At 36.1% G+C, this 72,089-nt stretch overlaps 2 protein-coding genes across 3 annotated transcripts in view; one reads left to right on the top strand and one right to left on the bottom strand.

Moving 5' to 3' along the window:
* Positions 1 to 12,262, top strand: part of LOC145672044 (26S proteasome non-ATPase regulatory subunit 6-like) — a 25,282-nt gene extending 13,020 nt beyond the window's left edge. Inside the window, exons 5-7 of the mRNA XM_081741256.1 lie at positions 3,427 to 3,535; positions 4,750 to 4,918; positions 11,872 to 12,262. Of these exons, the coding sequence (XP_081597382.1) occupies positions 3,427 to 3,535; positions 4,750 to 4,918; positions 11,872 to 12,046 (453 nt within the window). The 3' untranslated portion in view covers positions 12,047 to 12,262. The remainder of the gene's footprint in view (positions 1 to 3,426; positions 3,536 to 4,749; positions 4,919 to 11,871) is intronic.
* A 1,656-nt stretch (positions 12,263 to 13,918) lies between these two features.
* On the bottom strand, positions 13,919 to 66,346 carry LOC145672045 (succinate dehydrogenase [ubiquinone] iron-sulfur subunit, mitochondrial-like). 2 transcript variants are annotated; one of them, XM_081741257.1, is made up of 7 exons: positions 66,172 to 66,346; positions 61,774 to 61,910; positions 27,172 to 27,315; positions 24,332 to 24,527; positions 22,410 to 22,511; positions 18,375 to 18,497; positions 13,919 to 14,270 (listed from the first exon to the last, which is right to left on the bottom strand). In XM_081741257.1, the coding sequence occupies exons 1-7, from the start codon at positions 66,208 to 66,210 to the stop codon at positions 14,175 to 14,177; spliced, it is 837 nt and encodes a 278-aa protein (XP_081597383.1). In that variant the 5' UTR covers positions 66,211 to 66,346; the 3' UTR covers positions 13,919 to 14,174. The 2 variants fall into 2 exon arrangements, with proteins under 2 accessions (XP_081597383.1, XP_081597384.1); XM_081741258.1 differs by lacking the exon at positions 66,172 to 66,346 and adding an exon at positions 66,014 to 66,139.
* Between the last annotated feature and the right edge of the window lie 5,743 nt (positions 66,347 to 72,089).

Below are 72,089 nucleotides of genomic sequence, written 5' to 3'. Positions count from 1 at the left end.
ACACCTCGTGTTGGCTCCCCACTCCCCCTCTTTTTCACCCATTCTAGGTCAAACATCTGGAAACGCTGGAACACATGTTGAATTATTTTAAGTGAAAAGTCAAAATAATTATCAAATTTCGTGTCCCTAAACCTAAGGAACTGTGACTCCTACCCTTTTCCGTTTCCACCTACTTTGTTCCCTATTAGGGCAAATAATGAAAAACGCAGAAACACATGTTTAATTATTTTAAACAGAAAGTTTACATATCCAAATTTCAGATCTGTAATCTTAAGGGATTCCGAGGTGTGGAGATCCTATAATTCAACTCCCACCCCTTTTAACCTCCTTTGGTTTCTTGTAAGACAAATAAAAAAAAAAATAAAAAAAAAAAAAAAAAAAACGCAGAAGTGTGTGTTTAATTATTTAAAATGAAAAGTCTATAAATACCAAATTTATCTCTAACCGCAAGGGATTCCTAAATATGGGCATCTGAATATAATAATTGTAACTCCATATTCTCCCCTTTTACGTTGAATTTACAGAAATCTTTTCTTAGTAGTGCCTTAACGTCACAAATTCTATGTCTTATCCAAATTTCAAGTTTCTATCTTATAGTTTGGCGTAGGCGTTGATCAGTTAGTGAGGGTTTTTTCTGGATATATAGAGAGTTTAACTGCAATAGAACGAGTGTTAGCTCAGACATCGGACAACTGGCAACAACCACCAACCACTCTCCTAACAGGGGTTGGATTGCCCTTCTGGTAGTGGTGTAAGACAAGGATCTTACGTTTTTAAAACTAACAATATGTAAAAAAGAACTTTTAGTTCTATACAGTATAGGACTGCGTAAACAAACTGAAAATATTAATATATAGAATTATAGTATATATGTAAGGTTTGGTTTCTGCCTGGTTGAATGGACTGCGTTAAAAGATGATGATCAACGGTAATATGGTCCAGAGTCATCTACGTAAAAGCACGATACACTCTTGTTCAGAAACTATCCACCTTTCTTTGTAAAGCCAGTATTGTTCGTAGATGAAATTAAATCAAAGAAACGTGAATCTTACTGAGCCAAATTGAGATCTTTTGTTTCAAGCCAATGTAAAGTAGAGGACGTAAATAAAGGAGCTATGCTTTGTTAAGCATATGGTTGCCTGAATGCAGAAATGGATAGCCTGACTTTCTTGAACTAGCCTGTACATATAAGATATGATTTATATTACTGATTACGCTAGATTACATTATTTCGTTTGCATAAGTGTTTATTGTTATAAAGTTTGCTGCAAAACAAAGCTGGTCCCGGGTTCGATTCCCAGTGGGGACACTCGGTCGAGAAGGTGTAAAAGCTTTTCCAGGCCAGCCATTCTGATGAGATTTTCCTGGGTTTCTCTCATTCACACTAGGCAAACGCCGGGATGGTACCTCACATATAGGTCCTAGATCGCTTCCTTCCTTCCCTTTCCCTGGATAGTGTGCTCGCCGAAGGACGTGAGCCCTCATCCGTGACAGGCAAGCATGGCCATTGATGTCGAAAGCTCAGAAGTCTTAATTCCTAATTCTAAAACAAAATAGCTATAGCCCCTCCAGTAACTGTACACTGCACTTAATTAACTTTTTACAGGCAACAACTGATGTTCTGGTCTGCAACATAATAGGAAAGCATGGAGGGTCAGTGCTCTAGTTCTCACTTCTGATATTGTGCCCTGATTCAATTTCAGCCACTGAGAGCTAGTGGACATCATGTCCATGAGTTTTCTTTTTCTCGTTTCCTCCCATTCTTTTTACTTAATCAGTTCTTCCATAACACAGCCACACATATAATAAATAAATAATAAAGTTCGGTGCAGCAAACCTCAGGGCGATTGACCGTGTGAATTTTTTATGGGCGAAAAGCTTGAGCCATTTTGGATAGGGAGGATACATGTTTTTCGACCATTAAAAAATGGACATGGTCAATCGTCTTGAAGTTTAGAAATTTGTATTCGGCGTAACAAAATACATCCACTACATACCCTGGTGTCCACTGCACACAACTTTATTTTATTTATTTTTGTGTGTGTGTGCCTGTGTAATCATTGACGTGCAAGTACCATCTTATCTCGTGTAGCCTACAGCATATAAACAATTTTCATAAAGTGCCCGTTCATGACCAACACATGTTTTCCATGCATGTGGTCTAGAAATTGATTTCTGGAGTAAGGGGGTAACTGCCTCGGATAGAAATTCATGTATCAGTTCGAATCGCGCTTCGTTCTTATCACTCTTGAATAAATATGCACCAAGACATTCTATCTGTATTTTTAATCCTTTCCTGTTAAAATGAAATGATAAATGTCAGTGAATGATGGAAGTGATTGCGGTGACGAAAACGTGAAAAGGATTGGATATAATGTTTTTATCCACAGTAATAAGATAAAAACTTTATCGTCGTACATATTCTTTTTTGTTTTCATACAAATTTTAGGCAGTTCTTTGACTGTTAACTTTGACGATGGACGAAATTTTCAACGAGAAAACTGAATTTCCACCTGATTACATTGCTGTTAGTTTCCCAAAATTCCTGATTCCTATCTTATTTTTAGATTTTTCTTAGGTATACTGTCGAGTTCTTCAATTTTTGTTTCCTGTAATACTCGACACAAATAATGACAAACACGCTTTAAAAAAAAAAAAAAAAAAAGTATGCGATTGTAAGACGCACTTTTTGTCGAATTTTTTTTTTTTTTTGCCTCCAAAATCAAGGTGCGTCATAGATTTGAGTTATGCAAATTTAGACCAGATTAGATGGAATTTTGCCAAAAATAGCTAATCCCGTTAGTCACGAGTCTGTAAAGAATGTGTATTTTGTGTGTACGAACAGAATGCAGAACTAAAACTGACGCAACCAAGTGTTGTATCTTAATTACATTAAGAAAGAAAAAGTACCAGCAGATGCACATGAATATACCGTAAATTCCAGTAGTAAGTTCAATGTTCCTTTATTTTTCCATAATATTTGTTTTTCCATGTTTATTAATCTTTTTTTATTTTTCATTAATTTTTTTTTTCATTTTCGCTAAGGGTGCGTCTTACATTCGAGGAATTTTTTCTTCCCAATTTTTGAAGGAAAAATGGGGGGTGCGTCTTACATTTCCCTAAATATGGTATGTGGTGAACGTGAGCTATAAAACAAGCACTATTTTTTCGCTCCATTTGTTGTAGTGTTGCCAAACTCAGAATCAAACTTTTCTATTCATGAGTTGAAGAAAATTGATTCCATGCTTGTCCACCTAAAAGTCCATATGGCCTGAAATAAGATCTGCAGCTATGTATACTATAAGTGAGCAATCTCCCAGTTAGATCATCATTCCTCCATCCCTCTCGATTCATTTTGTTTCTTGTATTGTATGATAACGGTGCAAATAATCTTTTGAGTGACGGTAATTTGATTTTATCTTACAGATCATAAAAGGAGCCGAAATACAAGAAGTGTTATATTCAGACCAAAATGCGAAAAAATATTTGGATGCCTTATATAATTGTCATTATTCTGAATTTTTCACCAGTCTCGGTAAGTAACTGAACCATTGTCGGTTATGAATGTATTTTTCAAATATACAAAAGAATGCGGGGCCGTTCTGTGTTCTGTGCAAAACAGAATGTACCATAATAGTTAACAGCTTCTGAGATTAGTACGTTGTAAACTGTATGGAATATAAAAATGAGGTTTACTGGGTAATAATCAATAGCTTCACAGCTGCATCACTAAAGCAAATTGCAGCAGAAAACAGACGATGTTAAAGCTTCATGAAATGCATCCGTCAACGATTGGTCAGCGATGATTCCCTACCACCCCAGGTGAAATGGACTTCAACACGAAAATTAATATTACAAGTGTTGCGGATCCTTTGTTGAAGTGGGTTGTTAGATGTAATCTTAATAATAAAATGGCCAAATATAGAATAAGGTAAGGTTTCTTATATTATAATATGAAGGATGTTACTCAAGATACTAGTATACAGAATCGTTTCATACTGAATTTCATGAAATTTTATCACACCATCCACAAAAATCGCTATTTTCTTTAAAGCTACATAAGTGTCATAGAAGCGTTGTGTAGTAGTCTTACGTGCGCTATAAATCTTAGAGTTACACTAGTTGTCATTTAACATCTCTCATTCTGATGTTCCAAGCTCCTTCGTGGCTAAGTGGTTAGCGTACACACCTTTGGTATGGGAGACTCGGGTTCGATTTCAAGAGGGAGCTCATGTGGTTCGGATTCCACGTTAATCAGTAGATCTCACGTAGCCTCGCTGCTGAACGGGACGTTAAACTCAAAACCAACTCAACCCAACTCATTCTTATGTTCCACACAGCTTAAATGACGTAAACCTGAGAAAAAATATTTCTTTAATTGAGTTGCACTTCATGTGAACTGATTTAAAATATAATGTAGGCAGGGACTGTATTCATGGCTTGATTTGTCCTGAGCGTAAATTTCACGTACACAATATCCCAGTGTATTACAATGAATAAATTTCGCGAACAGGTTACAAGTTATTCAGAATATAAATTACGCCAATTTATTTTAGGAAAATATGAAGCACTCACAACTTGTTAAAATATTTAGTTATAATTAAAAAAAAAAAAAAAAAAAAAAAAAAAGAGATATAGTTCTTTCGACATTTGTGCGAATAGCTTCGACAGAGCTTTTCAAAGGAAAATGTGCAGCTAGTTGTGTTTATTATGACTATATTATTGTAACACATTCACTTTGTATTGTAGCGGAGGTGGAGCTGAAGCTGAAGTATGACTACCTCTTTCACCCTCACTATCGATTTTATGTGAGAGAAATGAGGATTTTAGCCTACACACAGCTGTTGGAATCGTATCGCAGTTTGACGCTAGAGAACATGGCTAAGGCCTTCGGAGTTACTCAGGATTTCATGGACCAGTAAGTATATCACTTTCCTTTAATTCCTTGTTATCTGAAAATAATAGTGGCGGTATTAGTTGTAGTAGTCAAGATTTGTTACTAGAGTGTCAAGTGAATCACTATGCGCACTCACTCTATGGCATCCGAAGGTTCAATGCCACGTTCACAAAAGCTCTCCACTGACATCTGTCCTTAACTAATTGGATCCAGTTTCTATTTTGTATCCCTATTTCTGAGAGATCCATCTTAATATTGTCCTCCTATCTGCGTCTAGGTCTTCCTAATGGTCGTTTTCCAGTTAAGATTTTGAAAGCGTTCCTACTTTCCTCCATCCTGGCTACTTAACGTGGACTTGATGACCCTAACAATGTTTGGTAAATCGTATAAATTATGAAGTTCCTCGTTATGAAGTTTCCACCGTTCACCATTCCCGTTTCTCTTGGGTCGAATATTCGTTTTAGCATTTTATTGTCAAATACTTTCAGTGTACGATCTTCCCTCAGAGTAATCGACCATGTTTCGCAGTCATACAGAACAACATGTTACCTTATACATGGTATAATGTAACATGGCCCGGAAGTTTTGAGCAACCAGTATATATATGTAGGAATTTTATATTTATTGAACTTTTGGAAATATAATTAATTGTTTACTAAATTTTCATGTAGACCGCAAATTTTGCGTAAAACTCCATTGAAATAATGATTTTAAGTGTATTTAGATAAAAATATATGGTTATATATATATCTATATTGTATAATATTCATATATTTAGCCAAAATCTAGTGTTATTTTAGAAAATAATGTCATTATCCGGTCGTTTTGAATCCTTTCCAGTGTATTTTCATGGATATTTTTGGCTTAGGGGATCATCAAAAGAAATCAAAAATTTTATTTCATAAATCTTCTTTAAAATTTCACATTTGTAAAGTCAGCCATAATAGCTTCATGATGCATCTCTTTGTTTAATCTAAATTGTCTGTGATTGGAGCATCTCCAATCTCTGCTGTCGTGAAGAGTTTCGGTCCTTTTGATCTTAGATCATCCTATCATTACGTCATTGTAAAGAATCCAATTGGGAATCTTCTCCCAGTTATCTTTGTTCTTTTCGTTAGTGAAGCCGCCATGATCAGACGTGCAGTGCGTCTTATCTACAGAAAGTAACTACAGTTAATTTCAGTTTAGTTAGCTGTCAGTGGACCATTTTAGGAGTATGAACTCCTGAGGACTGCGGCGCAATACAAATTAGTTTGACTTGCTCATTGTGCAATGGTTCGAGAGAGCAAGCTGCTGGCGTCGGATTAGCACGTTGTCACCCAGATCGTGAGGGAAACATGGATTCGCCTAGGTTCCAGGTTTGATTGTTTTGTGACGTCCGGAAAACTTGCCAGGAGGCAAGTGGACGAATAAAATTTGGTAAAGTCAGCAGATAGACCATCAATAATTCTTGAGGTATAGTTATAGGCCATGGAATTAACCAAGTAAGTGACTAATTTCTGCATCCAAATTTCTGTTTTTGGACGAACTTAACCTGCAAAATTTAATCGTTTTGGATTGAAGATGTGTGTGTCTATTAGTGTTGTGATGCTTAACATAATGTTCTACACTCAGCGTCGTTTTCCCTGAGTTATTTCGTATATAGGCTCATGATGTGACTAGTACTGCTCGCTCAATGGGGGAGTTCTTTCGTTAAGTTTCAGTGTTTTGACGATTGTCATAACCGACCATGAAATGTGCGTACCTTCCGGGTACATACATTTCCCCAAATTATATATGTTAGATGTATAAACCTCAAAATTTCACGTACTGCTCGCCATTACAATGCAAATCTATTCACTGTTTTTCTAGGCTCAGATTTACTTCAGATGGGATATGATGAGACAAATGTTTACATAAATTTTCGGCACACATTAATAACAAGGGTGCCATATACGGCTATTGGTAATGGGAGATGTTTGTCAATGGTGAAATATTCGTTTTGTATTCTGAATTCCCATCGTGAAAAAAAAAAGTTCAGATTTCAGAGAACATATTTTGTAAATTTTGGCCATTTAATTAGATAATTATAAGATTTAATACACCCTTAACAAAGGCTGTGCAGGCTATATACTAAACAAAATAAAAATTCATCTATGTAAGTGATCTTTAATATGTGTTAGGTTAAGTTAGGTTAGATAGTTAGGTTTAGGGATTTTAGGTTAAGTACAGTTTACTGAATATTTTCCTTGTGTGTGTATTTTCTCCATGTCGTCGTGATTTGTTGTGGAAGAAAAAAAAAGTGGACAGGCCTAAGCTTGTATAAAGAGGTCACCTAATGTGTATAAATCCTCTATGCTGGCCCCACTTGGAGAGCACAACATTAGTACGACCGAGAATAGCACAAGAGAGAAAAGAAATTTAGTATATAGCACACAGAAGCGAAATGTGATGTATAGACATATATGTAGTATAGGGTATTTATTGTGTGATTAAATTTGTCTTCATTTGAAAAATTTGTAGATGTCATATAACACACAGAGTTGCCTAACGTTCAATAGAAATTGAGTGCGTATAATGTAATACTCACGAGATGGGAAGAAGTAGAATGTTATTTTATTCAATTTTGTACGCAAACTTCGTCATTCAGATGTGTTAAAAATTTAATTCCCAATTACCGAACATTACAACATATTTTTTTATTTTTTATTTTCTTGTGTTTGTTTATCTTCTTGTCACGCAGAAAATTTGTACAAATAAAATGTACGAGCCGAAACAAAATCTTTTCAAGTACAAAGCTCATTATTTAGCATTAAGTAGTAAATTAAACCCAGTTGTGTATTGTTAGTATGTAGTATACGAAATTTCGAAAGCAGTACGTAAACAGTGTATAAAAATCAAAAGTTTATTGTTTTAAAACCTACGAATTGATTTCACTTAGTGTGACCGGGGTTGAAATAGCAGACCTGACAGAAATTCACTTCGTTAAAACCTACTAAATTCATTTTAGGCATTCAGTGTACAAAATTCAATTCCGTTGCGCTATTCAGAATCCAGTTCGAGATTTTTTTCTTTGTCTGGGTTAGTAAATACCAACATTAAGATCTCCGAAGCACTCATTGTCAGTTTCACTCTTGGGTCGATGTCTTGTATCGGTAGTTTGATGGTACGCAACCTATCTCGCGAAGGATGCGGCTAGTGGGCTGCAGATCTGGACACCGGTCTGTGAGTGAGAATGAAGGAGACTTGGAAATCTTTACATTTTGGGTCAAATTTGAGTTCGATTTTCCGGGGATGATTGGTTTGGTGGATGGGTCAGTGAGCGTTGATGGCTTGCCCACCTGGGCCCGGTAGGTTCGTTATCACCAGTCGGTGACACATTCACGCAACCATAGTCTTAAGGAAAGTGAACATCATACAGAAACATCATCAGTATCATATATTCATATTATTATTATTATTATTTGTATAAAAACAGGCATGATTATCGTTTTATATATTTGCTATGCGATAAGAATAAAAATAACAAAAACACCCGAGAATAAGTGTAGCCTCTAAATAGCGCTGAATCATTAAAATCTTTTTCTTTCCGTGTATTTAGTTGTTTGTTTGTTTCCTAAAGATGAGAGGTTGGATTAAACTGTTAAAGGTATAGAATGTAAATTTGTACTTAGCACTGCACAGTATTGTATGTATTGGAAACACTTACGATATTTAACTAACATATTAATTAATCCTGATTAAATAAAAAATCTTCCTTATGTTACCTTATATTTACTTAAGTTGTATTTCATTGTAGTAACTCTAGAGTAGTTTGTCAAAATTGAAAGAATCCGATATATTCAAGTCCTTCACTGGTATCAAAGTAAGTAAAAGATTTGAAGTGAATTATACAGAACTCGTTCAAATTATTTGCATAGAACCTCAGTATTAGAACTAATCTTCCAAGGTTTAAAAGGCGACATGTCAACATTTTCGAGGTTAACGTTACCAAATCCGACATCTATGAATAAAAAAGGTTATTTGTTTCTCATTTGCTATTGTTTCTGTCCTTAATAATCAATATATGATTAAATGAATCCACTGTCTTCGGTCTGTCGATTAATATGCTGCTTTATATAAATTGATTTCTACAAAAACCGGTTTCGTTTATCAACAAAAGAGTTTCCCATTTTCCCCCAAAGAATTTGGCTTTTATGTAGTCGTTGGAAGTGAATGAAAGCTTTGGAGAAAGAAACAAAATGTTGCTGCGTAGTCGTTTTAAATGAACAAAAGCTCTAGAGAAAGTAACATAAAATGTTGCGTAGTCGTTGGTAATAAATGAAAACTCTAGAGAAAGTAACATAAAGTGTTGTGTAGCCGTTGGAAATGAATGAAAACTCAAGAGAAGGTAACATAAAGTGTTGCGTAGTCGTTGGGAATGAAAGAAAGCCTTAAAGAAAGTAATAAAATGTTGAATAGTCGTTGGAAATGAATGAAAACTCTAGAGAAAGTAACATAAAGTGTTGCGTAGTCGTTGGAAATGAATGAAAACTCTAGAGAAAGTAACATAAAGTGTTGCGTAGTCGTTGGAAATGAATGAAAACTCTAGAGAAAGTAACATAAAGTGTTGCGTAGTCGTTGGAAATGAATGAAAACTCTAGAGAAAGTAACATAAAATGTTGCGTAGTCGTTCGAAATAAATGATAGCCCAAGTGAAAGTAACAACATATTGCGTAGTTGTTCGAAATAAATGATAGCCCAAGTGAAAGTAACAAAATATTGCGTAGTCGTTGGAAATGAATGAAAGCTCTAGAGAAACTAATAAAATGTTGCGTAGTCGTTGGTAATAAATGAAAACTAGAGAAAGTAACATAAAATGTTGCGTAGTCGTTGGAAATGAATGAAAGCTTTAGAGAAAGTAACAAAATGTTGCGTAGTCGTTGAAAATGAAAGCCATGCAAAATGTTGCCAGAGGTCTTCCACACATGGACAGAAAGCGGATGTTGCATGGGGTGACCGTAACGCCGAATGGATATGCTCCCCCAACACGAAACAGTTGAATGAAAGGGACAAGACTGTGTGTGTCAGAAAGCTGTTAAGATGTATTGTGGTGGCATTACCTACACACCAACATGCCTCGAAGACAACATTTGACGACGACTACATTGTCCAACAGACAAGAAGGGACCAACGTCAAACGTGGGTGCGATTTCAGACACACTTAAAAGGATCGCAAGGCGCCTAGTGTCATGCTCTACAGTGGAACATCGACTGTAGAGGAACGGTCTCTTTGCCCGACGGCCATTATATTCTGTTGACACACGGAAATCGGCAGTATCGTTTGCGGTAGTGCTAAAAACATCAGGACTGGACCGAGAAGTAGAGTCGCGTTCTTTTCTGAGATGAGAGCAGATTTAGTGTGAGTAGTTCCTATTGAGTACTATGGATGGCAAAAGAAATAAACGTAATGAACAAGCTGGGGAATCGAACTTGTAATCCATCCAGCACTCGTGCATTGACAGCTTCGCTAATACTGTTTTGTTCTAATCTCACCACAAACAACCACAATACGGTGAACTCATATTGACAGAAATATGAGTTCACCGTAAAGAACATAATATAAAACCTAGTACAGGCAGGTAATGCACATAACAAACACAGAGGAAAATATTGAAGAAATTACATATATTATTCAGTTCATTATTTTGATATCTTTATAAGCTCGTTTCTAAATACATTACGGTATATAGAGGTTAAAAAAAAAAAAAAAATCAAAAAGTTAACTAAATAGAGTTTCTATGCATGTCTAACTAGTACGTGGCCGTCTTCAGTAAAAACGCATCGCATCGTTCTTCCCGCTCTTCACACGAGGCACAGCCCACGGGTCTAGAATCTAAGCGTAAAAAAGTAATCTCGAAACCCGTTTTCTACAAATTTTCATTAATTTCGTCTGCACATGTACTCTCATTGGCTGAAGCACTATCATGACGTATAAGTAAAGTCTATGAGAGTATGTTATCGCTCCGGTTCCCACGGATGAGGTTCAAATGTTAAACAGTTTATTGTAAAGTAAAATGCAAAAAAATGAAAACTAAATGCACTTCTTTAAAGTCCCTTGCACAAAGTAAAATTAATGTTCTGAAAATTAGTTCATAATAAAGATCACCATATAGTAATTTTGGACGTGCATTTATGTCGAGAGATGGGAATACGAAATGAACCCAGGAGCATTGTCGAACATGACCGTTTTGGTGCTCCAGATGTTCTTGTGTGGGGAGGCAAAATGTTGCATGGGTATACTGACCTTCAAATTTTTAAATGCCATACACTGACAGGTCAGTGTTATTGACACTGTATTTCTCCATGTGCGTCTTGTCAGAGGTTCAGTCAGCTCCGGCTTCATCTTTGTGAATGATAATATGCGACCACATCGAACAGTGCAGGTGGTGGAGCTCTCGGCGAATGGAATGTCTGTTCCTTCAACCCGAATCGGATCGAACACGCGTTGTGATACACGTCCAGATGTATCAAAGTCCATCCCACAATTGTCAACATCCATACTACAACAACTCATTATCAACGTTGTGAGAGCATGTGAGCACGTTTCATAGCATATATGAGTGTTTGTTGTGATCACATACCCTTATAAAATCCATATCACTCCTGTAATGTGACGGGGCCATCACGAGTATCAGACTTCTGTATATGGTTTCTGTATGAAAGTACTGTCTTTGTTCTTCTAATCTCGTGCTTCTTCCGGCGTCGTACTGTAACACTGCTTTCTATGTATGGGTCAAGTTTAACCTCTCTTTGCCAGTTGAGTGTGACTTAGCATGCGAAAAGAAATTTACTTTCGTCCTTAAATTTGCACACTAGTGTAGTCATTTCAATTTTTAGTAGTTTATTAGATGAGATAATCGTGTTGAGAAAACATCTGAATTAATATTTGTATGTTTTGATAATGAAAACCACAGAAGCCAATTGCTAACGATAGTATGCTTCTTTTTTTATAGAGAGTTGTCACGTTTTATAGCTGCTGGTCGCCTGCACTGCCGTGTGGATAAAGTGAACGGTGTGGTGGAGACCAATCGGCCGGATCTCAAGAATATGCAGTACCAAGCCGTCATCAAGCATGGAGATATCCTTCTCAATAGAGTGCAGAAATTGTCACGGGTCATTAACATTTGAAGGAAGCGTTTCGGTGCTTTACCTCACTTGTTATGCTGTTGCATTTCTCTTAACTATTTTGACAAGATTTCTTTTGTAATTTAATGTTAGAAAATAGTTTGAATGTTTATAAACTTTTTTTTTTTCATGTTGGATCCAAAAAGTATTTTAAAACTATTTAATGAATATTTGAATAAGGTTGCAGTGAAAAATTAAAAATGACATAAAAAAAATGAATTTGTGTGTTTTTATTCCAATTACGCATACTAAACTCTCAAGGATATGTGCACATTTCCTCTAGTTTTCTGTAGATTGCCTGTACGGCTTTCTGTGTTTACAAGCTGATTATTGTCAGGGTTTAGTGTTATCACTTCAATTTGCTTTGCCCTATTGCAAAGTAAACATTGCTGCGCAGCTGTCCATTTGCACCACAGAAGAACAACGTTCCTTAATCCGTTTTCTGTGGTCTAAAGGTGTACCACGAGCTTGATGTATTATTCTTAATTATCAAAATGCATGTACAGTCCGCAGAAAAAAAAAAAAAAAAAAAAAAAACTGCAACATGAGCATGTAAGTTTATTGTGAAACGACGAATCTTTTGCTCCAAAATAAGTGTACAGGGGAGGACGCCGAGGTTTCTCCTAGCGTGATTCGTGCCACTTAGACGTTAGGTTGATTTCCTGCTCTGTTATGTAAGTTTACTGTGAAACTACGCCTACCATGTTGTAAGTTTTTTGGCTGTGGACTATACAAAGTAATATACACGATCTACAGAGATACAAGGAAATAGATGTCAGGTGCAAATGTGACAGGGAGCCACTAATAAAGTGACTACAACCTAGTAACAAAAAGGATAAACTCTGAGTCGTAGATCAGATCTTTATTCAGCTACGTACTTCACATATTTAACGTCCTCACACTGACCACATTATAATAAATTACTAGCTTTCAGCGAATCTCTCTCTCATACAATTCGGTAATTACTAACAATGTGCCACAGTCCTACGTTGATTTACATATATTCGTAAATCCATAAACATCTTACTTTTCCCACAGACTCCATCTTAAAAAACTCCATTCTGTTTTGCGAGTTCCAGATTCTATTAACGTTTTCTGCTGTACTATTACCAACATCAAAGCAGAGCTGATCCATAGACTTTCAGCACAATACTGGGAAAATATTTTACCACGGGGAAGTGTTTACCAATGGATTGAATCTGTTTTTTCCTCGTCCTTCAGGCTTGTCCAAGCGGGTCGTCACAAGATACAAAGGTCTACTATTTTAGTATGTGCGTGTTCGTCAATAACTATAATGTTTATCTTTTACCTTGCTAAATTCAACGTTCTACTTTTCCATTACAAGTGAAAACATCTGTATTTTATTCTTAACACTATTAGAGCAATGAATGCATCATCCTCACATTATGTTTCAAATATAATGGGGTATGTCTCAATCCCTTTTGTTAGTGTTCGAGGCAGTGTTGCCAAATTATAAGCGAATGTAATCAGAAAACTAACATTTGTTCATAAATTCCTCTGGTGTTTCCTTCGTTTAAAGAGTATTCAAACTAAACCTATATCATTGAAAGACGATTTAATTTCAATTTAAATGAGGTATAACTCATATTCCTATTTTAATCAGAGAGTGAGTTATGTGCCTCGAAGTCTAGAAGGGAAAATTTTTACAAAGGCTGAGTTTTAGGCACATTTTTCTGACAAATCAATGGCGGTTCAGTTGCGAAAATTTGCATGAGCACTAATTTTAATATGCTGAATACAATTACGAAAAATAAAAAATAACCCCCTTCCCGCCTCATCCGAATGTTTGCTTATCAGCAGGAGGAAAAAAACTAATAAAAATAAGCAAAGGAAACTAAAGCAAAAGATCAAACGTAATGCTATTTAAATATTAATTTATTTTCAATATGATATCAACAGATCATTATGAAGAGTTACTTTGTAACTATACAATCCTGCAATCAGCTTGCAGTACTCCAGAAACTTAATACATGGTCCAAATCTTCGTAGCGTTCGTTCGATTTAAACTGTCCTAGGTGCATCCCTGTTTCTGTAATACTGTACCTTTACAAAGGAAAAGAATAGGCACAACACAATGTCTACGTGCAGCGCTGAAAATGCGTTGTCTCCTCTAAGCCGTTGCAGTTTTTAGTTTTGGCTCCTCTTTCTTACTTATTCCTGACAGAAGCTTTCGAATTTCAGCGATTGCTGCTCCTGGACTCAGGCCCTAGAAGGAGAAAAATATTTATGTAGACCCATGAAAACAAACAAATGGCGTGCTTTCCTATGTATTTTGCGTTTAAAAAGAATGCAGAATGCGAAACTCATGAAAAGTTTAGTAAATAAATGGAATCTAGGGCAGCAGCGATTTACATACCCCGAGATTTGCCATCTGATTTGCAAATGGCTCAATACTGTTAGACTACCGGACATTATTGTATGTATATATGAGGAGTACCGGTAGGTAGGGCGCACTAAAAAGGAATCTGAACGTTCAGAAATTACGTTTGAGGCGTTGAACTAATAAAACCAAATTTCTCTGTTGTAGGCAGTTCTCGTGCCTATATGCATAATTTGTGGAAGTCCAAAATAAATGGACGATTATTCTGACCATTAGAGTGTATTTTCAGGAAATAACCCTTCGTTGAATTCACCCTCACTATTCAGAACGCCTCATATATATACAATTGGAACGCTGCAATCTGAAGCGGGCATGGTAAACTACTTATCAGAAAACAGTGCAAACATTATTACACAATACTAAAAAGTACACTACAAGTACTTTCATTAAAAGCTTAATTTTCTGACAGGAAAAAGCAATAAATAGGAAAAGCGTCCATGTGAGTGCTATATTGGACTGCAGTCATCGTATCTGTAAAAGGCTTTATTTTTCTTATTTTAAGTGTCATGTGATAATGTGTTCACTATCTTTTGGTAGGTAATTCGTAAAAATGAACACACACTACCTCCAAGACGCACCACACAGGTAACAATATTTGATCTCTTTTGTACAACATGTTAATGAACTCCGTGTCGTAATTCCTTTAATTGAGGTAATTCTTTATAACAAATTCTAATAAACATGGGTCGAAAGCTCTCCTTTCAGGGCTATAAACTGCCGAAAACGCCAAACACCACGTTTTAAAATGATCTGGCATGAAAATTATGGGACCTATCCCAAGCAGTTTAAGGTTGGTTTAAAGGGACAAGTTTTGCCGATAGATGACACTATAGTCTTCGTATCTCTCCCATGTATTTTTTATCTTTCACGAAAATTCACGATTTCTCTTACAAATTTCAACCTACAGACTTCAAATTTTTAGAAAAGGATCTTCATAATGTATCGAAGGCAATAATCTGTGCCGATTTTTTATTTAGAATTTTCTTCATTGTTGAAATGGATATCTAAATCTTTAACAATGAAGCTGTTTCAACAATGAAGAAAATTCTAAATAAAAAATCGGCACGGATTGTTCCCTTTAATATGTTATGAAGTTCCTTCTCTAAAAATTTGAAGTCTCTACGTTAAAATTTATAAAAGAAATTGTAAATTTTCGTAAAGGGTAAAAAATACATGGGAGAGATTGGAAGACTGTAGTGACATCTATCGGCAAAACTTGTCCCTTTACACTAACCTTAAGGAATTATAAAAGGAGTGATCAGAAAGTAAGGTTACAAAGCATGCAGAGAAACGTGTATATATCATTTCATACAACCAATACAGCCAACAGATAGTACATACATTAGGTTATTTTTCGACAGTCTCCATATCGCTTAAGGCTCTTGTCGCATCGTGGGATGAATTTGAAGATTCCCTCCTGGTAAAAATCCTGTCCTTGCATGTTCAGCTACACTATCACAAAGTGTTCCACCTCGTTTGAAGCGAAGCAACGTCCTTCTAGGTGTTCTTTTTAAGTGCGGTAAAGGTGAAAGTCACTTGGAGTGAGGTCCGGGCTGTAGGGAGGATGGTCGATGACTGTTGATGCCGTGCTGGGTCGGCCACTGCGTTCCTCATCGGTATTGTTTTCTCTACCAACCGCAAACTTTCGGGCACCATTCTGCGAAAGCTCACAAGACATTACAGCCTCTCCATAAACCTCTACCAGCTGCCGGTAAATTTCAGCCGCGGTTATATGTTTCGCTCACAGAAATCGAATAACTGAGCAGATTTCTACGCGAGAGAAGTTCTCCAAACGAGTCACCACTTGTGATTACCTACAACTAGCTCCGTAGGTGTTTGTAACTCCGCACAATTGCCAACTCCATGTATTAGAATTACTGTACACTTCTCATTCTCCTATAATAGACAAAACTCCAAAAAATATCTGCTTTGTGACCTTAGTTTCTTATCCTTCCTCGTATAGGAATTAGTATGCGCTCTATGTAAATATCTATATTTCAGTTTTCTTCTGGTACCCACGCAACGCGTTCTCAATTAGTACTTTAAATGGCATCCTTATACCCCAAATTAGTTTATACAGTTTGTTAAGCCAGTACCGGGGATTTTTGAAAGATGGATATTAAGATAGAGTGCATATTAATTCTTATGTAATTTCTTGGACCGCTTGCGAGTGATGAAATAACTTTTACGCCAGAGCGCCTTAAAACGTGATGTTTCGCATCTTCAGCGTTTTGTAACTGAAAGGAGGCGTTTCCCAACCAATGCTTATTAAACTTTTTTTTTTTTTTTTCATTTAATAAAAGGGTTTACTTAAATTTATGACATGAAGTTCTTTAACAGCGTGTACAAACGCACTATGTCTACCTAGTTATATCATAAATACTGTCACAAAGTTTGGAGTGGCGCTGTAGGCATTCGGAGTGGCACAGTGCTGCCATCTGTGCATAAAGCGGAAGATGCATGTAGTGTGTTTGACTGTTCAAGACATACGTTGATATTGTACTGAGTTCTGATGGAGTGGGGCGATTACGAAAATCGTGTAGCAGTAATTCCACTACACAAGGTCGGGAAGACAGCAGGTGAGATTTCCAACCTCCTGAAACCCGTACAAATCAGCAAGAGATTCGTATATCGCGCCATACAGCGATATACCGAGACTCGAACGGCAGGTGACCGCGCAAGGAGTGTCAGACCACGAACGGTACGAACCCCGCAGGTCCAGAAAGCAGGCGCAGCAAGAATTCGAAGAAATCCTGTTCGAACACAAAGTGTGATGATTGCTGAGATGAACATAAACAGAAATTCCATGTCTCGTGTTCTCATGAGTGCCTACATCTACGGGCGTATAAGAGGCGGACTGGTCACTTTCTCACCCAAACATTAATGTCGCAGAGGGTCCTTAAATCAAAGAGACTGTTGCGGCTTTACGCCGACAATCTGCACAGATTCTGTTCACGATTCAGCAGGTCTACAACGCCCAAAATGATCTTGTGTATGCCACGTCATCTACTGCAGCTGCTGAGGCAGTTCCAAGGGTTCAGAGGCTACATCATTCTGCCTCAGTGATGGTTTGGTGGGGAGTGAGCTATTCAGGCACAATCCAGCTGCATTTTTGCGAACAAGATGTTAAAACATCTGCCAAGATGTACCAGGACACAGTGCTAACACCTATAGTGAAACCACTGTCTGCTACCATGTTCCCTGAAGAAAGGTGGACCTTCCAGCAGATTCCGCTCCAGGCCACGAAGCGGAAACAACCCAGGAGTGGCTGGCACGGAACGTGCCCGACTTCATTTCTACCGCTGATTGGCCTTCTAGCAGCCCGGACCTTAATCCGTTGGACTACAAACTTTGGGCAGTCCTTCAGGCAAAGGTCTGCCATAAACGGCATCCATCTGTCGACAGTCTGAAACAATCCTTGACCCGAGCAGTGAACAATTTTCCCATGGACGTGGTGCTAATGCCATTGACCAGTGGCCGGACAGACTTCGTGCCTGCATCAAGGCCAAGAAGGGACATTTCGAAAAATTATTCGTGCGTCAGGTGTACAACATGACCAAAATAAATTGCCTTGGTGTTAATACTCTCTGTGTTACTCATTCAAACTTGTGACAGTATTTATGATATAATTAGGTATCTACTAGAAAGATAAACAACTGAACCTATAATGCTCCAGAGCAAGATCGTGTTCAGAAGGGGCTGGCGGATGTTGAAAGTAAAGACTTCCGCCGAATCTGTCAAATTAAATCTGAACACAGTTTCTAACGAGTCTTTTTAAAGTAAATTTCTTTTTTCTTTTTGAGACGGTTGTGTTTCAGAGCTGAATATTTTGTCGCGGAGTTTGTGACTCCTTAAGTCAAGAGTTCATTTCCTTCAAAAATTTTTAAGTATGGCACTTCTTCTTTTTATAAGAATCTGATGAACATTTACCTTTGGACAAGTCCTGGTGCAGTTCATGATTGAGTGGCATCGGAATACGGAGAAAGGATCACGCAATTTATTCAATCGCTCTTCTGTTGCTTCGTCTCTCGAATCGATGATCCATCTGTACGCCTACAAGAAAAAGAAAATACTTATCTTTAGAAAAGGTGGCTTTAGATCTATGAATTCACTGAAGGAACAGAAAATTAATTACATTCCAGAAAAAAAATACATAATCACACACAGTAAATAAAGCACTAAAATTCAAGAAATAAGACTTGATATTTCATCTCTGTTTATTTTCTTTGAAGTTTCAAACGCCCTGACTGCATTTATCTCCAGAGTTGTTCTAATTCAGGGAATTAGGAGGCTCAGTGGTAGAGCGCTGATCTGTGGCGTGTGGGGTCCTGATTCGATTCCCGGCCAAGTAAGTTGGTGGACAACGGATTTTCCTGGGGTACTCCCACTTTCTCATTCCACCAATTCGTCCATCTTCTTTAGCTTATCAGGCATAATGGTGGGACATTAAACGTAATAATTTCATTTTAGTTCGGGCAATGGTTGTAAAATTATTGTGGTATAATTTTGTTACATTTTATATTTCAATATTTAAAAATTAAATGTTACAAATTACAGTTTGATTCAAATTTATATTAACCGTTTTCGTAATAGTATTATTGTTTTCTTTTTTCCTTTCTTATGGCAGTAAAATATTGCAAATTTCACTTAATTTCAAACTTTCTTCTCTATTCAATGTGTTATGGTGTAATTTCATTTCTATTGCTTCTTCGTAATAACCTTTCAACATCCATGGGTAGTAGATCTACATATCACAGACAAATTTTGAATGCTGCTTCTTTTTTTCCATTGCATGTTGCGCTAATGCTTCCTGCTCTGGTCAGTTTAATCGTATATATCTTATATGCTTCTCATATTCAGTCTGAACCGTACGTCCCGTTTGTCCAATGTATGTTAGGCCACATTCACATGGATTGAGTAAATACATGGGATGTCTAATCTTTCACGGTGCGTAGCATTTGTCTGATCTTCAAAAGTATCAAATAAATTGTTTTTATTCGATATTTATTCAATAAACGACTTATTTTATTCGAAGTATTGTGAATACAGGATATGAATACAAAATTTTGTTTTTCTTCTTCGAAATTCTGTCTGAATTCTCGTTCTTGTGGCAATGTAAACATTTTGTTATTGCCTTATTCATGTATTTCTTTCTTTTTCTATTATAATCCAGGGTGTCTATCGGTCACGAAAAAGTCACGAAATCAGAAAACGGTCATGAAAGTCACGAAAAAGTCACGAAATTTAGCTTTTGGGTCACGATTTTTTAAAACTGTACAAATGTAAGTACAGATTGGAAAATTTTGTTCTATAAAACGTCAAAATTCACCACCAAAAATGTCTATGGTCGCGTTTAGATGTTACCAAATCGCAAGCAAAGTACGTTTCTATCGCATGGATGAAAATTCGGTCTAATTCCCACCCAAATTCGCTCTTTAAAATGCTAGAAAATTTAATGATTTGGTAAAGAAAAGTCACGAAATTTCATTTTGGAATTTTAGTAGACACCCTGTAATCATTTTGTACAAAAACCTGTCTTAGATAGATCACTTACTTCTTGAAGGTTATCTTTATCTAATATTTTCTTTGCTTGCTTTGTATAATTATATAGTAATGACCTTTCTTCGGGTAGGTAATACAGGAATCAGCTCTTTTCTATGTACACTGCAACCTAATCGTCCCAGATCTTTCTTCAAAATTAATATAGGCCCTATACAGAAGCGGAATCTTCTTTTCTTTTTCAGTTTCCATTATTATATTAATGTTGGGATACGTACTGTTTAGGTGATTTTGAAAGTCAATTAATCCATCCGTAAAATAAAATTACACTCTAAGACACTGAATATAGAAAATGACTTGAAATTAAGTTAAATTCAGAATAATTTATTACCGAAAGAACGAGAAAAAAAGAGCAATAACAATAAGAAAACCGTTAATACAAATTTGAATCAACTGTTATTTTGTAACAAATATTTATACCTATAAAATTACAACTCAAATCCTATTTCCAGCTTGCCATACCGATTAAGGTACCAACGACGCGAAGCATTCCTGTTTTCTCATCTTGTTCCTCAAATTCCAACTCACTTCTCACTTGCTGATGGTTTCTAAAAATAACTGAACAAGGCGGAAATTTCAGCTGAGAAAGCTCTGTGTGTTGTATAACGATATCAGCGCTTGACGTCACTGGAAGTTTGAGGAATAAAGCAATACAAAAATAAAATAACACAATAAAAATTGATCATGTCGTTAGGAGTTCTCTGTTGTTGAAGCGACCACCTGGAAAACTATTCGAGTTCCTACTAGTCCAGCGCCGCTTTTATTATGCCATTTCATCGTTAGACTGTTTACTCGGTTGTTTGGTATTTCATCCGTTGCAAGGTTCTAATAAAACTTCTCTTGGGTAATCTAGGGTAATGATGTAGGTTGGGTAAATATCCAGTAGGTGGGTAAATAAAAAAATGGGTATTTGCCCACCCAAAAACTGGGTATTTTACAAAAACTTAATATTTATGAAGTTGCTTGAATTGTTAGCCATACTGATAATTTCTTCTATATTTTGTTCGTTGACGAAATAGTTCCAAATATGACATGTTGATATTTTCATACTGAACGTATAGCATACCTTAGTTCTATGAAAAGCTATAATAAAAGTTTTTAGTAGTCAGATTATAATGCATCCAACATGAAACCAGCTTTTAATTTCTCTAGATCACTAGTCTAGAGTCATACGTAATATTGATCTCTTCAATATATACATAAATCTTAGATTTTTTCCAACACTTGTCTCTGTTTACTACTGTAACTCGTTGATTTAACGTATCTGCCATTTCTTCAAGAGAACTGAAGGTTCAAGCGAACACAACAACAACAACATGAAAGACTAAGAAAATTGCTTACCTATATGCACAATGATTTTAATTTATCGGAATAATTGTTTCCGTTGCCCATTTGCACTCATCTACAGGCCACCTCATAAGCCTATTGGAATACAAAAGTACTACCGTGTGAATTCAAGATCATAACTTACACACAAACGATAGTAAGAAACAGAGTAAAATGTTTGGGTTGTTCCAAGCGGCTTCTGACAGAGGCCTACAGACGATTGTACCCAATAAATACTGTACTGTACCCAATAGGAAGACAATCCAAATGATTACCCCAATAAATTAATTCACTGCAGAAATGGATAAAAGCAATCTCTGTAATCTCATATGTATTAAACAGGGTGTCTATCGGTCACGAAAGTAATGAAATTTATTTACCTTTTGGGTCACGATTTTTTTTTAATCTACAAATATAAGTACAGATTGGAAAATTTTGTTCTATAAAACGTCAAAATTCATCACCACAAATGTCTATGGTCAGCTTTATTCGCTATCAAATCAGAAAAAAAAGCACGCTTCCGTCACATGCATGAAAATTTGGCCTAATTCGCTCCCAAGTTTCCTCTTGGGAATGTTACGAAATTTTATGGTTTGGTAAAGAAAAGGTCACGAAAAAGTAACGAAATTTCATTTTGGAATTTTAGTAGACACCCTGCATCTACTTAAATTTACAAATTGTGGGTGCGTGTGTAAAGTACGTTAAGTAAAAAAATTAGTTTTGCACAAGTCGCATTTGAGGGTTCAGACATAAATCGAAAATTTGGGTTTGGGAAAATAATTAGATGTTGTAGCTCTTCACCTTAATAAGACTTTATAAAAATCTGAAACCTAAAACTGGATTTTGGATTTAGGTCTGAGCTTTCAAATGTGATTTCTGTAGGACACTGATTTTTGATTTACAGCACTTTACACACCCACCCGCCAAATAAGACACATTCTTTTGACAGTTACTGTGCCTGGCACCATGACTCAAACTTGCACAAATTTCGAAAACTTCAAATTTCAAACTTACACACACACACACACACACAAAAAAAAGAAAGTCAATCAAATTCACTATTTCACCACGGAAACCTACCTGCATTAGAACTGCTGGACCCAAATATTTGTCTCCATTCCACCAATAGGATGGGCACGACGTAGTGCAACACGCGCAAAGGATACATTCATATAATCCGTCCTGTAACATAGAAGAAAATACATATGTAACATGTTGCATCAGCACAGCCTACAGTAGTAACAATTCAATATTTTCTAAAAACATTCCTTGTGAACGATAATATTAATCTGATTACTTGAAATGGTTCTAACAATTAAAAAGTAATTAGGAACTTTCAGGATAGAAAGATGATTTCAGTTTAAAACTTATCGGATCGTCACTCACGAGGTTCGGAAAGTTTCAAACATTGCACGCCTAAGTGAAGTATATAATAAAGTGGTAGGACACAGTCACCGCCTTCGAAGACTCCTGGTTTATTATCCTATACATCTCACTTGAATTCTGGCTTTCGAATTATAGAAACACACTAAAACTGAAAAATACCCTTATCTGAATTAAGTTTCTAGACCTACTTAAACCTGAGAATGACTCCCTGTGATCCCGGTTTTACATATTCGTATCGCCATGTGTTCTTTCTGCCGAATCGCTACTGTTTAACTTACGGGGATGCATTAATCTCATAAAACCCACATATCCATAGTAGAAGCTGAAATGGGATTTCAAGTTTAACATCCCACAATTAAGCTCTTTGGACTAAAGGAAACAGGTAATTGACGAAAGCGAATTATTATGGAACTACTGATGGAATGAAAATATGAGATGGAACGTGATAACCCATGGACATAATGTTGTCCGCTAGAAATTCACGTGATTTGAGATCGAACCAGCGAATCCTTGACCAGAAGTGAGCGCTCTGCCACCGTGCTCACAAGTACATGCTGAGATGATGAATCCGATGTGATAATTATAGCTACCTCATATAATAACTAAAATTAATATATTCCAAAATGTTATATTATGTAGACACTCTTTTACACACTAACGTCTCCATACAAGTTATTTCATTATTTACGAACAGATATTACAACCCATGGCCTCAGCAATCTCAAAGAACACCTAATTACATGCCTCGATCTTTAGAAGCCCAGAACACAATTCCTAATCCAGACAGCTCAGTTAAACAGTTCGCCTTTACCCTGAACAACTTCATATTCGAAAATAATAACTACTACTCTGAGCACTCAATACTCTGAACTCCTTGTATAGGCAAATCTTATCAAAAGATATGCAGAACAAAAATCTCCGTGCTTTAACCACCACTCCACCTTTTATCTGGCTTCGACTCACCGATACAATTTTTCTAATACGCATGCAACGCCAACCAGGATAGGAACTATTCTTACACTCCTCAACAAGTACAGCTTTGTTATAATAATACTAATAATTTAGCCACCTATTTTTTTTAAAGGCCATATTCTACCAACAATAAGTACAAAATTGTACGCCTTGACTTGAAAGATTCTGATCGAGGCAAAAGATTCATCTTTGTTCGATTTAATTTCACCTACAAAAACATTTCAAATAATGGTGTGTGGCTAGGATTTTTTGCAAAAGGCTGTCTCTCTTTCTCAAAAAAGACTGGTTCTTCAGCCAAATCGTCACCTTCTTTAACGTGGACATGAGGATGAGAATTGTCTCAAGACAAACATTTCGAGAGCTTCTACCCTCACCATAACGAACACTTACTACCATTTGAAGAAACGTAACTTTACGTTGGGTTGTCAACGCTATTAACCTTGTGGTATCATAGAGTGTACCAAACAATGTTTCTTTGCCAATATTTACGTAGTACGAAATTTCAACATTTGTTTTCCATTAATTTAGAAGTTCCACGGGCGTATCAAAATAAATGATTCACCCTGTATATTACGTACGAAATGACCCAATGTAGCTTGCCTAGGGTTTTAGAACCTAGATCTAAGTACATCTGAGTAACTCACCAACTTTTGTCGATCTTCCACACTTTGTAAGTACTGCTGGGATCCTGGTTCCCTCTCTTGCTTTCTCTGCAGCCAAGGCTGTATAGATCTGTACTGTTCGAAGAAATTTTGCATGTCCGGGACCAAATCCTTCACCACGTACATATGAGGCAATGGGTAGATCTTCGTCGGCTTGTTCAAATTAGTGTCGATTTTGCTGCACAAAATGTAAACACTTTAAATAGTAAATAAGAAAATTTGATGAAAATATAACACATTTTTTTTTCAATGCAATAAAAAACTTTACCATCTTTCCGATAAAAATATTGTTGGTTTCCTGAACAATTAAAAATCTTGTTCAATCATTAAAAAAATGCTTGGTCACTGCCTTTTTTCAAGTTTCAATCCAGTTAAGAACACATTTCCAGTATTATATAATAAATTGAGGATATAAACTGGTTTTCTCTTACACCATACCCTACGTATGAATTCAATGAAATCCAGAGTAAAAAATGAACTTCTGGACAAGAAAAAAGGTGCCAGGAAAAAAAATCGGTTGCTGCTTCTATTTATCGTACAAGGTTCATTAAACAAACAACCAGAAAAACTGTATTTAAAAGATCTAAAAGACAACAGGTTTTTTTAAAGTGTCATCTTGGAGCTATTCATAACTGGAGCTGGCAGGCATGTGTTGCGCACATGATGACGAGTAATTACACAATATGGCAGCGCCCTTACAGGAAGTCTCGTTTGATTTCTGTTGAGTGAAGGTATGAGACAAACAGAAATTCAAGCAGGGCACAACCAATGCTAAAGATTCTCCACATTCAGGTCGCTCTTTTACTAGACTTACGAAAGTAACATTGCTACAATGGAAAACTTGATACGAGAAAAAGGGCGTCCATAATTTGTTCAACCTCAATAATCATGAACGATATGATGGGCTGATTCTAGACACGTCTTCATTTACAAAGCAACTTCACACAGTAATATGTCAGATGTCCAGTGATAACGAATATGTAAGGTTCTAAAAGAAGTTGCATTGTCGAGTCCAAACTATATAGCTGTTAATTACAGAACGCACAGAGCAGTATTAATTTTTAATTTTCATTTTCTCTGGAACCCACCACAAGTAAATTACTCCGGAAATACGTCATGCATAACTCATCCATTATGTGCGAAACATATATTACAAAACATATCTAGTGAAACCTCAAAATGCTGTCAGTACAATAGAAAATGTATACAGGGTGATTATAATTAAAAGTTCCATTTTCAATACCGTCCATCCACCGAATCATTATGCGCTTTTCATGCAGTTTTCGGTGTAAGGATAATTAAAGACCGATTCTTTCCCACCCAATGTGGTACGACCTTGCCGTGGTGGATGAGTTTTCCAATAACAGTGCCACAACTGTTGAATGACTTAAACGTCATTTTTTTTCGTCAAAACACCGAAACAATCATGTACATTGGTTGGTTTGATGTGCAACTTATGCCAAAACCGTCGTATTTCGATTGAAAATGTCACTTGTGTCCGAACCCACTTTCGTTATGCCGCTTACAGCACCATCTATTGATACACTTTGGAACTGTTTTCTTATGTTATACCTTTTCCCCCTTCTTCAAGTACATTCAGTTTAAATTTGAAGTCATACTGACCTGTGGATCTTTTTTCACAGCATTTTTAAAGTGGGACTAGACAGCATATATTAGTCAATAATATGAATTTTATCAACTAAAATTTAGTAGAAATAAGTTTTATGTGATCAATACAAAAAGTGTCGTAAGAAACGTAAAGGAACTCGGCTATGGAAAAGTAGCACGAAGGAAAAAAAAAGTCATGTCACGTTTTCTGTAAAAACTTAACTTACCACAGCAGTCTCTTGAGAAAGTTACTTTGAAAATTAATTTCAAAAACCAACAGTTCACTTCATCAATCGACGTAGAAAAACGGATTTGCTGGCGACGAATTTACATTTACATTTTACGCATCTTTCAGCAACGCGAAAGATGAAAATTGTTCAAAACAGTTCATTGAGTTGAGTTGAGTTGATTTTAGTTTAGCGTCCCTTTCAGCAGCGAGGCTATATGAGACGTGGACCTACTGATTAACGTGGAATCCGAACCACATGAGCTCCCGCCGGGAATCGAACCCGGGACTCCCACGCCAAAGGCGCGTACGCTAACCGCTTAGCCACGGAGGAGCTCATCAAAACAAAACAGTTCAGTCGGCTGTATTAACATGATGAACACTGCACACAGAGAAGCAGTTTCAGTAACTCCTAAAATGTGTGTATATATAATGAAACTTGTTATGCAAACTTAAAAATCACCAAACTGTACAACAATGAAAGAAGTTGTTAGCTTTCGAAATTAACTTCAAAAATAAGATTCTTAAGATACTAGTGTACTGAGTACCGTTTTCTAACTCTCAGAAAAGTTCAGTTGAAGTATTTAAACACAAAATTATCCCTTGAAAGGTACAGAAAATCTGTGAGTGATATGGGATTTAACCAATAATTTCTTATACATATTTATATGTTAGTTTCTAGTTGAAAACTGAGAAAGCTCTATTTCTATTAAAGATAGAGGGAGAAACGTTTTAATTTTCAAATCTTCTATTTGTGATTGAAAATACAGAGCATGTTACCGGATGATAACTGAACAAGATTACAGAATGTACTTGCTGTATGTAGCACGTCTGTTAATGTTTTCACAGAACTATTTTAGTATACAGTGTACAATGTATAAATAAGAAAACTAAATTTTATAAGAACAATTGTTTACGAATGTATGAGATTTTAAACACGCTCTTTCGTATATCGTCGTGAACAAATGTTTTACTACACAAGACGTACCTAATACAGGCCAATGTATTAACTCCTCCAATATTCATAGCACACGAGCCACATATACCCTCTCGACAGGATCTCCGAAAGCTTAGTGTTGAGTCAATCTCACTTTTAATCTTGATTAAAGCATCCAGCACCATAGGGCCACACCTACAATGAAAAATGTTTTTTTTTTCTTTGTTACTTTTATAAACATGGACAATCCATCATGGCATTCAGCCAACAATCATTAACATATTTAAAAGATAATAAAAAAGATCAGATCATATGTAATTGAAATGAAATGAAATCTTTGAGTTTTACGTCCCACGGTTATGCCGGTTAGGCTAAAGGAGACGGTGATTATGAGAAATGAGTGAAATGGTGGAATGAAGAAAGTGGGAGGAAACGGGAGAACCCAGAGAAACCCCACGCACACGATGTTTGTCCACCACAAAGTCCACTTGGCGGGGGCTGGGATCGAACCCGGGACCCCAAGCACCAGAGGTGAACGCTCTACCACTGAGCCACCGCGGCCCCTTATATGTAATTGAAGTAACTACCCAGAATATAAGTAACTACCCGTACATTTAAGACTATTCTTAACTTCTGAAAATTGGGGAATAATTGATTTTTACAGGATAAATATACACTGATGGTTACTGAAATCATGAAACTCCTATGCATTACTATACTAATTTTTGGGACTTAGTTAACAGTCAACATTCGCGCATTATGAGAGATTTGTGTTAGTGCTGTATTGGGTGACGAGTAGTACCGGTTTATGAGTGTAAACGAGATATTGGTGGTGTAAAACTTCTCCGATTTTCAAAGAAGGCAAATTGTGGATCGCCATTAGCTGGAGTAATATATCCACGACTATCAGTGCGTTAGATGTATCGGAAGCAACAGTTATAAAGGTCATTATAGCATTCAGAACTCATGATAAGACATCAGCAGAAAAGAAGAATAAAATCAAACCAAACCGCTTGGCATAACAGCCCATTTTGAGGACTTAAGCCTGCTCCAGCGCCATCTGTTAGCGACAGGTTGAACTACGTCCAGTCTAACAAGAAACACGTGGCCAGTGCGCTGTGCCGCCCTCTTAAACAAGCGTATCAAGAGCTTTCTAGACCTGGTGGTCGTCACATCTCTTATTCTCGTGAATTCCCCAGTTTGCCTCACGACGTTAAGTGGACGCCGAAAACTGGGAAGCACCGGCTGGGGAACTGAACCCGGGACCATGTGGACGTGAGTCCAACGTCCTAACCACTAGACTATGGTGTTCCCCAGAGAAGAATAATACTGGGGGGAATCAAGCCTAGCTGACAGGGATAGTGAACATTGAAGAAGATTGTCACAGAATCGAAGTTATGCGGCACAACTGACTGTAGAATCCAATCATCACCTGGTACGACCTTCTTGTAAAATCACAGTCTGACGAGAACTGCGTAATCGCAACACTCGCGGTTAGGTCACGATTTCGAAACCTTTGATCACCTCCTTGAACGCAGTTCCGCGAAAAAAAAAAAAATGTCGAGAACATGGATCGCGCCGATGATTAGAAGAGAGTAGTATGATCCGTGAGTTGTGTTTCTCCTTCCGATCAGTCACATGTAAAACAATAGGTCGGGTTTATTTAAGATCCGACGCACTAAGAGACATATGCTACGAACTTTTTCCTATCGTTGAAATATGGTAGAAGCTTTCTGCTGATGTGAGCCACTTCTCATAAGACGAATTACTGCCAGTGATTATGTAAACAGATGCATCCTATTGCACCCTAATAACCGTGACAATCCGCCAATACAAGCTGCTAGCATTCAGCTTTCAATGCTCTTCCACTGGGAATCGAACACGGGACAACGTGTATCAAAGACGTGATCGATAGCCTCTAGAACGGGAAGGTCTAGTTTACCGACTGGAACATTATTGAACATCTATAATAAACTTTAGAGCACTTCCTCCTCCATCATTGCTATGCACTATATGAAGAATTATTAACCATTCTTCTGCAAGGGGCCGCAGTGGCTCAGTGGTAGAGCGATCACCTCTGGTGCATGGGGTCCCTGATTCGATCCCAGCTTGCACTAAGTGAATTTTGTAGTGGAAGAACAATATGTGTGGGGTTTCCCTCGGGGTTCTCCCGTCTCCTCCCACTTTCTTCATTCCACCATTCCATTCATTTCTCATCATCATCTTTAGCCTAACCGGCATAACCGTGGGACGTAAAACAAAGTTTCAATTTCACTCCTCTGCAAACGATTCATGAGTTACATTTCTCAATTGCGTGACGAATATAAGCCGTACAACAGGATACAACTGGTCCAACGCCATACTAATAACGTAAATTAAATAAGGTGTCTCTATTGTTTTGATAATTATATGCCTACATGAACTGAAATGAAGATGCTGACATACGAATTGGAGATGTTAAGATTCGCTAACGGACGAAGACGGTGCCATCCATTAAAACAGTCCTTGCGCCACATAAGAATAACGCAGTAAAATAAAAACTTCTTTCCTTAATTTTCAACATTTACTGGAAGTTTCTTCAACAAATGAAACATATTTCCATAAACACTGTCCTTTAGGAGGGGTGCTGGAAAAGTTTCTGCGAACTACTACAAATAGTGAGGCTACTGTTTCACTATTATAAAGTTCGAAAGAACAGACGGTTTTATGTTTACGTTATCTCTGATCGTTTGTTTAGGCTTATTCGTTTATTTTCACAGCACTCTGAAGTAGTTTTCAGTGAAACATGAAAATTTCTCGTGGACACTTTCAGGTAATGATTATTTACGATTTCAAATGTAGTTTAACACCAAACACCGAATGTTGATCCTGTGCGTAAAATGATTGAGAGAGATTTTAATGCGACATCCTTGAACATTTGACATAAAAGCCATAGATAAAATTCTGCATGGTCACCTAAAAGGAAACTTTCAATCCGCTGAATCGCACACAATCTGACAGAGGCTCAAAAATAGGTTCATGTCAATTGGTATACTACATCTTACAGGGGACGAAATTTGAATCTATTCATACAAACTCAATAAAAGTTGTTCGTTTCAAAAAAGCTGTCAATTGGTTCTTTCTTCGATTTAGCAGATCGAAGAACTGTAAATGCTGAATGGTATACAACAATTTCTTTGTCAGAGTTCATCAATGAGTAGTGTAAAGTAAATACACATGGTTGCATCATTCTTTACCAAGACAACGCCAGTTCCCACTCAGCACACCCAATTGCTGATTTTTTATCCAGTAAAAATGTCGAACTAATGGCCCCCATTATCCGTCCTAACTTGACATATCACCTAATGACTTCTTTTTGCTGTTACACATGAAAAATACGATGCGTGGTGGGCAATTTGTATCGCCTAAAGCAGCTATCGACACATTTCGAAGTGTGTGTTTTGTGGTAGCAGCCTCACAGTGCAAAAGAAAAATGCTTTCAAAATTGGGTTGAGCGTATGGAAAAGTGTATTGATCTTAAAGGTAAATACCCTGGAAAACAATAAAGTTATTTCCAGAATAACATATCTTTTTTTTTATTAATTGCAAAAACTTTTCCAGCAGTCCTCGTACATATGGAAGTACTATATACATTTTATTATAGTCAAATATTTCAAAAACTGCGTAACTGGACTGATGATAAAAGTTGGGAGCCTAACTTGAGTAGTAGAAAATGGATCGATCTGGAACACCTTCGGACAACATTAGCCAACTCAGGAGCCCCTGGGAAATTGAGCACCTTACATCGTGAAACCACGGTCTTTTACGACCTCCATTTTAGGGGTGAATTTATTCCCTTTTATGAGCACTTTTTAGGGGGTGTACTCGTTCTCTTTTATAACCACTTTTTAAGGGTGAACTCGTTCCCTTTTATGAGCATATTTTCCAACCCCTACGAACATCACACAGTAGAGCAGATAACATAAGACTCGTTCCCTTTTATGAACACTTTTTCAGGGGTGAACTCGTTCTCTTTTATGAGCACATTTTAAGGGTGAACTCGTTTCCTTTTATGAGCATATTTTCCAACCCCTATGTTAACATAGCAGATAACACATAAGATTACGAACACATAGCAGAACATAAGACTACGTAACATAGCAAGGGTGTACTCGTTCCCTTTTATGAGCACTTTTTCAACCCTTACTTTAACATAGCAGATAACACATAAGATTACGAACACATAGAAGAGCAGATAACACATAAGAGTACCTAACATAACAAGGATGTATTCATTTCCTTTTATGAGCATATTTTTCAACCCTTATTTTAACATAGCAGAAATTACACTGAGACTATGAACACACAGCAGAGCATAAGACTATGTAACATAGAAGAGCTAATACAAGAGTATGGCTTATTTTCCAACCCTTATTTTAACATAGCAGAAATTACACTGAGACTACGAACACATAGAAGAGACTACGTAACATAGCAGGGGTGGACTCGTTCTCTTTTATGAGCACATTATGAACACACAGCAGATACATAAGACTCGTTCCACCCCTATTTGAACATAGCACAGCTAATAAAAGAGTATGGCACATTTTTCAACCCTTATTTTAACATAACGAAACATAGCGAAGATTAAACACAGTCTATTTTAAGGGGTGAACTCGTTCCCTTTTATGAGCATATTTTTCAACCCCTATTTTAACATAGCAGATAACACATAAGACTACATAACATAGCAGGCCTCCATTTTAGGGGTGAACTCGTTCTCTTTTATAAGCATATTTTTCAACCCCTATTTTAACAACAGAAATGACATAAGAATACGTAACATAGCAGATAACTCATTCCAACCCTTGTTTTAACATAACGAGCAAAGATTACAATCGAACACCCACGGTCTACAGATAATCATTTTAGAGGGTGTATTCATTCATTCTCTTTGATGACCATTTTTTCCACCCCTAATTGAAATTACATAGCAGAGCAGATAATACATAAGATTCGTTCCCTTTTATGAGCACTTTTTAGGGGGTGTACTCGTTCTCTTTTATGATTACTTTTTCAACCCCTATTTGAACATTTTAACATAGCAGAAATTTATGAACACATTCTCCACCCCTATTTTAACGTAGCACTGATTTCGTTCCCAACCCTTAATTTAACATAGCAGAAATGACACAAGCATGTCCCCAAACTACTGACCATCGTGAACAAAGGTCAAACTCAAAAGCGAAACAACATATCGAGGTGCTGTTTCCACATTTAGCAATTGGTCATCAACTACTGACCATCGAGGTCAAAGGTCAAAACTCGAAAACTGAGCCACATTTAGAAATTGGTCATCAGGTACTACATGTCCCAAAATTAGTGGCCATCGAGGTCAAAGGTCAAAATACTTAAAACCCAATAACTCGAAAACGGAGCTACACATTGAGGTGGTGTTTCCACATTTTGCAATTGGTCATCAACTAGTACAAGTTCCAAAATAATGACCATCGAGGTCAAAGGTCAAAATACTTAAAACCTAATAACTCGAAAACTGAGCAAAATATTGAGGTGCTGCTTCCTCATTTAGCAACTGGTCATCAACTACTATAAGTTCCAAAAATAATAACCATCAAGGTCAAAGGTCAAAATACTTAAAACCTAATAACTCTTAAACGGAGCAACGTATTGAAGTGCTATTTCCAAATCTAGTAATAGATCATCAACTAGTACAAGTTCCAAAATAATGATCATCAAGGTCAAAGGTCAACATACTTAAAACCTAATAACTCGAAAACGGAGCCAAATATCGAAGTGGTGTTTCCACATTTAGCAATAGATCATCAGGTACTACAAGTTTCAAAAATAATGACGATCGAGGTCAAAGGTCAAAAACTCGAAAATGGACCCACATATTCAGGTGCTGTTTCCAAATCTAGTAATAGATCATCAACTAGTACATGTTTAAAAAAGTACTGACTATCGAGGTCAAAGGTCAAATATTTAAGCCTTAATAACTTGTAAACAGCGTGTCGGATAAATTTGTATGACCTATTCAGTTTTGTACCAAGCAGAGGGAAGTGAAGGATGAATAAATATGACTGGCTTACTTCGAGAAAGAAAGCACTCATGGTCAAGAAATTGGGTAGACCAAAAACACAAAAAGCTGTAACATGCTGAGCTATTTAAAATGGTATTTCCTTGCTTTTTTCGGTTTGGTACAAAAATAAAATAGACTACTCACAATTTATTCCCTTGATTATTTGAATAGCACAAAAAGGTATAAAAGGCTGAGTTAGTTAAAATAGACCTTCTTCGCCTTCGCTTGGTACAAAACTAAATACTCCATCCGAATTTATTTCTTCGTTTATTTGAATATTATAAAATGTTATAAAAAATGATCATTCAAAAGCTATCCCTTCGTAAATAGTACAAAATGGTCCTTTTTCGCTTTTTCTAGTTAGTACAAATTTATTCTTTTGTTTATTTAAATAAAATGAATGTTAATTTTTTTTCTCGTGGGTATAAAACGTAGAACGCCTAAATTTATTATTTCGTTAATTGGAGTGGTACAAAAGTTCTTTTTTTGCTTTTTTCTGGTTAGTACAAGTATATTCCTTTGTTTATTAAAAATTTCAAAATGGTATAAAATGCTGAGTTAGTTAAACTGGCAATTCTCGTTGGTGAAAAATTGAATTTATCCCTTCGCTTCTTTAAATAGTACAACATGGTCAAGAAATTCTGATCTATTTAAAATGGTATTTCCTTGCTTTTTTGTTTGTTACAAATATTACAAAAAGGTATAAAATTCTAAGCCAGTTAAAAATGGTTCTCGTTGGTACAAAAGGAAATAGGACACCTCCAATAAATTGATTATTTTTTTAAAAATGTCTTCGCTTTTCTGGTCAGTACAAATTTATACCTTCGTTTATTTTTTTCTGCTTGGTACCAAAACTAAATAATCCATCCAAATTTGAGTATTACAAAATGATATAAAATTCTGAGTCCATGTTCGCTTTCTCCAATTTATCCCTTTGTTTGTTTAAATAATACAACATGCATTAGAAATTCTGAAATAGATAAAAATGGCATTTCTCGTTGGTACCACTCAAATATATTCCTTCGTTTATTTAAATAGTTAAAATGGACCTTCTTCGCTTTTTTTTATAAATTCTGAGCTAGTTAAAAGGGCATTTCTCCTTGGGTACAAAATGGAATAGATCACTTAAATTTATCTCTTTGTTTATTTAAATAGTTAATATGGCATATCTTTGCTTTCTTTCTTGTTAGTCCATTCAAATTAATTTTTGCGTTACAGAAATTCTGCGCTAGTTAAAATTGTGTTTGAGCTAGTTAAAATGGTTAGTACAATTTTATTCTTTCGTTTATTTGAGTAGTACAAAATGGTATAAAATACTCAGCTAGCTAAAATGGTTCTATGTTTGGTATAAAAAGTAGAACACTCAAATTGGTTCTTTCGTTCATTGGACTAGTACAAAGGTACCTTCTTCGATTTTTCTGTTTAGTACAAAAAACAGGCCACTCAAATTTATTCCATCGTTTGTTTAAATAGTACAAAAAGGTACAGAAATTCTCAGTTAGTTAAAATGGGCCTTCTTCGCTTTTTTCTGGTCAGTACAATTTTGTTCTTTTGTTTATTTGTGTAGTACACTCATATTTATGCCTTCGTTTATTAGACTAGTCAACATGACCCTTTTTTGCTTTTTCCTTTTGTTTGTTGAAATAATACAAAATGGTATAAAATACTCAGCTAGTTAAAATGATCCTCTTTAGAGTTGACACAAATTATAAGTCCTTTGTTTATTTGAAAACTCCAAAATGGTGCAATATTCTTTGTTTTTTCTCGGTGGTACAAAACTAAATATTCCATTGTTTATTTGAGTAGTAAAATTATATAAAATAGTTCTTTTTTGCCTTTTTTAGACCAATCAAATTAAGACCCAGTTAAAAATGACATTTCTCGTTGGTACAAAATTGAATAGGTCATTCAAATTTATCCTTTCGTTTATTTAAATAGTTAAAATGGCATATCTTTGCTTTCTTTCTCGAAGTAAGCCAGTCATATTTATTCATCCTTCACTTCTCTCTGCTTGGTACAAAACTGAATAGGTCATACAAATTTATCCGACACGCTGTTTACAAGTTATTAAGGCTTAAATATTTGACCTTTGACCTCGATAGTCAGTACTTTTTTAAACATGTACTAGTTGATGATCTATTACTAGATTTGGAAACAGCACCTGAATATGTGGGTCCATTTTCGAGTTTTTGACCTTTGACCTCGATGGTCATTATTTTTGAAACTTGTAGTACCTGATGATCTATTGCTAAATGTGGAAACATATAACACACCATTTTCTTTGGTTATGTCTTAACATCAAAATAAATAAATATATCCTGGTTGAACGAAGCCAATTATAACAAACCGTTTTATTTTATAATTATTTAAACTTAATGTTAGGTTATGTTAGCTCTTGCCAATTATAACAGCCTAAATATTATGGTATTTGGAGAAAGAGGAAAAAAAATTCAATTCAAACATGCGCAACAAATTTTATCAAAAGATTTCAGATTCTTGTTGAGTGGCTAATCGGAATGAAAGACGACTCGACGTCATTAACTTAAATGAAAAAAAATATCAAACTCACATATTCTTAACTCTATGAGCAGTATTCGAAATTATAGAATTGAAATTTTATCGTGATTGTTTATTTGTGCCAATCAGCCAACAGTTACATTGTATCAATTATCAGGAGTAACAGAATAATGTTTGTCAAATATTTGCCTTCATCGCAGTATATTCAAATCACTTACGAGATTATGTTATTACATTAACTTAATATAAACATTGTATCAATTCTCAAGTTTTAATATCTTTACGATACATATTCAGTTCGTGATCACTCAAAAACTAATGGTCCATACGCTCTAGTTACTCATTTAACAAAATGACATTATTATTACTAAGATGATTATTAAGTAGACGTTCATTGTTTATAACCCTGTCATTAATTTAAATGATGCGACAACATAAGCCCTACATGACTGCTACTACATTTTCATTGTACTTTAGGACAAGTAAGTAGCATATATCAACCGTACATAATGCAACTACAAGATAAAAAAAAATCTACTATTAATGAGATGATATATTTACAAATGAAAAAAAAATGCTCTACTTCTACTTCTCTACGCCAGGGTTTACATATCTTATGAGAGATTAGAACGTCATTATCAACATTATTATCACTTTTAACTTCACAATATAATGTCATTAATTTTCAAGAGCAATGGACACATGATAAATTTCAGATTGTGTTTAAGAACGACAAATTGAATAAATGTAAGTACGTATATGTTTATCAATAAAGTTGAACATCAGCCAGCTATGTTGACTTCCGATGAGGCAAATATGTAAGAAATTCCATAATGCGTTAATGGCACCCTTAAACTAAATATGTGCCCAAGACAGTCTTCCACGGAAGCATATTCGAACAATATTTTTTTTTAAATAAAGAAAACTACAACTGGAGGTTAGCTGAAATCTGCACAGACCAAGTGTGCACTTGCATATCATGAGACAACAGCAATGAACACGGTACATTTACTATCCTAATTTACCGAAACCCTTTCACATTTAAGATCCAAGTTATATATATACGAAATCACGTTCAGAATATAATTTCTTAACCTACATAAAGCCCTAACCTACGCAATTGAAATACATGTTTAAAAAAAATATATATCGCGAAACAAAATAACAGGACATTATTTTACCGTAAGCACACAAGTTCAATTTACGTAACCTAAGCAGGCAATCAAAGTATGCATTTCCCACAATATATCACGAGACAAAATAAAAAGACATTATTTAACCGTAAACGCACAAGTTCAATTTTACCTAACCTAAACAAGCAATCAAAGTATACATTTCCCGGAATATATCACAAGACAAAATAACATGACACTATTTAACCGTAAACGCACAATCTGATTTCCTAACCTAACAATCAAGATAGCTGTATGTTGTGGGACACGTTCAATTTAAATCTTACCTAACCTAAGCAACCTAAACACATGATTTAATGAGGCACACGTTCAAAGTGACATTTCAGAGTGAAAATATTACTTAATCTAGCACTAAGAAAGAAATGTATCAATTCTGACATGGCACAATATTAGAGGCACATTAATATCAAGCGGTGCGCTCAAAGTAAAATTCACCAACAATTTTCAATGTTGATCACACATGCTTATAATATCTTTTTATTGAGTGGAAACGAGATGAGCTGTCTAAACGCGTAACGCCTTTTGCTTTAACTACACATATTTATTTCGAAGCACTCCATTTGGTGAATTAGTGAGTCTGTTTATGATCGGAACAATAAGAAAATAAAATAAAATGGATAGAGATTACCAAATTAATGGAGGTTCCTACAAATAGTCCTCTCGGTCCTTGTCACCTGGATCTTTGGCTTCACAGGACGGAATAGGTTAGCAAACCTATTTACTCACACGTTGCAATCAATCTCCTCGGGTATTAGTTCCACGTCCTATTAAATATGGGACTTGGTCCCATTATCCGATGAGATGAACTCCAACAACCCTACTTTCTGCCCATTACTTTATATCACTCGTAATGGCGGAAGTAATACTCGATGGCTTTTGGCCAAAACTTGTTTCAATGAATTTTTACTTCGGTCAGACTCCTCAGTGTTTCTTTTCTTCCAAAATAACTTAGGTTAAGACCAATTAGCAATTTATACTAGGTTAACTTCCAAAATTCTACACTTTTGGTTACGAAATTTCTAAATTTTGAGGAGCCGACTTAAGCCATCGTTCTTCTTACACTGTAAAACGGCATTTCACTGCGTCATCATCCTCGCGTAACCAGACCTTAATAATAGCGGTTTTTATATTGCATAGTCGACTACGAACAAAAACAAATTTATATTCCTTCTGTTATTATACAAAACCCTAGATAAATAAGCAATCGTTTTACCTATTAAATAACATCTCTCAAGTATTGGAAGTAATCATGTAATGAAGTTTTAAAACTCACCTAGTTAGTTCTTGCAATCGTTCCCGTTGCTGTAGCAACGATTTCCTACAATTTGGTTGCAGCATCGCCATTTTGACGATGTTAGGTTCACGTATAGCGATTCAAATGCCCTCTCGCGGTCGTAACCGAAATAATCGCTATGTTCTTAACAAAAGAACGACGAAAAACAACAAAATAGCATGAGAAGTTAAATTTTCTTCAGCCAAAACTTGTTTTGGATTGATATTTCTATAGATAAGGTAAATTAGAGTAAAAGTGTAAATTAAATTTTCACTATATTAAGCTATAACATGAGTGGAATTATTACAGTAACGCGAAACAATTGTAGAAAGAAACAATTCGAAATTTTCGTGGTAAATTATTGGTGTGTTTGCGTATCTCATATGTGTTTTGCATATCGCATATAAAACTAATAACCCTTTTGTGCCATTTATTTCATTGGCAACGAAACAAATTAACATCAAAACGAATCTTTGGAGGCACTCGGGTGCAGTATTACAATACACGAACCAACTTTAACGCTGTATAAACAACCGGTACACATTACAATACGGGTAAACATTACAATCCGGGAGCCAACTCAAATAAAATGTAAACAACCGTTAATCGGTCTGTTACATTTTTCCCGGCGGCTTTAAGAAAAAAAAATTAACTACTTAAAACATTAACATTTAAAATTTTTTTTATTATTATTTTTTTTATTTTATTTTTTACTTTTTTTATGACTATTTAAAGTCTTTTAACAATTCTTCTCTCTTTTCTGGAGAGCAATTGAACAATTTTACATTTGATAAATTTTGAGTCGGCACTTCTCTTCCCTCCAAATCTTTTAAAGAAACGGAGTTGTGATGTACTTTCGTCACAACAAAAGGCCCCGTGAACACAGGCATGTACTTATGTGTGACCTTTTTAAATGCATCCGATTGAAAATGGGTTTTAACCATCACCAAGTCAATTTCCTTAATTTCAATCACATTATTTCGCGACTTTCGTTTTCGTTTTGATAACAAACGGGGTTCCACCTGAATATGCCGTTTAGAATTTTCTACTGTTTTCAATTCAGAAGGCCATGGAAATTTTTCTCGAAATCTATCAGCAGCCGAGAAAGAAATGAACACCTCAGCAGGCGTACATCCAATGGTACTATTATAAGAATAGTTTTATAGGTCTTGTGCAACTTTTAGCACTGTTTTCCACTTAGTATGGTTATGGCTGCACAATAATCGAATAATTCGATTGAGTTCTCGATGCGAACGTTCCACGATGCCATTCCCAGAAGGGTTGTATGGCGAGACCAAAATGTGCTGAATTTGGTGATCATTACAGTAAGTCTTCCACGTGTTCGAGAGGAACTGTGGGCCCTGGTCGGATATAATAAAATTTGGATAAGGGAAGAGGTAAAAATATTCCTTTTCTAACGTCCGAACAATCTCAGCAGTTGTGGCGGTCCTTAAAGGTAAATAGCACAGAAACCTTGAATAGACATCAACAATTGAGAGGATGTAGTAGAATCCACAGCTACATGGCAATTTCCTCACGAGATCGATGCATAATTTGGAATGTGGCTTATCTGCCTCAATATGCAGATCCTCACGAGCGATGATTCTATTGGAGAACTTCGTTCGGGCACACAATTCACAATTATTGATGGTTTTTGTCCTTTTCAGAAAAACAATTCTTGAACTAATTTCAAACATTTGCTACACCAAAATGCCCCGTTTCATGAACTTTCCTAATCGTTCTATCAATTAATGACTCCGGGATTACCAGCAGCCAATGTTTCGTTTTTAAATTTTGGACATATACCAAATTATTTACTAGCCGAATTCGAGATTCAACATCGTCTGACATTTTCGCTTTTAATTCATTACAGTACTTATCACCCGCTTGCATTTGCATCAACTCATTTACAGTGAACCACGCACTTTCATCATAACAAATCAAATTAACATGATACTCTTCAGGTTCGGCAGGGAGTTCTGGAGTATTGCGACTTAATATGTCGGCTATTTTATTGTCCACTCCCTTAATGTGCTCGAACCGAAGATCGAACCTCTGTAACTTTAACAAAATTTTTGTGGTTCGGGAATCTAAGTTCTGTAACGTAAAAGCGTATGTTACTGCGCTGTTGTCACATGGACCGTAACTTTTCTACCTAAAATATAATACGAGAAATGCTCGCATAAAAACAATACTGCTAGTAACTCCAATTGGAAGATCGAATAGGAAACCTCATATAACTTTAATTTTCTACTTGCATATCCGATAACGAGAAGCTCTCCAGTATCATCATACTGAGCCAGATAGCCAGCCAAATTTTCTAGCGACGCATCTGAAAATAAGTGAAACGGTTGGTCGAAATTAGGTTGACTGAGCGCTGGAGGCTCACTCAACAATTCTCTCAATTGTTGGAATCTATTCAGCAATTCCTCAGTTAGACAATATTTCTTATCTTTCTTTAACAAATCGAAAAATGGCGCTGTTAGAGCGGCAAACTGAGGAATGAATTTACTTCGCCAAGAAAGAATGCCTAAGGAGGACCGAAGTTTCTTCTTAGTTTTCGGTATCGGAAAGTACTTTATCGCTTCGTTTTGTTTGGGATTCGGCTTTAATTCCTTCCCATTCACAATGTGTCCCAAAAATAAAATTTCAGACTTGACGAACTGACATTTAAAATTTAGCGCAAAATTTCCAAAGGTTAGAATTTCAAAAAGTTGTTCTAAATGAGTAACGTGTTCTTCTAACTTAGAACTAAAGCACATCACCAATCGTAAAGAGAAGTGAACCTATTAATAGTTCAGCCTTAAATTTTAGCTATAATTACCGGTATACTTTAAATGTATACTGGAAACAAGTCGAGCTTAGCCGCACGAAAAGAATTTTAAAAAAAAATTCCAAATATTATAAATGAAGAGATTCAGTTCAGTTCTTGTATTCAGGATACATTTTATTTATATTTCGATTCGCGGTACTTCCTTCAGAACAAAGTACGTTGATAAATTTTAAACAAGGCAGTACAAAATCACTTCGTCTCGGAATGAATGCATTTTAATTTCAAAATATTATCTCGAGGAGAGAAGTTCAGTTGAGCACTCATCACTTTCCTTTAATGACAACTGCTCAATCTGTTTTTCCGCATTAAGACCAACATAGCTGACAAAATGGGAAACTTTATTGTTATTATCATTATTATTACTAACCAGCTTCGCTGCAACAAAAGAATACGGCGATATACGAAGATGTGATTGTAGTCCCTATTAGTACGGTTGAAAAAGACAGAGGAATTACTGGACCCAAAAGGAATTAATTGACAGGTAGGTTATACTGTTAGATTATACATTTCTGATACTGCATACTATACTGATACGTGAACAAATCCTGAATATTCAAAGTTAGTCTTAATAATCCCTTTTCAAAAAGAAAATATCCTTTTCCGCGAGTTTAACTTTTTTTTTTTTTTTTTTTAAGCTGAAATTATCATTCCCACTGACTAAACGAATTTGACTCAACTTGCCGTTCTTCTACACAATTTCAATTCTTAGGTTCAATAAAGCCACTAAAAGAGAAGTTTATAGATCAAGATTCTAAATTCCCATTTTGTTATTGAATATCTATATAATCTTTTACCTCCTACATAATTCACAAAACATCATGCACACAAATTAAACTACTAGAAACACAAAAAAAGGAAAAGAAAACAAAAGGCAGGGTTACAAATTCAGTTGTAGGAGGAGCTAATACAGCCGGTGATATCTTTGCCTGTCTTATCCTACGGAGTGCTTCTAGCTACTTGCAACAGTGTTTTCCGATTAACGTATGTCTCCGTCCCTGGCTAGAGCAATTCCCTATTAGCCACCTAAACAGCTTCGATCTATTAGGTATCCCATTAGGGTTTCTTACATCTTTTCTCCCTTTTCGAAATCTATCCATTCTTTTGTCATCAATATCAAAAGGAGTATCAACATCGTCACTACTTAGCATATGAAGCTTTATATTCTTCACTCGACTACCATTCGCTATCCTATCATACTTCTTTCTTTCACAATAAACATACCCGAAAGAGCTATCATTAGCCTTATCATGCATTATCTGGGGCTCACATAACAAATATTTATTGGCACATATCCTATACCTACTACTAAATACTAAATCTAAATCTAAATCTACGTCTACATCTACTTCATCATAATCCTCAGTCTCATTAGTTACATCATCATTAATAACATTTAAATGAGAACTAAGTTCAGGCGCTTCTAATGCAGCCATATCATTTTGTGAATTATTATTTATCTTATCTAAGACATCACAACAATTATTATTTGCTAATTGTAAATCTGTGCCTTCAACACTATCAGTTTCACATAACCCCATAGCTCTGATTTCTAGTTTAGTAGTAGCGAGTTCCATTACTTCATCATTCTTAACCGTTGATACTGGTGACATTTCTGTTCGAAAAACTAACTTAGTAGACGATAATTCATTTTTCAGCACTTTCATCTCATATGAATATTCATGCTTAAGAGCTTTCACCTCAGAAATTACTTCACCGAATAACTCATCCATAGTACTGACTATGCGTTGTTGGCATGGAACACAAACCCAGCATGAATCTACTTTAATACTTTGTTCAACTCCGGGCTGTGATAGTTTCAAACAGTCAAAGTGAACTTCTTTGCTACAATTCGCACATGCCATCGTTTTTACGTTACTTCGATCTAGGTTTTCTTTACAATAAACACAAACTTGAAATTCCTGATCGTCACTGACAGAATCACTTAACATCATCTATTTACATCATATTAATTGGGTCACGCGTTTAGCAACTCATCATCGTTATATCCACTCATTATTTAGCTTTCATCTCGGTTAGCACACAAAACAGAATACTTTATCAAGTAAGCAAATATCCTAAAGCTGAAGTCGCCAATTTATAACACACCACTTTCTTTGGTTATGTCTTAACATCAAAATAAATAAATATATCCTGGTTGAACGAAGCCAATTATAACAAACCGTTTTATTTTATAATTATTTAAACTTAATGTTAGGTTATGTTAGCTCTTGCCAATTATAACAGCCTAAATATTATGGTATTTGGAGAAAGAGGAAAAAAAATTCAATTCAAACATGCGCAACAAATTTTATCAAAAGATTTCAGATTCTTGTTGAGTGGCTAATCGGAATGAAAGACGACTCGACGTCATTAACTTAAATGAAAAAAAAAAATCAAACTCACATATTCTTAACTCTATAAGCAGTATTCGAAATTATAGAATTAAAATTTTATCGTGATTGTTTATTTGTGCCAATCAGTCAACAGTTACATTGTAACAATTATCAGGAGTAACAGAATAATGTTTGTCAAATATTTGCCTTCATCGCAGTATATTCAAATCACTTACGAGATTATGTTATTACATTAACTTAATATAAACATTGTATCAATTCTCAAGTTTTAATATCTTTACGATACATATTCAGTTCGTGATCACTCAAGAACTAATGGTCCATACGCTCTAGTTACTCATTTAACAAAATGACATTATTATTACTAAGATGATTATTAAGTAGACGTTCATTGTTTATAACCCTGTCATTAATTTAAATGATGCGACAACATAAGCCCTACATGACTGCTACTACATTCTCATTGTACTTTAGGACAAGTAAGTAGCATATATCAACCGTACATAATGCAACTACAAGATAAAAAAAAAAATCTACTATTAATGAGATGATATATTTACAAATGAAAAAAAAATGCTCTACTTCTACTTCTCTACGCCAGGGTTTACATATCTTATGAGAGATTAGAACGTCATTATCAACATTATTATCACTTTTAACTTCACAATATAATGTCATTAATTTTCAAGAGCAATGGACACATGATAAATTTCAGATTGTGTTTAAGAACGACAAATTGAATAAATGTAAGTACGTATATGTTTATCAATAAAGTTGAACATCAGCCAGTTATGTTGACTTCCGATGAATCAAATATGTAAGAAATTCCATAATGCGTTAATGGCACCCTTAAACTAAATATGTGCCCAAGACAGTCTTCCACGGAAGCATATTCGAACAATATTTTTTTTTTTAAATAAAGAAAACTACAACTGGAGGTTAGCTGAAATCTGCACAGACCAAGTGTGCACTTGCATATCATGAGACAACAGCAATGAACACGGTACATTTACTATCCTAATTTACCGAAACCCTTTCACATTTAAGATCCAAGTTATATATATACGAAATCACGTTCAGAATATAATTTCTTAACCTACATAAAGCCCTAACCTACGCAATTGAAATACATGTTTAAAAAAAATATATATCGCGAAACAAAATAACAGGACATTATTTTACCGTAAGCACACAAGTTCAATTTACGTAACCTAAGCAGGCAATCAAAGTATGCATTTCCCACAATATATCACGAGACAAAATAAAAAGACATTATTTAACCGTAAACGCACAAGTTCAATTTTACCTAACCTAAACAAGCAATCAAAGTATACATTTCCCGGAATATATCACAAGACAAAATAACATGACACTATTTAACCGTAAACGCACAATCTGATTTCCTAACCTAACAATCAAGATAGCTGTATGTTGTGGGACACGTTCAATTTAAATCTTACCTAACCTAAGCAACCTAAACACATGATTTAATGAGGCACACGTTCAAAGTGACATTTCAGAGTGAAAATATTACTTAATCTAGCACTAAGAAAGAAATGTATCAATTCTGACATGGCACAATATTAGAGGCACATTAATATCAAGCGGTGCGCTCAAAGTAAAATTCACCAACAATTTTCAATGTTGATCACACATGCTTATAATATCTTTTTATTGAGTGGAAACGAGATGAGCTGTCTAAACGCGTAACGCCTTTTGCTTTAACTACACATATTTATTTCGAAGCACTCCATTTGGTGAATTAGTGAGTCTGTTTATGATCGGAACAATAAGAAAATAAAATAAAATGGATAGAGATTACCAAATTAATGGAGGTTCCTACAAATAGTCCTCTCGGTCCTTGTCACCTGGATCTTTGGCTTCACAGGACGGAATAGGTTAGCAAACCTATTTACTCACACGTTGCAATCAATCTCCTCGGGTATTAGTTCCACGTCCTATTAAATATGGGACTTGGTCCCATTATCCGATGAGATGAACTCCAACAACCCTACTTCCTGCCCATTACTTTATATCACTCGTAATGGCGGAAGTAATACTCGATGGCTTTTGGCCAAAACTTGTTTCAATGAATTTTTACTTCGGTCAGACTCCTCAGTGTTTCTTTTCTTCCAAAATAACTTAGGTTAAGACCAATTAGCAATTTATACTAGGTTAACTTCCAAAATTCTACACTTTTGGTTACGAAATTTCTAAATTTTGAGGAGCCGACTTAAGCCATCGTTCTTCTTACACTGTAAAACGGCATTTCACTGCGTCATCATCCTCGCGTAACCAGACCTTAATAATAGCGGTTTTTATATTGCATAGTCGACTACGAACAAAAACAAATTTATATTCCTTCTGTTATTATACAAAACCCTAGATAAATAAGCAATCGTTTTACCTATTAAATAACATCTCTCAAGTATTGGAAGTAATCATGTAATGAAGTTTTAAAACTCACCTAGTTAGTTCTTGCAATCGTTCCCGTTGCTGTAGCAACGATTTCCTACAATTTGGTTGCAGCATCGCCATTTTGACGATGTTAGGTTCACGTATAGCGATTCAAATGCCCTCTCGCGGTCGTAACCGAAATAATCGCTATGTTCTTAACAAAAGAACGACGAAAAACAACAAAATAGCATGAGAAGTTAAATTTTCTTCAGCCAAAACTTGTTTTGGATTGATATTTCTATAGATAAGGTAAATTAGAGTAAAAGTGTAAATTAAATTTTCACTATATTAAGCTATAACATGAGTGGAATTATTACAGTAACGCGAAACAATTGTAGAAAGAAACAATTCGAAATTTTCGTGGTAAATTATTGGTGTGTTTGCGTATCTCATATGTGTTTTGCATATCGCATTATAACATACCGTTCTCAGGGTATTGAAAAAAAAAATTCAAGATTATATTAAACTTAATGTTCAGGTTGCGTTAGCTCTAGCAAAACAGAAGGAAGACAATATAATAAAGTTATTATCTATCATCAGAAGATTTCCAAATTCTTGTTTTGTGGCCAACCAAGAAATAAGGGTTAACATTGTCCAGCTTAATTAGTATATATATATAAAGAAAATAAGCAATTAGAACTGTCTAAGTTCAAGTTTATAAATTGCATTTGAAATCATAAAGTCAAATTCTCAAGACTAGTTTATTTGTGCCATTAATTAACGATTACATTATAATAGATTTAAAAAAAAATGTGTCATTAAACATTTGCCTCCATCATGGTATCTCAAAGATACTTTATCGACATTTTATATGGAAATATGTTATCATAGTAGTTTAACATATTCGTATTATCAGACATGATTCTCAACGTTGATACATATAGGAAATTCTTAATACTAAAACAAAATTGGCGATCCATCCTCTCTACTTCTATATTTCTAAATAAACATCTTAATTGAGCGTTCATTCTTTATAGTATCCCTGTCGTATATCAAATGAAATACAAATATAGGCCATATCATTACTACTACAACGTCATTCTTTTAACTTCAATTGAATAAGTAGCATTATTACTTCACATTAGCCTATGCATCATTTTCATAACACATATAACGTGGAAAACATTGCTATCAATGAAGAATGAAGTATTTACAAATGTATATTGAGTGAAAGAAAAGAAGACAAAAAAAAAATCTACTCGACAGGTTCAAACATTAGAACGCCTTTCCAACTATTATTATTTTAACTTATTATTGTTTCTGTTCATGATCAGTTAAGCTTGAAGAGGGATGGATACGCGTAAGGAATCATATTCTAATTGGGGAAGCAAGTTGAGACATATTCCAACGTCACTAGTTTCGATGAGGCAAAATATATGTTTAATGGATTGAATAGGCACGTAATTATCATCATGGCACGTTCAAAGTAAACATCTACCTACCGAAGAAAGAAAAAAAAACGTTGCACGCGGTGATAGTTTTAGAAATAATGATATTAAATCCAAAGGTATGTCCAAATAAAATTTCACCGGATCAGCACAGACCGATATCAACATCAAAGAATACGTTAACTCTTAAATTTTCCTAACCTACGATACTAAATATATGTTGCGAAAACAATGTGACAAGACATATGAAAGAGAATTTTAAATTACGAGCATGTTACGAGATACTATAAAAAGGGCACGTCACTAAATACTAAAACACGTTCAAAGTACAATTTTTCCGATTTCACACATATTGCGCATGTAGAAATGTATTACAAATCAATATTAAAGAGCACACGATGAAATATGGAAAGCGCACATACAAAATATATTACGAAATAATATTAAAAGGACACACGACAAAATATGGAAAAACACGTTCGAAGTACAATTGTTACTGGCTCTACACTTACGATATACTTCTCCCTAACCTACACAAATGTATTTTATTTATTTATTTATTTATTTTTTTTTTAAATAACAGTAGTATATATATATAAATGAAAACACTCTCAAAGAAATTTCATCATCATTAACATTTACCAATGACATACGTTACGGAGCATCTAATATTCTAACATAAACCGTCAAGTTATCACAAGTGCGTTCAAAATGAAGTTCACCCCGGCAAAACAAAATATATCACATGACAAAATAAAAGGCACATATTAGATTTGAAATCACAGGCAAAATTAAATTCTCTAACCTAACCAAAATATTATGGGACACATCTTCTTTAAATTCAGATTTAACCTACCTACAGACACATATTAGATTCGAAAGCACAGACAAAATTTAATTTCCTAACCTAGCCGACATAAATATTCTGGTTCGCACATTTAAGTTTGACCTAACCTAACCTACAGCAAATATTCCACAAAATAAAACATCATCAAGGGACATGCGTTTAACTGAGCTTACCTAACCTAAACATTCAAAGATCTTAAAGTACATTACTATAGAAGAGTGCGTGCAAAGTAAAGGTTTACCGTATCAACACACAAGATTTTCAGGTTCACGTATCAAGTACATAAGATTTCATACTTCGATCATACATGCTTATGGCATGCAATCATTTGTACATGAATGGACTATGATAATGAGCTTGAAAGACGCGTAACGCTTTTCGATTTAACTACGCATAGTAATCTTGAAGCACTTCATGATTGAACAAGGAAAAAAAAAAACAAAGAAAAGATATTACCAGTTAGGAAGTTCCACAGGTTATGCAAGTCCAATCTTTCAGTTCAATAGGCAGATTTCGTATGCCCACTTCTTAAAATCCAAAAATTGATTCCACTGGATCACCAGTTCGATACCCTACAGTCGTAGGAGACCGTCCGTGTGGCCCATTGTCGTCAACTTTGAAAAATTACATCCCCTTTGCCATCACTATACTTCACCAGTAATGGCGGAGATGGTATTTGGCGGCCCTGGGCCTAAATGTGTTTAAGTTAATTTTGAAGTCAGGCTCCTCGGTTAATTTCTTCACTTTCTAATTGTCTCGGTTCACCAAAAGATTAGAATTTAGATAAGGTTAACTTCCCGAATATATACTTTAGCTATCAAATTTCCAAATTTAAAGGAGCCTAACTCAGACCGCCTTCTACGTTCTTTACTTCATGGTGGTCAACTACGTCATCTTAGTCGCGTCACCAGACCTTAATAAGCGCGGTTTTAATATTACATAATCGCCTACGAACTAAAACAAATTTATATGTCTTCTGTTACTATACAAAACCCTATTCAAATAAGCAGTCATTCTATCTATTAAATGACATTTCCTAATTATCAGAAATAACCACATAACAGAAATTTCAAACTCACCTAACCACGTCTTGAAAATAGTTCCCGTTGCGATGACGACCGCTGTTCTCACTGTTTAAACAGGTCGCCATTTGTAAAATAGATGCCCGCATAGCGATTTAAGCGCCCTCTTGTAATGATAGCCAGACTGAGTAACAAATGAACATCAGAATGAGTAACAGATGAACATCAGAGTGCATAAAAAAAAAAACGATGGGTAGTATCACGTGAATAATTGACAGAAATACGTATATGAGGTAAAGTGAAAGTGTAGACTAGTTTTTACTATATTAAACTATGAATAGAATTATTACAGTAACGCGAAACAGTTGTAGAAAGAAACAGTTCGAAGTTTTAGTGGTAAATTATTGTTGTGTTTGCATATCTCTCATATAAAACTGATCACCTTTTGTGCCATTTATTTCATTGGCAACGAAACAAATTAACATCAAAACAAATCTTCGGAGGCACTCAGGTGCAGTATTACAATACACGAACCAACTTTAACACTGCGTAAACCACCGGTAAACATTAAAATACGGAAACCAACCCAAACAGAAATGTAACCGGTAATCGGTCGGTTACATTTTTCCCGGCGGCTTTAAGAAAAAAAAATTTTTTTTTAACTACTTAAAACATTTCAACAAATTATATCTCTCTTTTTTTTTATATAACTATTTAAAATCTTTTAATAATTCTCCTCTCTTTTCTGGAGAACAGTTGAACAATTTTACGTTCGATAAATTTTGAGTCGGCACTTCTCTCCCCTCCAAATCTTTTAAAGAAACAGAGTTATGATGCACTCGAGTCACAACAAAAGGCCCCGTGAATACAGGCATGTACTTATGTGTGACCTTCTTAAACGCATCCGATTGAAAATGGGTTTTGACCATAACCAAATCCATTTCCTTAATTTCAATCACATTATTTTGCGACTTTCGCTTTCGTTTTGATAACAAACGGGGCTCCACCTGAATATGCCGTTTAGAATTTTCTACTGTTTTCAGTTCAGACGGCCATGGAAATTTTTCTCGAAATCTATCGGTAGCTGAAAAAGAAATGAACACCTCGGCAGGCGTGCATCCAATGGTGCTATTATAAGAATAGTTTAAGAGGTGTTGTGCCGTCTTTAGCACTGTTTTCCACTTAGTGTGGTTATGGCTGCACAATAATCGAATAATTCGGTTGAGTTCTCGATGCGAACGTTCGATAATGCCATTCCCTGAAGGGTTGTACGGCGAGACCAAAATATGCTGAATTTGGTGATCCTTACAGTAATTCTTCCACGTGTTCGAGAGGAACTGTGGGCCCTGGTCGGATATGATAGAATTTGGGTAAGGGAAGAGATAGAAATATTCCTTTTCTAGAGTCCGAACAATCTCAGCAGCTGTGGCAGTCCTCAACGGCAAATAACATAGAAACCGTGAATAGACATCAACGATTGAGAGGATGTAGTAGAATCCATAACTACATGGCAATTTTCCTACGAGATCTATGCATAATTTGATATGTGGCTTATCTGCCTCAATATGTAGATCCTCACGAGCAATAATTCTATTGGAGAACTTCGTTCGGGCACACAATTCACAATTATTGATGAAATTTTGGAACGTACGTTTTTGTCCTTTCCAGAAAAACAATTCCTGAACTAATTTCAAACATTTACTAACACCAAAATGCCCCGTTTCATGAACCTTCCTAATCGTTCTCTCAATCAATAACTCTGGGATTACTAGCAGCCAACGTTTCGTTTTTGAATTTTGAATATAGACCAAATTATTTACTATACGAATTCGAGAATCGACACTGTCTGACATTTTCGCTTTTAATTCGTTACAGTACTTATCACCCGCTTGCATTTGCATCAACTCATTTACAGTGAACCACGTACTATCATCATAACAAACAAAATTAACAAAATTAACAGAATTAACATGATATTCTTCAGGTTCGGCAGGGAGCTCCGGAGTATTGCGACTCAATATGTCGGCTATTTTATTGTCCACCCCTTTTATGTGCTCGAACCGAAGATCGAACCTCTGTAACTTCAACAAAATTTTTGTGGTTCGGGGATCTAAGTTCTGTAACGTAAAAGCGTATGTCACTGCGCTGTTGTCACAATGGACCGTGATTTTTCTACCTAAAATATAATATGAGAAATGTTCGCACAGAAACAATACCGCCAGCAACTCCAGTTGAAAAATCGAATAGGAAACTTCATATAACTTTAATTTTCTACTTGCGTATCCGATAACGAGAAGTTCTCCAGTGTCATCATACTGAGCCAGATAACCGGCCAAATTTTCTAGAGACGCATTTGAAAATAGGTGAAACGGTTGGTCGAAATTAGGTTGACTGAGCGCTGGAGGCTCACTCAACAATTCCCTCAATTGTTGGAATCTATTCAGCAATTCCTCAGTTAGACAATATTTCTTGTCTTTCTTTAACAAATCGAAAAACGGCGCTGTTAGAGCGGCGAACTGAGGAATGAATTTTCTCCGCCAAGAAAGAATGCCCAAGAAGGATCTAAGTTTCTTCTTGGTTTTCGGTATCGGAAAGTACTTTATTGCTTCATTATGTTTGGGATTTGGCTTTAATTCCTTCCCATTCACAATGTGTCCCAAAAATAAAATTTCAGACTTGACGAACTGACATTTCTTGAAGTTTAGCGCGAAATTTCCAAAGGTTAGAATTTCAAAAAGTCGTTCTAAATGAATGAAATGCTCATCGAAAGTAGAACTAAAGCACATTAAATCGTCAAGATATACTACAACAAAATGTCTAGTATCTAATCCAAAATATGAATTCATCACATTTTGGAAGATACTAGGACTTGACTTTAAACCCATGGGAAGGACACATAATACATACTGTCGACCTAAATATATGAAGCTTGTGGATGCGAAGGAATCTGGATGCAGTCGAATACCATAATATCCCATTGTAGCATCCATGGAGCTAAAGATTTTAGCTCCAGAGATGCGAGTGAGAATTTCATTAATAGGTTCGACCTGTATTTTAGGACTTACGACCTTTAAGTTCAGTAATCTCAGGTCGATTACAGGCCTAACACCCCCTGAGGATTTTCGCACGCAATGAATTGGGTTGCGATAACTGCTGGGATGTTCCTTAGCTATCCCCAACCTCATCCATTTCTTCAATTCTTCCTCAAACTCTTTTTGCATAGCTTGAGGGATCGGATAGATTTTTCCGACCACGGGTTCTTGGTCTGTCAGTTCTATTTTATAAGGTTCGCATCGGATTGGCTTAGGATATTCGCAAAATAAGTGCTTGAATTTAAGGAGCAAATTTTCTAGTTTTAATTTTGTATCATCATCCAAATCATCACGACCTTTAATATATTCTTCAATTTCTAATTCCGAAATCTCACCATAATCCTTACATTGTTCGCTAGAAAAAGAATTTGGTTAGGTTCACGTAATTCCGAATTAGTATCTAAATGAACAAGGAGTATCTTTGGATAAGAGATATCCAAAGTTACTTCTTCCTCACTATTATTTTTCAAGATTAACTTTCTATTATGACTATCCAAAGTAACTCTAAACTTAGCAAAGAATGGCGAGCCCAATAATAGTCCAGCTTTCATGTCCTTCACGACAAAGACTGGGACATTAAAAAGATTATCTTGTATATTTAAGGTTAATTCAAGCAATCCCTTAACAGGAAAATTATCTTTGCCTGCAAACGCAGTTAAGTGTACACTTGGCACTGGTTTGAGTTTTGCCGAACGAAAGGAATTTTGTAGGTTCTGCCAAATATTATAATTTAAAAGATTTAACTCAGCGCCCGTGTCAAGGATACACTTAATTTGCATTTCCCCCACCTTACAATCTATAGAAGGGGAAGGAAATATCTCGAAATCTTGTTTGGACATATTCCCTTCTTCCTCTTTTAACACAAAATATGTCAGTAATTTCAAGGAAGACTCATTTTCAATCGGCACATTTTCTTTCTCAAAAGAATAAAGTTTACTAACATTTTGATTCGGGGAGAGAAGTTGGTTGGAGCAGCCGTCGTCTCCCCTTAATGACGACTGCTCAACATGTTTTCCGAAACAACTACCGGACTTATTGGTTCCGCAGTCACCGAAGGGTACGGTGGACGTAAAGCGGAAGTGACAGTAGTCACAACAGGTAAGTTTTGGGGAAACGAAGAAGTTACCATAGTAACGGAAGGACCTGGCATCATAACCGGTTTCATATTATTAAAATTGTACATTCCCGGTACCGTGTAAGGTACTGGTACTGGTACACCCCCATACATCGGAACCGGCTGAATACCGTTCACGGGGCTAAAGTTATTATTTCTATTCTTTTCCCATCCTTGTTTTTGGTTTCGATTTCTTTTCCAGTTATTACGGTATGGTCTCCCGTTAGAATTTTGAGGTTTATTTCCGAATTGAAAATTAGAGTTATTTTCTCTTCCCCCACCTTCATTGCCAATCGGCTCGGTCTGTACCGCATTGTCGGTTCGATTAGAGCTATTAGGTAAAAAGAATGTTTTTCTAACCTGTGGTTTTCTAGGTTGAAATTTTTGATTGCCCTGATTTCCTAACGAGGGAGTTGGACTACACTCTAATTCAGCTATTCGTAGCATTAAGTCTTGCACCGTGCTAACTGAGCCTAGTTTCAAAATTTTGGCTTCCTCCTCCGGAAGGCAGTCTAAAATCAGATCTTTTAACTCTTGATCTGAAGGCGAAGTTACAATTGAATTATATCTTTCTACAATGTAACGTACAAAACCTAACAAAGAAGAATGTTTTGACTTATCATATCGTAGCGAGTAAAGGTGGCGCTTTTGTGCCCTCTCTAGTCGCTCCGATATGTATTGAAGCTTAAAAAGCCGCACGAAGTCAGGGAAAGATTTTATCTGAGAGGCAACACTACGGTACCAGATTTTGGCTGACTTTTCCAAAACTCGTCCCACTATATATACACGATCTCGATCTGTGAGAACGTACATACTCATCGTTTGCAAAAGATCATCTAAGAAAATTTGTGCTACCCCTTGCGTTAGTTGACCGTCAAATTTTGGGAAGTGATGAATTTCTTTGAGATACGTGCCAGCTCCCCTTTTATAAGAAGGACTAGTTTCCCAAGGCTTAATCTTTTGATTTAGCTCTAAACTTATTGGATTGTCCTGATCGTTAATGACCAGATCTCTATGGCCACGCTGATTTTCACTAATCCCCGTACGGACCGATTTCTTTGTCCTTTTCGCCTTTTTCAGACGATTAGCTCTGTGAGATTCTTTACAACGGTTTTCAGAATCCGACGAAGACGATGAAGAATAATTCATGTCATTCTCGGTATCATTTGCTAAAACGTCATCAAGTTTGAATACCGGAGTTCTCGGAAGTGCCTTATCATCCTGACCTGATCTACGACTCTCAAAAGGAGTTTCAACTAAATTTAGGTTACCACGACTCTCGATCAGATGTCTCAAAGTTTCGGTATTCCGTTCACATCGCTCACGACTGTGACGGTACGCATCAATTACATCTTTTTCCATTAATTGGATCATATTTGCTGTCTTTTCATTAGCTTCCCGAAGTTGTCTATGTTCCTCAACTTGCCTCTCTTTTACAGTTTGAAATTCACTATTTAATCTTACATTTACTTTACTAATGTCACATTTCAAAATTTCCATATCCTTAGCCAAAGTTTCGACCTTACAATCTACAATTTCTGCAGTTTCTTTACAAATTTTATTTGTGTTTTCTAAGTCCGACCTAATCTTGGTAATTTCGACAGTTAAATTATCTACTTCTTTATCACAGGACTCTTTGACATTTTCTATCGTTTGACCTAACTTTTGATTACTATCTTCTAATTCAGTTCTTAATTGTGACACCTCACGTTTTAAATCACGTTTAACAGCAGATAAATCCTCCTGTACCAAGGAAAGAGATTCTTTAATCGTAACAATATCTACCTTTAAGTCATTCGTATTAGCATCTATTTTACCATTTAACTTGTTTATGTCAGATCTTAAGTCATTGTTACCGGCATCCATTTTACCGCTCATGACTGACATTTCAGTTCTCAAATCACCGCTCATAACTGACATTTCAGTTCTCAAATCCTTAATGATCCCAATTAAAGTTTTAAGTAATGGTCCCCCACCAATTTCGATTTCGGGTACACCTTTCCCTTTCGGATTTTGCACCACAGGTGGTTCAGTTTCTGTATCTAACGCACTATCCAATTTACAGTCGAGACAAACCCATTTATTGTTCGTAGTACGTAGCATTTCCTGTTCCTCCTCAGGAATATTTAAACAACGGATATGGAACCATTGGTCACATGTTTCACAGCGTATGGATACACTGTCACTCGTATTGTTCTTATTATCACAACATTTAAAGTGTTCGGTAGAACCATCTACACTAAGACTTTCTTCACTCATTTTCATGAACTGGGTCACGCGTTTAAAAGCTCATTATCATTAATCCACTCATTACTTCACATACTTATCTCAGTTTGGCACACAAAACAATAATTATAAAAATATATTAAGACATATCCTAACACAAATTATCAAATAAACAAATATCCTAAAGCTGAGGTCGCCAATTATAACATACCGTTCTCAGGGTATTGAAAAAAAAAATTCAAGATTATATTAAACTTAATGTTCAGGTTGCGTTAGCTCTAGCAAAACAGAAGGAAGACAATATAATAAAGTTATTATCTATCATCAGAAGATTTCCAAATTCTTGTTTTGTGGCCAACCAAGAAATAAGGGTTAACATTGTCCAGCTTAATTAGTATATATATATAAAGAAAATAAGCAATTAGAACTGTCTAAGTTCAAGTTTATAAATTGCATTTGAAATCATAAAGTCAAATTCTCAAGACTAGTTTATTTGTGCCATTAATTAACGATTACATTATAATAGATTTAAAAAAAAATGTCATTAAACATTTGCCTTCATCATGGTATCTCAAAGATACTTTATCGACATTTTATATGGAAATATGTTATCATAGTAGTTTAACATATTCGTATTATCAGACATGATTCTCAACGTTGATACATATAGGAAATTCTTAATACTAAAACAAAATTGGCGATCCATCCTCTCTACTTCTATATTTCTAAATAAACATCTTAATTGAGCGTTCATTCTTTATAGTATCCCTGTCGTATATCAAATGAAATACAAATATAGGCCATATCATTACTACTACAACGTCATTCTTTTAACTTCAATTGAATAAGTAGCATTATTACTTCACATTAGCCTATGCATCATTTTCATAACACATATAACGTGGAAAACATTGCTATCAATGAAGAATGAAGTATTTACAAATGTATATTGAGTGAAAGAAAAGAAGACAAAAAAAAAAAAAAATCTACTCGACAGGTTCAAACATTAGAACGCCTTTCCAACTATTATTATTTTAACTTATTATTGTTTCTGTTCATGATCAGTTAAGCTTGAAGAGGGATGGATACGCGTAAGGAATCATATTCTAATTGGGGAAGCAAGTTGAGACATATTCCAACGTTACTAGTTTCGATGAGGCAAAATATATGTTTAATGGATTGAATAGGCACGTAATTATCATCATGGCACGTTCAAAGTAAACATCTACCTACCGAAGAAAAAAAAAACGTTGCACGCGGTGATAGTTTTAGAAATAATGATATTAAATCCAAAGGTATGTCCAAATAAAATTTCACCGGATCAGCACAGACCGATATCAACATCAAAGAATACGTTAACTCTTAAATTTTCCTAACCTACGATACTAAATATATGTTGCGAAAACAATGTGACAAGACATATGAAAGAGAATTTTAAATTACGAGCATGTTACGAGATACTATAAAAAGGGCACGTCACTAAATACTAAAACACGTTCAAAGTACAATTTTTCCGATTTCACACATATTGCGCATGTAGAAATGTATTACAAATCAATATTAAAGAGCACACGATGAAATATGGAAAGCGCACATACAAAATATATTACGAAATAATATTAAAAGGACACACGACAAAATATGGAAAAACACGTTCGAAGTACAATTGTTACTGGCTCTACACTTACGATATACTTCTCCCTAACCTACACAAATGTATTTTATTTATTTATTTATTTATTTTTTTTTTAAAATAACAGTAGTATATATATATAAATGAAAACACTCTCAAAGAAATTTCATCATCATTAACATTTACCAATGACATACGTTACGGAGCATCTAATATTCTAACATAAACCGTCAAGTTATCACAAGTGCGTTCAAAATGAAGTTCACCCCGGCAAAACAAAATATATCACATGACAAAATAAAAGGCACATATTAGATTTGAAATCACAGGCAAAATTAAATTCTCTAACCTAACCAAAATATTATGGGACACATCTTCTTTAAATTCAGATTTAACCTACCTACAGACACATATTAGATTCGAAAGCACAGACAAAATTTAATTTCCTAACCTAGCCGACATAAATATTCTGGTTCGCACATTTAAGTTTGACCTAACCTAACCTACAGCAAATATTCCACAAAATAAAACATCATCAAGGGACATGCGTTTAACTGAGCTTACCTAACCTAAACATTCAAAGATCTTAAAGTACATTACTATAGAAGAGTGCGTGCAAAGTAAAGGTTTACCGTATCAACACACAAGATTTTCAGGTTCACGTATCAAGTACATAAGATTTCATACTTCGATCATACATGCTTATGGCATGCAATCATTTGTACATGAATGGACTATGATAATGAGCTTGAAAGACGCGTAACGCTTTTCGATTTAACTACGCATAGTAATCTTGAAGCACTTCATGATTGAACAAGGAAAAAAAAAACAAAGAAAAGATATTACCAGTTAGGAAGTTCCACAGGTTATGCAAGTCCAATCTTTCAGTTCAATAGGCAGATTTCGTATGCCCACTTCTTAAAATCCAAAAATTGATTCCACTGGATCACCAGTTCGATACCCTACAGTCGTAGGAGACCGTCCGTGTGGCCCATTGTCGTCAACTTTGAAAAATTACATCCCCTTTGCCATCACTATACTTCACCAGTAATGGCGGAGATGGTATTTGGCGGCCTTGGGCCTAAATGTGTTTAAGTTAATTTTGAAGTCAGGCTCCTCGGTTAATTTCTTCACTTTCTAATTGTCTCGGTTCACCAAAAGATTAGAATTTAGATAAGGTTAACTTCCCGAATATATACTTTAGCTATCAAATTTCCAAATTTAAAGGAGCCTAACTCAGACCGCCTTCTACGTTCTTTACTTCATGGTGGTCAACTACGTCATCTTAGTCGCGTCACCAGACCTTAATAAGCGCGGTTTTAATATTACATAATCGCCTACGAACTAAAACAAATTTATATGTCTTCTGTTACTATACAAAACCCTATTCAAATAAGCAGTCATTCTGTCTATTAAATGACATTTCCTAATTATCAGAAATAACCACATAACAGAAATTTCAAACTCACCTAACCACGTCTTGAAAATAGTTCCCGTTGCGATGACGACCGCTGTTCTCACTGTTTAAACAGGTCGCCATTTGTAAAATAGATGCCCGCATAGCGATTTAAGCGCCCTCTTGTAATGATAGCCAGACTGAGTAACAAATGAACATCAGAATGAGTAACAGATGAACATCAGAGTGCATAAAAAAAAAAAAAACGATGGGTAGTATCACGTGAATAATTGACAGAAATACGTATATGAGGTAAAGTGAAAGTGTAGACTAGTTTTTACTATATTAAACTATGAATAGAATTATTAGAGTAACGCGAAACAGTTGTAGAAAGAAACAGTTCGAAGTTTTAGTGGTAAATTATTGTTGTGTTTGCATATCTCTCATATAAAACTGATCACCTTTTGTGCCATTTATTTCATTGGCAACGAAACAAATTAACATCAAAACAAATCTTCGGAGGCACTCAGGTGCAGTATTACAATACACGAACCAACTTTAACACTGCGTAAACCACCGGTAAACATTAAAATACGGAAACCAACCCAAACAGAAATGTAACCGGTAATCGGTCGGTTACAGCATATAAAACTAATAACCCTTTTGTGCCATTTATTTCATTGGCAACGAAACAAATTAACATCAAAACGAATCTTTGGAGGCACTCGGGTGCAGTATTACAATACACGAACCAACTTTAACGCTGTATAAACAACCGGTACACATTACAATACGGGTAAACATTACAATCCGGGAGCCAACTCAAATAGAATGTAAACAACCGTTAATCGGTCTGTTACAAACACCACTTCGATATTTGGCCTCGTTTTCGAGTTATTAGGTTTTAAGTATGTTGACCTTTGACCTCGATGATCATTATTTTGGAACTTGTAGTAGTTGATGACCAATTACTAAATGTGTAAACACCACTTCGATATTTGGCTCCGTTTTTGAGTTATCAGGTTTTAAGTATTTTGACCTCGATGGTCATTATTTTGGAACTTGTACTAGTTGATGACCAATTGCAAAATGTGGAAACACCACCTCAATGTGTAGCTCCGTTTTCGAGTTATTGGGTTTTAAGTATTTTGACCTTTGACCTCGATGGCCACTAATTTTGGGACATGTAGTACCTGATGACCAATTTCTAAATGTGGCTCCGTTTTCGAGTTTTGACCTTTGACCTCGATGGTCAGTAGTTGATGACCAATTGCTAAATGTGGAAACAGCACCTCGATATGTTGTTTCGCTTTTGAGTTTGACCTTTGTTCACGATGGTCAGTAGTTTGGGGACATGCTTGTGTCATTTCTGCTATGTTAAATTAAGGGTTGGGAACGAAATCAGTGCTACGTTAAAATAGGGGTGGAGAATGTGTTCATAAATTTCTGCTATGTTAAAATGTTCAAATAGGGGTTGAAAAAGTAATCATAAAAGAGAACGAGTACACCCCCTAAAAAGTGCTCATAAAAGGGAACGAATCTTATGTATTATCTGCTCTGCTATGTAATTTCAATTAGGGGTGGAAAAAATGGTCATCAAAGAGAAAGAATGAATACACCCTCTAAAATGATTATCTGTAGACCGTGGGTGTTCGATTGTAATCTTTGCTCGTTATGTTAAAACAAGGGTTGGAATGAGTTATCTGCTATGTTACGTATTCTTATGTCATTTCTGTTATGTTAAAATAGGGGTTGAAAAATATGCTCATAAAAGAGAACGAGTTCACCCCTAAAATGGAGGCCTGCTATGTTATGTAGTCTTATGTGTTATCTGCTATGTTAAAATAGGGGTTGAAAAATATGCTCATAAAAGGGAACGAGTTCACCCCTTAAAATAGACTGTGTTTAATCTTCGCTATGTTTCGTTATGTTAAAATAAGGGTTGAAAAATGTGCCATACTCTTTTATTAGCTGTGCTATGTTCAAATAGGGGTGGAACGAGTCTTATGTATCTGCTGTGTGTTCATAATGTGCTCATAAAAGAGAACGAGTCCACCCCTGCTATGTTACGTAGTCTTATGTGTTATCTGCTATGTTAAAATAGGGGTTGAAAAATATGCTCATAAAAGGGAACGAGTTCACCCCTTAAAATAGACTGTGTTTAATCTTTGCTATGTTTCGTTATGTTAAAATAAGGGTTGAAAAATGTGCCATACTCTTTTATTAGCTGTGCTATGTTCAAATAGGGGTGGAACGAGTCTTATGTATCTGCTGTGTGTTCATAATGTGCTCATAAAAGAGAACGAGTCCACCCCTGCTATGTTACGTAGTCTCTTCTATGTGTTCGTAGTCTCAGTGTAATTTCTGCTATGTTAAAATAAGGGTTGGAAAATAAACCATACTCTTGTATTAGCTCTTCTATGTTACATAGTCTTATGCTCTGCTGTGTGTTCATAGTCTCAGTGTAATTTCTGCTATGTTAAAATAAGGGTTGAAAAATATGCTCATAAAAGGAAATGAATACACCCTTGTTATGTTAGGTACTCTTATGTGTTATCTGCTCTTCTATGTGTTCGTAATCTTATGTGTTATCTGCTATGTTAAAATAAGGGTTGAAAAAGTGCTCATAAAAGGGAACGAGTACACCCTTGCTATGTTACGTAGTCTTATGTTCTGCTATGTGTTCCAAATCTTATATGTTATCTGCCATGTTAAAATAGTGCTATGTGTTATCTGCTCTTTTATGTGTTCGTAATTAAAATAGGGGTTGAAAAAGTGCTCATAAAAGGGAACGAGTTCACCCCTAAAATATGCTTATAAAAGAGAACGAGTACACCCCTGAAAAATGTTCATAAAAGGGAACGAGTCTTATGTGTTATCTGCTCTGCTGTGTGATGTTCGTAGGGGTTGGAAAATATGCTCATAAAACGGAACGAGTTCACCCCTAAAAAGTGGTTATAAAAGAGAACGAGTACACCCCCTAAAAAGTATTCACAAAAGGGAATAAATTCAACCCTAAAATTGAGGTCGTAAAAGACCGTGGTTTCACGATGTAAGGTGCTCAATTTCCCAGGGGCTCCTGAGTTGGCTAATGTTGTCCGAAGGTGTTCCAGATCGATCCATTTTCTACTACTAACTTGCACAATCACCATTCCCTATAAATACTATATTCTTAATGAGGTATGTTTCATTAAAATATCTGAAGGAGTTGTACCTAGTCAAGACTTACGTGTTAAGGTCAACTGAATATTCTTTCAGCTGGGGTTTCTGATCTGCCTGATCAGGATTCCATCTATAGATAAGGAATTTCTTGATTCTTGCACTAGATTCTGTCCCTACGGCGGCAGAAACATGAAAATGGCGAACCTGCAAAAATAAATATCGTGAGTGAACAATTCAATAGTGTTTCATTCAATGTGACGCATTGACGACCTTCCCCCTGCCCCAAGTAAATATTCTAACTACTTAACTCTAATATACATTAATAAAAATGTCATACGGATCCAATCAAAATGCTATATAAATACCAAGAGACTTTGTGAAAAACATAGATCCCTATCCCGAAAAGAAAAGACGCACGGAAATGCGAAGAACACAGAACGATAAGTTTGCTTTCCCATGCATCAAAAATACTGTGCAAAATTGTCACACAACTAATGGAAGGAAAAATCGAAGAACGGCTACTAGAGGACCAGTTTGGATTCAGGAGGAGAAGGGAACAAAGGAAGCAATACTAAGTCTACGGTTGATCATGGAACAGCACATTCGAATAAACAAACCAACTGTGATAGTACTTCTAGACATAGAGAAAGCTTTTGACAACGTAGATTGGAATATTATGTTCAGAGCAATGAAGAATCTGAAGGTGGATTACAGAAACAGAAGAATAATATACCGATGCCAAACAGATGTTATAGGAAGAGACCAAAACGAAGCAACAATAAGTAAAGGAGTAAGGCAAGGACGTGGACTTTCACCTCTCCTGTTCAACGTCTATATAGAAAAGGCTATGAAAAAATTCTTTGATAAAAACGAGGAAGGCACAAAAGTAAATGGTCAGGTTTTCAACGGGAAGGTTCTAGAGCACAGGTCCCCCCATACAGGTCAGTACCTAGGTTGGTTTCTTCCTGTACAAAAGTTTAATATTTAATTCAAATAGTATTGCCGAACGAGCGTGAGCGAGTGAAGCCGAGTTAGAGCCCCGCAAAGCACGTTGTTTTCGGTATTTATGGGAAGGGGGACCTGTGTTCTAGAACCCTGCCGTTTTCAACACAATCAGTTTTGCTGATAACATAGCATTGATAGCGAAGTACGAAAAGGACTTGCAGGAAGCACTTTCACACCTGAACGGCCAACTGGAAAAACATGCAAAATGAAGATAAATAAGAAGAAAACCAAAGTGATAAAGTGCACAAGGGCAGGACAGGAAGAGGCAAACGTATGGCTAGATGGAGAGAAAATCGAAGATATTAAGACGTTCCCCTATTTAGGAAGTCTAATATCCTCGGACGGAGGAAGTGAAAAAGACGTCAAAACAGCGCAAGCTAATAAGCATTCAATAGGAAAAGAGGACTACTAACATCAAGAAATGTGTCGTTGGACATTCGAAAACTATTTATTAAGACCCTGGTATGGAGTGTAGCGCTTTACGGATCAGAGATGTGGACATTGAGAAAAGCTGAAATATCCAACCTGGAAGAATTTGAAATGCGGTGTTGGCGCAGAATGCTGCGCATATCATGGACCGAAAGGAAAAGGAATGAAGTACTACACGAAGCTAATGAAGGACGACAGACCATGAAGATAATAGGAAAAAGAAGAAACAGCATGCTTGACCATCTTATTCGGCACTCCGATTAGATCACTTTGTTGATAGAGGAAAAGGCAGAAAGAAAACCAGGAAGACGACGACCAAGGATAGAATATACAGATGCAGTTACGAAGACGAGGCGTTATCAAAGTATAAAACAGCTCTCCCAAGCGAGAGAAAAGTTTTAAAATTTCCATGTTGCTCACCACTATGCTTGAGTTGAACAAGAAGATGACATGTATGTGTAAACAATACTAGTATGGAACCCCCTGTGGCGCGAGAAACCCAGGCCCAATTCCCACTGGGAGCTAAGCTATAAAAATAATAACTCCAACCAGTTCATTCATTTTTCCATTACGATGTAGCACACAACGTCGATGTAATTTTATATATTGAGTATAATCTAGAACTTTTTTCCCCTTAGAAAAGGAATTTTCTAAAACTCAGGAGCATGTGGCCACTTATTTAGTCTCGTGAAGTACTCTATTTTTGAAACACATTTTAAACCGTTGCTTCAAGCTCAAGAATACGCACTTTATTGTAAGTGATACTAAACTTTGGCTTGGTCTAAATACCAATCATATAAATCATTTCAGATGTTATTCCGTGATGATGAAACACAACGTCAATCTGAATATGGAGGGAAAAAATATAGAAATTCCTCTCTTTCCTAAGTAGAAACAGAATTTTTGAAAACGCTGGAAGACGCGTCCAATTATTATTAATGAGAACCTGATACACTCCAATGTTTCAATTCCTTAACTTGAAAGGTAACTTCTTGAAAATTGCTAAACTAAACTAACTGTTAGAATCTTCCTTCCAGTGGGGCCATTCCAGAAGAATTAATGAAACATTACGCCTCGGAAAGATTAGTTATAATTGAAGGCAACATCGAAATTCCAAAGAAAGTGTTGATCACTTTCTACCTTTTCTTGAAAAAGCGAGATATGCCGCGAAAATATAACACTTGAGTTCGTAAAAAATTCTCGTGTACACATACAAACATAAAATAATTGCTTCCTTTCTTTTTAGTGGCCACCTAGCACAGATTAGTTCGTTTCCTGCACTGTAGTTTTTATGCCACAAACTCGGACGCTGTATTTATATGCAACTCGAATAAAATTGTAATTTTTCAACAATTACTTATTGCAGACAATATATAAGCATTGAAAACACATGGGATACTCACCTCTAACTTCCATAATAACGTACAAATACATAATTCAACACGTGCAGTGTTTCCTATGCCATATACACCGTTTTTCCGTTATTCTCGTCTATGTGGATGCCCACTCCGCTTCCTACTAATGCACCCTTGCTCGGGCTCTCCTGCTGCGCTTCTAATCTCATTCAGTTAGATTCGTTAAGTTTAGTAGCAACCTATCACAAGTTGGTTAATGCATTTTGCACAATAGTTATGGTATACGTACATTTAAGCCCACCTAAAATGCATCTGCACCGAGAGAACGGAAGGTTCTAAAATGCTAGCCCGCACATGTAGGTGAAGGTAGATTGGTAGCTAGAGTGGTTTGTTCATTTATGGAGCCTCAATACTCAATTCACATAGTAATCCCGAGCAAGCGAGAGTGAATAAAGGCGGGTTAGTAGCCAAGTTGATCATATCTTTATTACGGCTCAACGAGGATGTGGGCCAGTGCTCTAGAACTCTACCCCGAGGTTACAAATCAGAAGGGTTCTAGAATACAGGGCTACACATCATAAATGATAAAAGCAGAAACAGTCGAATTACTGAAAGAGAAGTCCTATATATGCAATGACTGGCGGTTCAACAACTGTTTCTAAAAAAATGTTACAATCTCGGTAATTTCTGTTTACATTGGGTTAGTTTAGGTTACATTATGTTAGTGCACGGGTCCAGCACAATATTCCCAACAATGATAGAATTTCGCTTATTTCTACTATGATTAGGTTGGGGTACAGTTTTACTATACGGATCCACAGATTGTAAAATGCTAGGAAAATTTGGGGAAGACTTTAATTTGCCCATTTTATGTCGAGAACAGAACCCGACGAACCTCTGCGGGGCTTCTAACCCGTTCCTACTACTACTGCTACTGCTACTCCTACCCCATATTTAACTCACCTAGTAATGCCAAGCAAGCGTCAGCGAGTGACCCCGGGTTAGAGCCCAGCAGAATACGCTGCTTTCTGTCTTTATTACAGCTAAATAAGAAGGGGGATCTGTTCTAGAACCCAGCCTACTCCTACCCCTACTACTACTTATACTGTGGATTCGTGTAGTAAAACTGTATGTAGGTTGGTTCGGATTAGCTTAGGTTAGATTTGGTTATGTTAGGTTAGGCCTAAGTACTTGCATTATCCATTTCTCCTGTAAATTTTGTTTTTTACATGCTTCTGGAACCCTTCTGCTAAACAAACCCCAATGACTGTATATGTGGGCCCCTAATGTAAATCTGAATCTTTGCAGTTTATTCTCTTCAACATTTTTAATGCAAATTTATATAACTTATCTCTGGATTTTCAACACATAATACTGGAAAATATTGTTAAATAAAATGCAGCTGGCAATACTCTTTACTCCAACATTAAGCACGTAGTAGAATATTCTAACACTTATAAAGCACAAGAACAATAATTCAAATTATTACTACCAAAACCTAGTTTACTTCAAATTTACCTGTCTCCGAAAACATTCTCTGAATGTTTTAAAAAGAGAAAATTCACCATTGGTTTAAAAATAAACCATCGAACTGATTACGAAACAAGTTACACTGCTTCTCTTCACTGATTAACATATTGGAAAACCTGATTAAAAATTATAATGTACTGCATTACCATTTTTAATCCGCCTACTAGCTCCTGAAAGGCCAACATCTTGAATTCGTAACGGGACAAATATGTCCCTCTTAATTACAAGACTTGGGAAAATACTTCCAGGAAAAAAGCAATTACACCGGCGAAGTTCCAGCCAGCTGCAAGTGCCAAGTGTCTGCTGAACAGCGTTGCGAAGAACTTGCATAAAGATTATCGTGATTCCACTTAAATTATCATATTCGCAACTTTTTTAAGGATCTTGTTACACATTATCATCGCAAAAATTGCGAGGCTTATCTCAAAGTAAACTGTGCAAATATTAATCAACTATATTACTAGTATCACAAACATAAAGAGCAGAATTTGCACTGCGTTAACGCAAACTATTATAGAATGGGACCCTTGGCACAGTATTAATAAATGTCAATTTTGTGACGAACCGTATTTCGTTACACCTATTTTCCTTATTTCTTGCTCATTTTATTTTTCCTTTCTAACTATTTCATTTTTATGTTCCTTCATTGCTATTTATACAAATCATTTATATGTAATAACTTATTTGCGAACGCAATGAATAGAAAACTTATTTAATCTACACATCAATGGATTCAGCTCGACAAAACGAACGGATCGATATTGATTTTAACTACTACCGGTGATCCACTTGAGGTTCTATTTTCCGAGGGTGGGGTATAATCAGAAACGATACATATATAATCTAGCTTGACAAAACAAATCGATCGAGACCCATTTTAACTACTTGCTGTTGTATTTTCGCTCGGCCTCACTATCCTCAGTGGAGTTCGGGCCCACTCAGATTTGCACTCACTAATTAAGTTTGTTGGGTTACGCCGTGACACACTAGGAAACCTTGCGGTGTTAACGTAGGTGTGGTCACCAGCAAAGAATCTGCTCTTTATATAAAGAGAAAACTTTAGAGAAGAGTTGTGTGTTCAATAAAGTTAAAAACTGAAACAACACACTTACACACACCGCTTCCTGGAGAAATAAGCATTGTTTTCCGTCGGCTTGACCCCTATTGTGCGTCAAGCTTCGCGCTGGCCATATGGGTTGTACAGCCTTTGGAGACAGTCGGCTGACGAGAACGCAATATTATCTCTCTGGGATAGCATAGAGAGGCACGATACACAAACTAGAGAAAAAAAAACCTTTTTAGATAGTACAAATACGGCCCTTATTAGAGCCATGCCCCGCCCTCCCAAGAAGCCACCAGTCAGAAGAACACCAACAGAAGATGAGCCAGTGCTCTGGAACGCCAGGGAAGGAGCAACCACACCCAGAAGACACCCTGAATCTAAAGAAGATGACAAGCAAAGCAGAGTAGAGAAGCTTCTAGAACGTTACCAGGGGAAGGACCTTGAGGCATTCTTACATACTTCACCGATATTCATGAAGGGTGTTTCTCAGAGATATACTGATGAAGACGTCAGAGCTATCACCGCTGAAGGAATGGACGATAACGACTTCCTAGTGGTAGATGATGGAACACAAATCAAAATGTTTTTAGAAATATGGCCACACGGCAATTATTTCTGAAGACATTCCAACCAGAAGATTTTGGTAGGCACGTTGTGCTAGATACTTCGTTCAACTGGCCAGCTACTACCCATGACGAGGCAGAGACTTCAGAAGCGCACCCAGAGGAAGCAACCAGTGTCAGCAACAACAATGCTCCAAACGAGATGGCGTCAGGAAAACCAAACCCAGAAGACGGAGAATTTCATGTAGTCCGAAGAAGAGGAAAAAACAAGAAAGCTTTAGAAGAGCAACCAACAACAGTGGAAAACCAAGAATCACACAGGAGAGAGTCGAACCCAGAAGGGAAGAAACCCTTCACATACAGGTGAAAAACACTCAATCACAGGTGAAAAACCACTACACACAGGTGGAAACCAATTTTAAACATACTGTAAATCAGGCCTCCGGCTCTTACCAGGACCAGCAAAGACGTACAGCTACCAACCAATCAGAACCCAGCAATCACGGCAAGAACAACCAATCACAGTGCAGCAGTCACCTAACTATCCAGAAGCAGAGCAGCCAATCAGAAGACAGCAGCGCACCAAGCAACCTACGACAGAACAACCAATCAGGAAGCAGCAGTGAACCAAGCACCTTACACCAGAAAAACCAATCAGATTCCAGCTTTATTGCAAACAGCAACCAATCAGAAGCCAACACAACATCAAAGAAGTATACACAAAGCGAAGAACCCAAGAACAAAAAGAAGACAAAAAATAAACCCATATTCACGTGTGTGATTAAAGGATTTCTCCCTAACCAAGAAGTAAAGTCCCTCGAAGAAGAACTACGCAAACGAGATGTTCTTTTCACCTCCATAACGAGAATAAAAACAGCCAATGGACCAACTCCACTAGTAAGACTATTCTCCACCAAGCTAGAAGATATCAACAAATTAATCACACACGTATTGAAGACAAAAAACAAAACTTACAAAGTTGAGCAGTCAAGAAATCAACCGCGCCCCATGCCCTGTTGGAATTGCTACTCGTATGGACATCTCAAGCACCAATGTCACAACAATAGAGTATGCAATAGATGTGGCAACTCGCACACCAACCAATATAACCTACCACTAAACAAGAAGTTCTGCGCAACCTGCAATATGACTGGACACAGGACGGGGAGTAGCGACTGCCCTCTACGTCCAAAAAACCAAACCCAAATGAAGAAACCCACTGTAATCACAGAAGAAGATTTTACAAAAGACAAACATTTTCAGAGCCAGGCTGCAAACAAGAATGAAAAACAAAACAAAGATGTAGAGCAAAATAACACAAATTCACCCACAATGGAAGAAATAGAAGACGCAATAGCAAGGACGACAAATAAAATCATAACTTGGGTAACATCAATATTAACTTCCACCACCCCACCAGAAAGCAGGCACATAATAGCTGAAGCAATCTCCAATACAACTAGAAAAATTTTCCAATCCACGATCAACATCATCCCAACAACAAACGGGCAGCTGTACATCACAATGCTGCAGGCAGCCACTAAGAAACAACGCAGGGGAAGCAGTGCGAAAGTCACGCACACTCAGGATGTAGGGAGATGACCACCCGCTACCTCTGCAGACAGATGACGACCACAGCACCGACATTGGATCAAGAAGAGGCCATTGCAGACTCCACTAACAAACACACCCCACTACGGACAACACAGATTTGTGTAAAACTAACAAGTCAGGATTTAACTTAACAGATAACTATCAATACTACAGACATGTTTACATGGATTTTTGCCACCCTTCATATGTGGTTTTGCCATGTAAATCTCTTACCGGTATGCATGCAGCATGACCGATTTAGGGTTTTTTCCCCTGGTTTCCAGGTTATTTGTCCCTCTCTCAAAACATAATAAACCTTCTCTCGCGCTTTCCTATCTTCTTCTTTACCTTTCTTTCTTTCTATCTACACAACTATAGATCCGCAGAAAATGTCTCCGTTTAAGATAGAAGCCGCGACTTACATTTCCACCCGACAGATGCTATAGTTTACTAACTGCATGTGAGGAGAGACACGTAGACAGGTGGTTGATGCCTTACTCTCTGTCAGGACGCGGGCTATCCTGAGGGGCGTCCTTATTATTAAATTTTCTGTTTCTGCTAACATCAAATAAGATCGCACTTTTGTTAGGAGTAGCTCGTTAGAGTAATGCTCCCGGAAGTACGAATGAAATACACAGTTCTGATTGGTTTTGCCAGGCAGCATTCAAATAGCAGAAGTCAAACGCTTACTGCTGTCGGAGTCTTCATCCCGGCGAAATTAAAATACCGCTAATTTTACAGTAATTATGTGATATCTTCAAATAGATAAAAGATAATTCAAATATGGAACAAAAGCACCCTAGACAATATTATTTTGCGTGAGGTACCGTTATCACAAGTCCGTTTTCAGCTGTTTAGAAACGCGAAAATAAATGCCGATTTTCAAAATGGCTCGAAATCGAAAGCAGATAAGTGAGTCGTGATAACGGTTTCTCATGTAAAATAATATTGTCTAGGGCGCACTTGTTCCATATTTCTATTATCTTTCTATCTATTTGAAGATATCACATAATTACTGTAAAATTAGCGCTATTTTAATTTCGCCGGGATGAAGACTCTTAAGCGTGCTAGCGCTATGTGCTGGCAATGAATATTGCTTTTGGCGTGGGTTCAAACCCGGCCCAAAGAAAGTTTTTTTATTTTTTTAAACTTTCATAGTACTTTTTTTATTAAAATAAAATGAAAATAATACTCTAAAAAGTGATTTACTTACTTTTGTGCAGATAAGTAGTAGTAGTAGTAGGAGGAGAAGTAGGTACGGGTTAGAAGTCCCGCAGGGCTTGTTTTGTTCCACTTTGACCCCCATTATATAAATTGACAACAACTGGATAGAATAGCGCGTAAAATAGGTGGCTAGAGTAGCGCGCGAAAAAAAAACGTACTTCCGGGAGCATCGCAGCCTTACTTCAGTCCTGTCTGAGACAGGCTTACGTTATCAAACCTGAAAATGATTGTCCATTTACTATCCGTAAAGAAATAATGTAAGTGATAGAATTGCATCACTATCAGCAGCATTTGTAGTTTGAGGGAAATTCCATACGTATATTTAGCAACTAGGGAACTTTCTCGATAAAATGTGAGAATCCAGGGAAATTCACACAGACTGATTGATCAATAGGCCTATAGTAAATGCTTAAATTACTCTTTGTTCTTCCGAAATAAACCATTACAATAGTAATAATTTGTGTGGCTGTCTGTCTGTCTGTTCAAAGTACCATGATTTGCACCGATTGTTGGCTGGGTATATTTGTAAATCAATAAAAGAAACGTGGTTGGCACTTACTTTAATATAGGTAATGATTAGAGACTGGATGTTAGGCAAAATGCCTATTCTTTAATATTAAAGATATGATCAAAAATAACGTTTTAAAGTTTATATGAGGGTTATAGTTTCGATTTAAGTCAATTTTATTTTGCCTATTTGCGTGTTTCGACGTTTACTGCCTAAATAATTGCTTTACTGCTTGATGTTACCTATTCTATACATTTTCTTCAAAATAAGCCATCATTGGGAAAATATATGATTTATATAACATATATAACACACACACACACACACACACACACACACACACACATATATATATATATATATATATATATATATATATATATATATATATATATATATATATATATATATATATATATATATACGTATATCAGGTGTTTGTAAACACAAGCACGTGATACGTTGCAATATATATATACAGGGTGAACTTCAAAAATGTGCACATACTTCGGGAGGTATATAATGATATCAAAAAGAAGAGAAAAGTTCCTCTTGTATTTTGTCAAATTTCGTGTCGTGTACAAGGGACAGTGGTGCTAATTTGGAACCAAAAATCGAATCTTGACAATTGGAACGAAGCACATAGATGTGCACATACGTTGGGAGGTGATTCGTGACATCAAAAGAAGACGAAAAGCTCTCTTGAATGTCAAGAATCACCTCCCGAAGTATGTGCACATCTTTCAGGTTCACCCAGTATAAATGGAATGCATAACAAGCTCCGATTTTATAGATATTATACAATAAAATAACATATTAACAAACAAGTATGTTTCTATGTTCTTTGAACATTATCTATGACTTGAATCATTTTTTAATGGTATTGAATATTTATCTTAATTATTTCGTGTTACATCTTAGTGCCTATTTTTTAAACTTTTTGGGTCTTATGCAGAGTCGTTTTGACGTATGATTAGCGTCATACTAAAGGCCAAACTACTGCAGGAAATATATGTTAGTCGAACTCTTTAGTATGGCACTAATAACGCGTCAAAACGACTCTGCATAAGACCCTTAGTGCCTATTTTCTAGGTTTTTAGTGACTAAACATCC

The sequence above is a fragment of the Thermobia domestica genome, chromosome 15 (genome assembly GCF_964235325.1).
Source record: "Thermobia domestica chromosome 15, izTheDome1.hap1.1, whole genome shotgun sequence".
Lineage (NCBI taxonomy): Eukaryota > Metazoa > Arthropoda > Insecta > Zygentoma > Lepismatidae > Thermobia > Thermobia domestica.
Note: the sequence above shows the minus strand (reverse complement) of the source record. Positions and strands in the feature narration are given on the sequence as shown.

Coding starts and splice junctions, on each gene's coding strand:
- LOC145672045 (XM_081741257.1), bottom strand. CDS start 66,210: ATGTTGGCCTTTCAGGAGCTAGTAGGCGGATTAAAAATG. Junction 27,316..61,773: donor TATTCAGTTGACCTTAACAC/GTAAGTCTTGAC, acceptor TTTTCATTGTAG/GTGTGGCCCTATGGTGCTGG. Junction 24,528..27,171: donor AATACATTGGCCTGTATTAG/GTACGTCTTGTG, acceptor CATTTTGTGCAG/CAAAATCGACACTAATTTGA.